This window comes from Prinia subflava, chromosome 12, assembly GCF_021018805.1.
Source record: "Prinia subflava isolate CZ2003 ecotype Zambia chromosome 12, Cam_Psub_1.2, whole genome shotgun sequence".
In the NCBI taxonomy this organism is placed as follows: Eukaryota; Metazoa; Chordata; class Aves; order Passeriformes; family Cisticolidae; genus Prinia; species Prinia subflava.
This window is the reverse complement of record NC_086258.1, coordinates 3,082,278-3,154,366: the sequence shown is the minus strand read 5'-3', so window position 1 is coordinate 3,154,366 and position 72,089 is coordinate 3,082,278.

Sequence of the window (72,089 nt, the reverse complement as noted above, 5' to 3'; positions counted from 1 at the left end):
CCTGAACGTGGTCTGCAAAACACAGACTGTGTGTCCAGCCACAGTCAGGGGACTGCTGCCCACTGCTTTGAGTCTCAGGGTGTGTAATTACTGAGTAGCAACTTTAGGTGATACACTAGGCACACATTATGCCCATCTGCGTGAGTGGTCTCATTTCCTTACATTTACAACCTGCAAAAACCATGAATAAACTTGGACTTCATGATTTTTTTTTTTTAATTTTCTTTTTTTTTTTTGCTTTCCAGTAAATTTCAGGTTAGTGACTTGGCAGAGGGAGCCATTGTATTTAACCACCTGTGCAGACATTAACTAAACACTTGAGCTTTACGACCAAGAAAACACAAAGTGCTAACACTGCTCACAGAGATGTTTGGGCACCTTCCAGCTCTTAGCAGGACGAGGTTGGGAATGTGCAGCACCTCCGTGCAGCCTCTGCTCTCCCTCACTGTGCACAGGGTGGGAGTGCTGCCTGGTGCAGGAGGATTTACGGGGTTAGAGCCATTCCCAGGCAAAATCTATTGCAAGGGAAGGTGCAGGCAGGGCTTTGGGCAGGTCACAGCCTCTCTGTGTGCTGTGCTTGCTTGACAAAGGTTGCTGGAGAGCTGGAAGCCACAGCTCCCTCCAGCAGCAGTTCCCACTTGTGTTACTGGTAATATTTCATCAAAGAACAACCCAAGTGTGGAGAATAAAACCCAGGTTCTGATGTTAAGAGGTGTTCCTTCAGTTAATCATTATTCTGATGTTAAGGCTGCTAATGTTGATAAATCCCTTATTTGTTAATTGTTGATATCCCTGGCTGTTTATCCCCAACCTGTTGAAATTTTAATTGTTGATTGTCACTTACCTAGTGCCTGTATCCCTCTCTGCATCGGGCATTGCCCCCACTGCTCCCCAAAATGGCACACAGTATGCAAATGGAGGGACACTGGGTACTACTCAGAGATAAAGAACCCCTCAGACAATGAGCCAGTGCAAAATCCAAGACTGGAAATTATTCCCTGTCTGCCAAACCAAGACATACCCCCAGACTGGAGCAGCGGTGGAGGAAGCAAAAGCACCAACCAAAGCAGCTCCACCTTGTCGCCGTGACCCAACAGTTCTCCATCTGCAGGACACCCCCAGACAAGCCCAAATTGCCTTCCTGAGGACTCTCTCGAGGATGGAAGCCCCAGCTCTGCTGTGCAGCAAAGCTGAACCCCTCCTCCTCCTCCTCCATGTCACTCACAGGGCAGCGACAGTGTGTGCGACCCCGCGGGTTCCCCACCCAGAGCTGACTTTAATAAAGGCATTAAAAAGGAGTTTGTCTCCTGGCCCTATTTATAACACCCAGGCCTGGCCAAAGCAAGGGCCTGGTTGTGTGAGGGGTTTCACGTGCACTCAGGTCACGAGTGGCCCCACGCCTGCACTGACAACAGGCAAAGAAAAGCTCATTGACCACATTCCCTAGGGGGAAAGTTGAAACCCACAGGGAATAAATGACTTTACTGATGGCAGCCCAGTGACAGGCAGCACCAGGGGCTGAATGGTTGCACACCAATTCCAAGATTCATTCCTTAACTCCAGCACTCTCCTTAGCTACTGCTGGAGCAACAAAGGCCAGGAGAGCTGGCTGCAGAAAAACACACATTCTTCCAAGTTAGAGACACAACACAGAGGGAAGCCTTAGAACTGCAGGAAAGGCAAATCTATACCATGGCCTGGCCTTTCTTGGACTCTCTCCAAGCCCTTGCTGCTGAACAGTCCGGGGATTTGGGTTTCAGAGCTGTCAGGTTTCAATTAATTCTTGGTATTTTGCTGGGCTCTGACCTGCCCCATTTCTGCTGCAGAACCCAGAGCAGGGTGTGCTGTGCCCACCTCTGGAGTGCACATGAGCAGCACAACCTTTACATCCAAGCTGATTTGACAGGGACAGCTCTGAGCCTTAAACCAGAGCCCTCTCCCTGGGCTGAGCTGGGCTATGGCTGGACCTCCCCAGCCCAAAGCCCTGGGCCTGTTGTCCATAAAATCCGTGTCACTCCAAGGCTCTTCCCTCGCTCAGCAGAGCCCAGAAGCCCCTGTGAAATGGTCAGTTCAGAGTCAGTACAAATAAACTGACATTGCTCCAAAGTGAGATCATTGGCAATTTATTCCTGCCCGAGCCCTACCAGAAAGAAAACAGTGTTTCATGTTGGGGCTTTTTTCCTCCTCTCTCCCGCTCTCATTTCTCATCTCTCTGCTATTTCCATGTGCTTCCCACCACACTGTGATTAATCTTTTCTAAGGCCTAAGGGACTGGAGGAAAGAGGTAAGTCAGACTCTATCAAAGACCCTACACAGAGGCAGCCAGGATCTGCCCCAGCCTTTGTGGGGCTTGCAGCATTCCAAGAAACATTTTCCATCCTCAGAAGTTATAGAGTCAGAACTTTTACAGCTCATTAGTAAATCATTAATGAGATATTCCCTTTACCTCTCAACAAGCTCCTTGCTGCCCTCCCCCAAATCCAGCCTAAAAATCCTCCTGTGAAAAGGAGAGTTTTGTTTTCAAGGTCCTGTAAATGCCCAACTCCTCCTTTTCTTCCACTCCCCAGCACAACATTTTCCAAGAGCTGAGTTCAAACCCACCAAAGCTCTTCCAGGGAGGTGCAGAGCTGGAGCCAACCTGCCTGGCACAAGCAAAGGCATCACCACACATGCACCTACCATGACCAAATTCTGACTTTCTAGGAAAAAAAAAAAAAGAAAAAAAAAGAAAAAAAGAAAGAAAAAGAAAAAAAAAATTAAGAGCTGGGGCCGTGGTGGAAGTCTGGGAAACACCTGACTCCAGCACAGATCCCAAATCCTCACAGGGAATTTGCCAGCCTGGCCATCAATAACTCCAGTGAGGAACAGGAGCAGCTTTTGTGCTGTTTGTCAGTGAAAGCTCCTCCAATGCTGCCCTAGAAAAGCATATTTATCAGCACTTCTCATACACTGGATGGTTATCAAGTAACATCAGCAAAAGCAGTTTCTGTCAATATAAATTATGCCTATTCCATGAGGATCATGGAAGCACAGGTGTTTTACAGGAACAGGTGTAAAACAGGTCTGGAGCTCCTGCCCTGAGCAAATAATTCCAGTGTTTTCAAAGGAGCAGTTGCAAAAGGGTTCTGTACAACTCAGGTGCTGCAGGAGATGGAGACTTGGCTGAAATACTTGAAAAGAATTGGGCTTCCAACAGATATTCAGCTCCAAGAAAAGTCTTCCACCCTGTTTACAAAGATTTGGGGTCTCTATCAGAACCAAACCTCACAATACTGCACTTGGTTGTTTGTTTTTTTTTTTTAAAGAAAAGAAAAGAAGTTTAGAGAAATAACTTGTCTTCTTGTCTTGTGGCTTCTAGTTTTCTTTACTTTTTATTAAATAAAAGCATCTCCCATATGTACTTCATGGCATGTTAAGACTTATTCCTGTGCTTGCCATGGAGTATCTGTAACCATTTACAGTGTTTTGGTGCGGTCATTCTTGCAAAATTATCAATAATCTCACACTACTTGACTGTATCCCTGAAGTCTGAGCTGCTGACACCTTCTGATTGAAACCAGAATTCCCTGATAAAGAAAAAAGGCTGTCCCTGGTTTGAGAGAAGGAAGTCAGAAAGTATTAGGTTGCTGAAAGATTAGAAGGAAAAGCAAAGAACTCCAAGTATGTTCTATATTTCAATATCACAGGGAATATGGTACTTGGCTGTAAAGTTTTAACAGATCACTGATAATAAGGGGACACGTAAGAGCTAAGCCCAAGTCAGAAAGCATCAGGGCCTAGAAGATGATTAGAAATTCAGAGCTCAACTTAGTTTTGTGTTTTAAAAGTAAATTCAAACCAACTCTATTCCACGTAGATTTGCCTGCACAATTTTAACAGAGATATTGTCAACACCGGAATATTTCACTCAGGACGTGGCCTCCCATGACATGACCCCTCTCCAGCTCTTCCAGAGGTTCCCCTGTGTCTGTGAGTTGGGGGAAATGTGCTCAGATCTCACCTGGGACAGAGTTAGTTTTTGTGTGGGGCAGGAAATTCTGCTTTGGCTGTTCAGGGTAGACAGACCAGCGTGGTCACAGCAGTGCAGTGACCAAACACCACACGAACTTGCGTTCATTAAATCCCTTTCTAAATCTGAGGGAGGAGAGGAATCCATGTGAAGATGAAGTGTTGCCCCACAGTGTCTCAGGAAGGAGGGTCTGGTGCTGAACTGGGACCACACTTTGGTGCCATCACAGAACCTTTCTCCAGCTGCTCCTTCTGCAGTCCAACCTGGGCCCGGGGCAGAAATTCTGCTCTTTTCTCTGACATCAGCTGATCGTCTTTACAGCAACACAGAGCTGCAGTTCAACCCCAGCAAGGCAAGGTGAACTGTCCAGCACCCACCCTACAGACTTCTCAATGTTTCATTAGAGACTAAATCCTACAGACTCCCACCTTAATAAGTGAACACAGCAGCTGCAAGTCAGCAGAGGCAGAAAAAATGTTTGTGATGCTTCACTTGGAGAACATTAAGACAGCAGCTGGCAGCCTTTTCTTTTTAAGATACTACTGAGATGCCCTAGTTATTCAATGGAAAGCTACACAGAAAAGCAAAATATTTCTTTATTTGCCAAGGTGGAAAGAGGGAAACCAGACAGGATTGAAATCAGCAATTTTACCCTGAGAGTGTTATCAAATCTTGCCTAATGGAACCACATGCAAGATAAAAGTGATCTATTATCATGACAAGTGTTCTGGTTGATTTCAAATCAAGCTAATTCCAAAACCAAAGCACAACTGGTGGACCCTTTTTTTAATGTGTGGCAAGAATTAAACTCTCTGTTGGAAACTTCATACTTACTCTTGCCACACTTTTTGGGGCTTTCCTTGCTTTAAACTCTCTGGGTTTTAACAGGGACTGAGTTCTCTGGTAAAGGTGGACTTAAACACTCCTGTGCCAGAGGAGCTGACACGAGGGTGGGCTCAGCCCCCATAGCCCTGGTGGAGAAAAAAATGAGCATTTTGGGGGGGTAAGTTGCAAGGTCCAAGCCCATCATCCCTGGTGATGGTGCCCATGTGCCCAAGGATCCAGCACACCGCGCCACTGCCTGTCCCTTGTCCCCAGGCCCCTGTGTCCCCCCACCACTCCTTTGGGGCACAGCTGTCACCCCATGCACTGCCCTGTGTCCCTTGTGCTCACAGGGACAGCAGGGACGTGGTTTGGGAGTTGGGGTGAGAAGGTTTTTAAGGTCTCTTCCAACCCAAACCATTCAGTGATAGCAGAAACAAAGAGGAACATGGGGAATAAAGAGGTTTGAATTAGGCCATGTTTATGCAAACCAAATGAAGCAAGAACAGCTACAACTATTTAACAGCCAAGCAAAACCGGCCCATTAAGGGATATTTGCATTTTAAAAGGGCCCAAAGAGACTTATTTTTCTATTTTATTTCTTCAAACATCTTTTTTGAGGGAAAGGGTAATTTAGCTCAAATTTTCCTTAGGTTTTTCTTTACTGAACACAGTCTGGTTTTTATTGGGAGGAGAATCATCTTTTCAGGAAAGTTATTAAAAAAGAGCAAGCCAGATATGCTCTATTAAAATTTAAAATAATATATGAATTCATTTGCAAAATGTGAAGCACTAATAACCTTGACATATTTTAGTCAGATGCACTTTAAGAACAATTATTTTTCTCCACCAAAAGCATTTTCTATGAACAGCTTAAATCAGCTCTATTAGCAGTTTTAGAAACAGGAATGTGGCTAGGAAGACAATTCCAGGCAGAAAAGAGCAGACATTTGTTGGGGGAAAATTAAGTGAATGTAAATCATTTTCCAATAAATATTCCATACAGAATATTCTGTTCTGTGATATACAATACTGTCTTTTTCCAGAGATATTGCATTCCCTCCCTGTGGATGCTGAAAGGGATTGCAGTATTAAGTTTCAATTGATTGCTAACAAAACCCCGAGACTGTTCCTATTTTTTGATTCAATCCACTTAGAATGGCAGGCTGAGCTCTTCTAATCTCATTTTAATTTTCCATGGGGGACTAAGTGTCCAAAATCCTTGTGAGGGGGCTGGAAATTTCAGCTGTAGGATGCAACAACCTGATTCAAAGTCAACTGAGAAAGGCACTCCTTTGGATTAGGTCCCTGATGGCCTTGGAATGCTTTGGAAAATGCCCTGAAGTACCATTTTCTCCTAAAGCGGGACATCATTCTGCCCATATCAGGCCTCCAAGCGCAGTTAATGCTCAGCCTTTGGAAGGAAAAGGATGCCAGGGGAATAATCCCAGGTTACAGTTCCCCGGGCTGCTTTTCCTCAGTTTGCCACTCCTGATGCCAGTTTGGATTCCCCAGTGCCACACGACCTTTCCAGACTTTGAATATCCAAGAAGTGCCTGGACCCTACCCTCTGATTCTTGTGCATGCAAGGACTGCAGGGAAAATGCAACAATCTTTCCCCAAAATTTTATTCTTGGCCTGCCCTGCTCCACCTGTGTCATCCCATTCTTCTTCCCCTTCTTCATCCCCTGCCCACTCCATAACCTGGCAAGGTTACAGGGAATTTCCTGTCTGGGTAGATTCTCCCTCTCCTTTCACTGGAATTCACCTTCAAGAAAAACAAACAAAACAAAAACAGCCCCAAAAGCAAAACAAATAAGAAAACAAGCCATCCCAAGCACTTTGGCTTCTCAAGCCCATCCACTCAGGCCCTGTAAATCTCATCCTGGCTATTTCACACAATCTGTGTGATCCCAGCAATCCCAAAAGTGCCAGGCTGGTGTGGAAGGAGGGGTTTCACACTTGGCAAACATTTGGGGACAGCCTTGTTTCAACAACCCACATCCTCCATGAGATATCAAGATCTTAGCCTGCAGTCTCACTGTGCTGCCCCACCTCATCTCCCTCCCTCTCTGCATCCTCCTCTCTGCATTTTCAACATTGGTGCCATAAATCCAGGAAATCCCTGCTGTGTGTTCAGATGGAGGGGTTTCACAGAGATGGTTCAGACCATCATATCAAACGAAGGATAAATGTATTTTACAGGTCAGTGCTTGACCCTGTACCCAGCCAGACACACAACAACCCCAGAAGTCAGTCAACAACTCAAGGACCAATTCCAGAAACCCAATCCCCAAACCCAAGCCCAGCTCAGTCCCTCTCCTCAGCAGCTTTATTCTTCAGACTTAATGAGACAGATGCAAACAGCAGGCACTTACTCTCTAATTAACCAATTTGGCTGCCACTTTATGATCATTAACCCAATGTTGCTGGGTCAAGATTGCACACAAAGTATTCCCTCCTTCTCTCCCTTTCATTCCTCATCTGTGCCAGGCTTGGAAATCAGCCTCTTCCCTACATTCCCCAAGATGAGTACAAACCATCTTTGCTCACTCACTGCAGCACCTTACAAGATGCATTCCTGAGATCTAAAAATAAGCTTGTTAGATTATTTGACAGTCAAAAATTAAATAAAATTGGAAGTAGTAATTATTTTCTTGATTATTTAATGTGGGCCAGACTTTTATCAAAATATTTTGACATGAGAAGATTTGTGAAAATAAATAGGCAATCAGCAAGTCATTGCTAACGGAAAGGGCTTTTTTTTTCCCAGGGAAAGAAGTATATATTACCTGTCAGTGCCATGGGAGAGTCTCATGCTTTAAAAGATGATGTGTTAACAGCACTTTATCTAGAAGACAGCAGAACAGACAGCTCAACATCACCAGGTGACAGATTCATGCAGTGCCACACTGAACGTGGCAGAAACACTGCACTGCTCAAACATCAGAGAATTGTGTTTAGGAGTTCCTGGGGGGCAGAGGCTGGAACATGGGGCTGAGCTCAGCTTGATGAGAACCCGAACCATCAGTGTAAAAACACTGGGGGAAAAAATTTAACCCCCATCATCCATCCTCCTCCTTTCTTATCCTAAAAACTCTCCACAGAGGAGCCAGAGAAGTGAAGGAGGCTTTGCCAGCCTTGTGCCACCCACCAGGTCAGTCCTTTGACTAAACTTGTGGAGTTTCATCTCCTGGCCCTGTCCAAGGCAGGACATCTCCTGCTCAGGCCAGGTCTCTGTCATAGCTGCTGTGCTCATCTTGATTTGCCATTTGTACTCCAAGGGAGTGAGTGCCAGTGTTAGTGAAGCATTTCTTGTTTGCTGTCCAGGCAAACCTGACTTTGGAGATATCTTCTGGAGAGTCCTGGGATCTGCAGCAGCTCTGCTGTTCAGTGTTAACCAGGAATACACAGCGCCAGGTTTTTATAGCACAAACAGCTGCTAGAATTATTTGCTTCTCCTTCCTTAAAAAGAAGAGTAATAACATATGAAATGGATTTTATCTGCTTTAGGGATAGGATTAACATCATTTTCCTACGCTTGTCTCTTTTTTGGAACTGCTTTACATAACATTTCCTAGAAACACTCTCCATATGCACACCCAGCAAGACATTTCAGCTGGGCTGACTGGGATGCAGGGGGAGGAGGGAGCCACCCCCACCCCTTTGCTAGCACCAGCACAGGGATGGGCTGTGGCTGGGCCAGGTGAATCTCTGCAGAGCAGCAGGACAGCTCCCAGCAGACCTGCACACAGCAGGCCTGCAGAGGTTACGTTCAGCACACAAAACGCACACACCTCAGCTTGGAAAGGCCTCGTTCAGCATCTGGTGTGGTGTGTCAGATTCCATTTGAGATACTGGGCTCCAGAGAGCAGTGGGAGAAAACAACACACTCCAGAGTCCGTGTGTAACATGAGGAGTTAATCCCACACAGGCATTCATCTTTTCAAAGCATATATTCCTGACAGTTTTGGAAAGCACGCTTACAATTTCCATAATGTTTGAAAACACACAGACACTTTCTCTCAGTGTCACAACATCTTGAACTTCTGAGACCCTTTTCGTGACACCATAAACTTCTCCTTGGAAGCACAGTATGATGTCAGAGGATGTAACAGTACAAGAGGTGAAGAGGAAAGCTGTGGGAGCATTCAAATAACTTTTTCTGGCCTAAAAAAGAAATAAAATAAAAACTGGAGTTTGATCCAAGAACATTTTGTTCATTTGCTATACAGGGGTGCCTTTTGTATGAGCACAGACTGTTTTGTGGACTCTGGTCCTCTGTAGTCACCATGAAACGGAAAATATACAATGAAGCTAGTGATGTGTTATCATCTGAGATTTCTATGAATGCTATTTCTGTCTTATGTTCACAGAGAACTGCTGGTCAAACGTTCACCCACTACAACTTGATAAAAACAGGGGTTTAAAGAATTATCACAGATATTTATAGCTTATTTTCTTTTCTCTCTTTTATCTCATCTGCACTGTTGGCACAATAACGCTCATTAGTGCTCAGGTTTAAGTGAATCATCCAAAATAGCTTTTTTTCTTTTTTTTTTTTTTAAGCTGCTTGTTTCTCACGCATTCATCAGGGTTAAAAATATCCATATTTTTAATAAATACATACCCTTTGATATCGTTCAGGTGAGCCAAACAAGTTTTACGCAAGCACAACTGAGCTGCTGCATCTGTCACCTTCAGGTTTGACTTGTGCCATGGTTCCAACAGAGATTTAATGAACAAGTCAAATTTGATGCAAACTTTCAGAAGTTTCACAGCTCTAATCAGCAAAATAGAAGTGTGCTAGATAATTACTGGAGTGTTAAGCTGATATTTCTCTCTGTAATCCCCCAGATGAAAGGACCAGATTTCACAAGAACAGTCTTTATTTTTAATAGCACATGCAAAAATAGACATTATAGCTACTGATGTTAATGAACACTGGACTCTTCACACCTCCAGCCCTGCTCACCCCTGTGAAATGCTTCCCTCACATGACCACAGTGGCTGTCACCAGGATCAGGCTCAGGGCTAACAATATTCACATCTTCCTCTCCCCCTCCTTCAGAACTCCACTTTCCCCCTTCCATTTATCTATTCCACACTCATCAGCCTCCATCCTCTGTTTCATCACAGCCTTTTTCTGCTGGAAATCGTCAGTTTAGTGAGCAAAAGCTCACAAATTGCACATTCCTGCACCTCTGGAAAAGGCCTGTACCCACTCAGAGAGGGCACTAAGACAGAAAATCATACCCATCACTGGGAGTAGCCTCCATTAAATTAAATTGGAAGAAGAAATTGTGTAGGGCTGGGGTTGGCTTCAGACCTGCCCTGGTGAGGCTGGAGCTGTGAATGTTTGTACATCTGCAGGATGGAGCCTGTGACCAGTTGTCAGGGCCTTCTACTTGTTTCAATTACTACAACCCCCAAAGTTAAAATATAATTTTAAACAGGGGCAAACCCACTTTTCTCTGTCCATGTGACAAACAGAATAGCTGCCTCAAGATTGCTGAAAAATATCCTCCAAATGACTGCCACTTCTGTGCATTTATTGGCCTCCAAACACAAGGTACCACTGGTAACAGTATTGAACTGCCTTAAAAGGAGCTGATGTTATTTTTCACTCAGTTTAACCTTGAAGTTTTTCACAGACTCACCAAAAACAAAGCCCCAAAGGCAGTGAAAACATTTTGGACACTTCAGCCTGGGGTCTTCAAAAAAGACTGAGCACAGCTGTTGAGTACATCAGCTCCACCAACCACCTTCCATTGTATCACCACATTGATATTCACACCTACACAGCCACGCCAACGCTGGTGATTAAAAAATTAAGTATAACTGAAACAAAAACAAACATCTCAGGGGGAAATATGTGGACTTCAGCATTAAAAAAAAAAAATGCCTCCATATGCCCAAGGAAGAAAAGGAGAGAACAGATGGCTTTCTTGCTTTGTCTTCCTGCTGCTTTCATACTTATACAACTTCATGCTTTGGGTTAATGTTTTAATCCAAACTCGGTGATTAACAATAGAGACAGACGGAGGATTGTGTTTCACTCTATAATTAGGCAGACACAATGAGGTGACTTCTCAGCAAGGTACAGAGGGAGACAAAGGGCCCGTAGCTCCATTAGTGATATTCCCAATGCACGAGGGAATAACTTTTATTCCACTACAGGCGATAGAGATGAGATTTTAAAAACCCTCAGACAGACAGAACCCAGGGTTTGCAGTGTTATTAGTGAAACAAAATACCACAAGGCCACCTTTCTAGACAAAATTTAACTCTGACTTCAAGCATGGGCTGGGCACGTGGAACAGAGCCCACCACTCATGTCAGGAGATCCAGTGAGTGACTCGTAGGGAATCCCACATGGAAAACCAGTGCAACAGCTCTGGGAAGGGCACAAGGATCTGCAAACAGGGGATCTGCTGAGATTCCCAGGCTGTGCACAGCTGCTCTGGCTGCCAGCACCAGGACAGCATTTTGCTTCTATGGGTTTGCTCACGACTGAGGTGCTAACACATGAGTGGGTCAAGAAAGACCCACAATTTGTGGCTAAATACTTGGGACTAAGTACATAAACATGAGGGGGAGGGGAAAAATTGCCACAGTACTGAAGATATTTGTGTTTTCAGACCTGAAGGTAAAGCCCACACTCTTCTATGGCCTGGCTCAACACACAAAGGCTGCACAAGAGTGATCTGAACTCAGTTTAAAAACTGATATGTAACCAGGATATGGAGAAACCACCTGTGAAAGGGTCTACAGGGCTCTGGAACCATCAGAATGCCCACGCTGATGCTGGGGCAGAGCCTTGGGGAGCCGGGCATGCCTCTCATCTGCTTTCCATGGCAGCTTTGCTCTTTAGCAGCTCCTGTTTATGCATGACAGGAAAATGATGGGAAGTTTATTACTACTAAGACAAAAAACCCACAAAGGAGGTGCCAAAAACAACACGAGATGCGTTGTGTGCAGTGGAAGCCCTGAGCCTGAAGAGCGCGGACAGGGCGGGTTGGAGGGGCAGGACCAGAGCTGATGATTCAGCCCTTCCAGCAAACTCTCTCTGCTCTGTTTACTGCAGGGACACGGCAGGAGGACAGCGGCCCCTCACGCCCTGTCCTCTCCCCTCCTGGAAGCCCAGGGATTGCCACGGTGACTGATGGGTGGCCTGATGTGTTTAATAACCTTCTGTCGGCAGGAGCTGGTGCTTGATGCTGCACAGGCCAGGCACAGCAGCTCCAGTGCAGAGGGGAAGGTTCCCCCTGATCCTCTCCTGCCTATTGGGATGGGTTTATGGCTTTGGGAGCAGCAGGCTCAGAGCCTGAGGAAGGCTTTGAGGACAAACACAGCATTAAACATGGGCTTTATGGGCATGTGCTCAAATCTGAGAGACTGCAGTGAGCAGAGCGTTTCCCTGCACAGAGCCACGGTCCTGAACCACAGCTCAGGGGCTCAGGACATGAGGACCTGGTCTTCCCCTGGCGGAAACACAGCTCCTGTGTGAAGAACACCAGTTCCTGATCTGTAATGAAACATTACAGATGAAAAGGCAGCTCCTGGTTTGACTCAGAGACACAAATCTGCTCTGCAGAGACCCACAGACTGCCTGGGGGCTGCCCCGTGCAGGCGCTGGACATCCCTGCACAGGCACTCCTTGCAAGAGAGGGTAACCCACAAAAAGATACTTAAACTGGAGTGGTATGGGGGTGGAATTTTAGGTGGTTATCGCTGGCTTTAGCCAAGTTTCAAGGGCTCAGTCTGTGCCTGCAGCTGAGGCACATTTTCCAGAGGATTCAATACCCATCACCAGCAGAAATCTGATCTGGAAACCTGGAACTGTGTGTCCACACCAGCCCCAAAGTGACAAACAGCACAGGCCCTGGCAGACACAAGAGGTACCCAACTCTTACAAAACTGTTCTGGACCAAGACTCCTTTTCCAGTGGTGATGGAGAGCTCTTGAAGTCAAATAAAGCAGCATATGGAAAACCCCCAGCACTGCATGTTCTCATAATTTTTGGAACACTGTAAATATTTGAGTCAGTAGATCTTAATCCATAAACACAGCTGGACTCAAGAAACAATGATGGTAACTTATTATAATTTAAACAATTGTGTAACAAAACAAACCAATGATAATCACTTTGGTTTCCTAAGGACAATAGGCACAACCTTTGCACAAAGTTAGCACGATGGTACATGTAATTACATAAAAAATAAACTTACATATGCTAAGATAAATTATTCTCAGCTTTTAAAGAGCGCTGTGGAGGAACGACAGTGGAAGAGCAGGGCTGTGTGGTGCAAAGCCAGCATTTCATATAATGTACAGGGCTGGGATGGTAACTGCCAAAGGACACCCCCCTGCCCTTCCATCCTCTTCCAGGACACATTATTTTAATTGCTTTATGACCAGGAACATCATTCCCCCAAGTTCACCCTCAATGTAAGCCCTGGTGCACAGAGTTTACTCACAAAGCACTGGTGGCTGATCTCTGCTGTGATTAGGGAGAGGAACATTTGTCCAAACTGCATCAGAACAGACCTGGGCACTCATCTCACGTTTTACATAAGTTAAATGGGGCCTAAGTTCTTTCCTGAAAGTTCAAATAAGTTCACTTCCTTCTTATTTCTGCTTTGCATTTTCACAAGTGTTTGCATTCAGCAATAAAACCTAGAGACAGAAGTAAACACAATATGGTTCAAATCCATCTCAGAATTGTTCTAGGCAGGGTGCTGCTCTCAAGTTTTTACTAGACATATAAAGTGGATTTGTCTACCACCAAAACACGTAGTCAAGACAAAAAGTACTCAAAAACAAAATAGGATTTGAAAGTACACACGTTTTATGAGCAAGATCATGATTATGGCCATAAACTCTTTATTACTTAGCTACATCAACACACACACACAAAAAAAACAGCTTTCATATTTTACACCCAATAATGGAGAGATAAGATTCGTGCCCAAACCTTTAAAATCCAGAGTTCAAGTGAAAACTTCAAATAAGGCTGAAGTTCTTTAGTCAAGCATGCTAAAAATTTGATATTCTACAACAGTAGCAGCCACACCAGAATTTGGCCCCCTCAGAAACTGGCTAAGCCTCTCCACCAGCAATATAGAAACACTCTGAGCCCCAAATTCCGGCTCTTGAAATCACCAGTGCCACGTAAAATGAGAAAGCTGACATCTGAATTGATTCCTTACACCAGGAAAATCCCTACTTTTAAAACTGCCAGTTCAAAAACGACCACAGGAACAACACAGGGTATTTTCCAGCTCCCCTCCCTTGCAAGGAGACAGATGAGCCGTATTAACTGCAGCTTACCAAAAAAAAAGAATCAAGTACGGAAAACGTCAGCTGCACAGAACAAGTCTGGCAAGGTTATAATCAACTAAAATCAGGTTCTTATAATAGGGACTGACAGGGAAATTCTAGCTACTTGTGCTGCTTAGAAAGCTTAACATTGTCTGGCAAAGGGATGAGGCTGTGAAGCTGAGATCAAGTTCTGGGCTAGAACTTCCCCAGCTTTTCAGGGAATTTTGATAAGGTCAGTTTGGTCAAGGTGAAAGTGTACATAAGCCTCAGAGCAATAAATAATTAAAATATCGAGAACTAGAAACACTGCCTGTGCTCCACTTGATTACAGAAGAACATTCCTCTAAAAAAAGGGAATAGTAAATCTAGAACAATGACCACGTGGATCCAGGCAGCCCCTGCCAAACAACCACTAACAGGCATTTGTGCAAGCTCCTGTATGGAAAACCCTTCACTGCTGATGTCACCCTTCAAATGATGGAACATTTTTTTTGCCTTTTGTGGTTTTGCCATCTTATTTCCTCAGGGGTGCCAGGCAGGTAAACAGAATTCCACTTCAACTGTCTGCAGCTTAAAAAGTAAACCAAAAATAATCTAAAGCTTGTCCACTGAGGCCAGAGATTTAGAGATGAGTGTTTAACATTTGTCACTTAAATCCCAATTTAGGAACTGGAATTATGGAACCTGGTTTTTAGAAGTCTTTAAATAAGTATTTTATGCTCCACAGTGTTCTCCTGTTCCATGGTGTTCTTCAGGAAGGCAGTCAAGGGGAGGGCAGAGAAGGGGCACGTGGGGCTATGGAAATTTATTGTCCCCCAGGATTCAGCCACCGGCATGGCAGCAGGACTGGCCAGAGAACAGCAACCCTGCTCCCCTAAATCCTCCAAGATGCTGAAATTTATCTTCACATCACTGGTGCAGGACCAAGGCAAGTGTTCTGCAAGAGATTTAGGGGAGGCAAGGTGGAGAACCTCAGCCATGGCTGAGAGCAGAGACTTCAGTCTGCTTTGATCAGACAAGGAATTGTTTCTCACTCACCTTCCCAGGCCAGCAACTGCCACAGAGCTGCCCCAAACCTCAGGAAACCCCTCCTGGTGAGGATTTCAGGAAAACTTACTTCTCCAGCTGGCTGAATGCTTTCCCAAACCAGGAGACTTCAAGCAGTAAATGATGCTTTAATTTAAGTATTCCTTGCCATCTCTATTTAAGGGACACAAGCAGATTTCCCAGTTAGGAAGCTCACAGATGCAAGGTGGGACCTGTCAGGAAGCCAGCACAACTCCAGCACTGCCACCACCAGCAAGAACTTGGATGCAGCAACTTTTGCAGCAAATTTTCTCATCATTTTCTTCACAGCAGATCCGTGGTGAGGGCTCCAGGGAAAAGAAAGGAAGTTGCTTGAATGTTGAGAGTGGGAATGTCAGAGGAACTCACCCTACGCCCACTGGGGTCAGAGGCAGGAGAGTGGGCCAAAACTTGCAAAAAATGTTTGCCTTATTTGTATCAATTTCTGCAGTCCAGAGGCCGGGCAGTGATCAAAGGATGTCCCCTCACCAGGCAGGCATGGCTCTGGTGGAAATCCCACCCCTGTGCCCATCCAGGGCAGTGGTGGCTCCACACCAACCCCAGGCCCAGGTCTGCATTCTGTGCTCCACCTTGTACCCCTTCACTGGCCACTGTCGGGGCAAAACCTCTTCCCAAAGGCTCCTCCCCAGGGTCAGGATGAGCACAGCCACCCCATGCCTCTTATCCCTCCCAGCACCCAGCAGCAGTGAAATGCCATCAAACCTAATTAATGCAGGTATAGAAGTAATTCCTCCCTCTGCCACGCAAAAAAGAAACATTTTTCTGAATCTATACCATCAGCACTGACCCAGTTTTAAGTGTCCAGGCATAAAGTAATGGAGATGTTGCTACTGTCTCCAGTAGGATCAGATTTAGGCCAAGACTAGAATTCAAACAAGAGTTAATTGGGCTACATTAGGTTCAAAGTACTCTCACGCCAGTTGTTCATCACTTTGTGGTTTAAATGTTTAGTTGCCTAAACCCATAGCCATTGCAAACTGCAAACACTTCCAGCTGACCCTAACTTTTGGCTTCTTCCTTTTCATGTCTTGTACTTCTTCATATTTAGTCTTCCCTCATTATTATTTCTGTAAATTATTCACATCAGGAGTAGCGAGCCACAGAAAAAGTACTTAAATAGCTGCTTGTTACAGGCCAGAATCCCTCAGTGTTTTCAAATCTGCTAAATGACTGATTGCTGGGTCTCTTATTTGTTATTTCCAGAGTGCACTCACACAGCAGCCCAGGCAAACCAAGCTTGGGAAGTGGGAGGGCATTGTTTTTTACTGAAAATAATCCAAGGCAAAACTTAGCAAAAAGAAACATTCAAACTTGAAAATCTATAATTGTGCATTGTCTCAAGTCAGTCAGATAATCAGATGCCATTAAGAAATAAAGTGAGAAGAAAACAATGCAGGGAAATCTGAAAGTCTCAGGCTGGGTAGCTGAGAAGAAACACATTTCCAACTCACATTCAGCAGTGTGTGAGCAACAATTTCCCCATAATTCTGTGTTTAAATGGATCAGTAAAAAAGAGTGAGGAGTGTGGTGATCTGCAGCTTTGGAACCTCAAAATCCTGCTTTGGGATTTCACCTCTGCTTAGCTTTGATCTCATGTGCTGCTTTAGTTTGCACCAAATCTTCATAAGCCTGAAGCTGACCATGGATTTAGGAATTCATTTGTATTTTATGGTCTGAATTCCTACTCGGTGCTTTGACTCTGATTTCCACAAGAGCTGATTTGGGGAGGCTGCTGTTCCCAACAGGAAGGTCCAGCATGAGGAGGGTACACCTGGGACCCCAAATGGGAACTTTATCCCTGGAGGTCACACTGACCTGACAAATGTGAGTCAGTCTGGTCCTTCCAAGGCTAGAGTGGCACCAGCTGCCAGGATGTGGCACCACAGCACCCACACATCCTTCCCACTCAATTCTGAGGATAATTCATTGGACAGGACCGCTGGGCTAAAATCAAAGGGATGCCCAGTCCCCCAGAGGCAATGCTGGGATGTGATGGGATAACAGTGCAGTGGAAGCCTCCAATACCCACCAGGACTGTGCTCTGACTTTGAAGGGCTCCCTCCCCTTAATGCTCATTCCAAAATGATTTGCAGATTTTTATTGAAGTGCAATGGGGAGGAAAAACTAAGCATTACTAAAGGAAAGAAAAAAAAAAAAAAGTGAAAATACATTTTCAGTTAAATTTTGAAAAGTCAGTGAGACAACAAAATATGGGAAAGTTGTTCCAGATGGCAAGAACATACTTGAGGAATTTCATTTAATCACATTCGTGCAAGATGTTTTGATTTGGATGACATATATCAATTGCATACTTAAATTAACAGCCCTTCCTACTGCAGCACAAGGAAAGCTCCCAGGAGCAGGAAGGGGTCTCAGTGCTTTCAGTTCAACTGCAAGCACAGCCTGGATGGGGCTGAGAGTCTTTTTGTTGTTTTCTTCAGGCAAAATCAATGTTTCCTCTTGACACAGGAAGAAAGTGTCCACTCAGAGCAGCCCTGGGGCCACCTGGGTCTGCTGTTCTTGGTCCACTGAGCTGCACCAAGATGATTCCCATGCACCAGAGAGGTGGAATGGGCAGGTCCCAATGCCTTTGAAAGAATTTGATGGGCTGAGAGGAAGAAGGAATCCCAGACAAGCATGGAAGTTTCACCTCCCATAATCTGATTCACCTTGAACCAGCCCTTAGTGCTCCATCCCAAAGGAATTCTCCTGAGGTGTCTCCAGGGCAGCCTCAGCCACCAGCTCTCCTCAAACAGACAGGCAGGGTGGGCAGGGCCCCTCCAAACCCCTTGGAAATCTCAAACAAAACACTGAGGTTCCACTTGGAAGGGAAGTTTCATTCTCCACAAAAGTTTGCCCCATCCTGCTGTTATTTAACCCATTTTCCATTTAAAAAAATGATGGTCCCAAGATGACCATTTCAATACACACACATATATGTATACACACACACACATATATATGTATATTTATATATACACATACTGGTGAGGTTCCACAGGTCCTACTTGCCGTAATAATTTAATTCATAAAAGGCAAGGAAGGAACTCATGTAAGACAACCCAACATATGAACAGAATCAAAATTCTAGCACAGGTTTTATACAGTTATTAAAAAAATCAAATTTTTTAAAAAAGAAATCTATCTTTGAGGTCACAGCACCCCTCAAACAGAGCATTAAACACAGATCAATAATTTACCAAGGATTTTTCATTAGGAGTTGAAATTCAGTTTACACCTAAAGCGCACATCAAAGTTTTTTGGGATATGGAGAGTTTCAGTCCCATCCCAAGCACTGCAGATACAAAATTGTCTTTTTGTTTTTTTGCAGAGCTTCCTCCTGCAGCTGTGCTCTGGAGGGAGCCATACATACACATACAGGTATGTATATTAGTTATTGCTAAAATAACTGCTCTAAGGCCCTTTGTTTGGCGACTGTCGACTTCTGAGGAGTGAAACATGAGGCGCTGGAGCTTGCCAGCTGCACATTTCACTTTCTCATCTCCCCAAACAGAGATTGAAAAGAGCCTGTTTATCAGATGTGTATCTAACTCCTATCCCACCGTGAGGTCTAAAAAGGAATTTCCAGCCTTACAAATGTGCCCCTGGTGGGGCGTTACCATCTGTTCCCATCACTGCCAAGGGTCCCTCTCCCTCTCCACTCCCAAACCCACTGAGCCATCTCTTTAATGACTATAAAACAAAAGGCAAGAGGCTTTCTTGCCATAATTTATACACAAATACGTTACCAATTAAAAGGTAACTGTGAAAAATAAAGCTGATAATTGAAAGCCTTCTGCAACCTGAACTCCAGCATTGCTACCATGACATTACAATAATTAGTTAATCTACCCCCTAATTTGTCTCAATTTGCATTGGCAGGCTGGAAGCTGCTGTCTACATGATTTCTCATTGAAAACTGTGGTAGAAAAGAAAAGAAAGGGGGGGTTCTTCCCACGACCCACCCACTCTGTGCATAATCTTTTCCCTCTTCTCTCCAGCACCACTGTAAATCTGGAATCCATCTCCATTAAGACAAGTGGAATTATACTCCAGATCCACTAGGAGAGCAGAATTTGGCTTAATACCCACTGAAATACACTGAACTCATGGACTGAAAAATGCCCTTTCATTGCCCCAGCCTGCTGCCCATGGTCCTGTTGCACTGCCAGGCTTGGCACAGGGAATTTACAGAAAACTCCTTCACTTCCACATCTCCATCCCCGCTTGCAAAGGGTTTGATCCGTCCATAAATTCCCTGATTTTTCCTCTTGCCACTCAGAGCAGCAGAGGCAGATGCCCACTTCTCACTCAGCTGCTCAGATGGATGGAACATCCTGGAACATCTGTGCATCCCTAACTCGGGGGGTAAAGAGGAGTTCAAGGCAGGATTCCACACTTTGGGAATGCCCTCCTGACTTCCATGTACGTCCCTTTCCACCAGGATTCAACTGCTCTGCTCCCACACCTGTGCAGCCAGATGTTGGAACAGCAATTCAAACCATTAGAAAGACATTTTTGAAAATCTATTTGCTTAAAAATAAAGCAGGGAGACAAAGATTGATAAAGATAATCCTTTCCAACTAGCTCAAGACTTTGACAAAATACATCTTGGCTTTCCAGGAATTATATTTACTGATCTGCACAAGACTTGCAATACCCTCTATTTTTCAAATCAAGCTCCATTTTGCTCGCTTCCACAAGATGAAACCCACCATTATCTAAAAAAACAAGGACAAATTGTACAACTCACAGCAAGCATTTGCCAAAATGTTAGCCCTCAGCACTTCTTTTTAAACAAACATGAGGAAATAAGATGACCTTTAAATTGCTTCTTGACATGTACTAAATCTACAGAAATTAGGAGGATTCTCTGGAAAGAGCTGTATAATTTTAGTACTCAGTGTATTTTTAGCTAAGAATATTTTGTATACAAAAGAATGCTGCGTGCAGCAACACTTCAGGGATTTTAGGGAGCTTTGAAAGGCTGGAGTTTAGGTTAAAGGGCAGTAGAATTAGTAGGTGGATTGCCTGAAGAAAGCAGAAAACACCCCCCATGAAATGATCAAACCTTGCATCACCTGATCAATACCTTTTTATTGCCCCCATCATCTTATCCTTTAAAGGCAGAGCTTGGGGATTGGGTTAGTCAATAAATTCCTTCTTTCACCCACCCCCTTCTGCTCCTAAGACCCAGAATGTGCAGGGCAGGTGAGCAGAGTCTGGGCTGCAGCTGCACAGGTAGATTGGAGCTGGATCAGAGCCCCGGCCTGGGATGAGCTCAGCCATCCTTTTTTCCAGTGAGAAGGGTTCTGTAACCAAAGGGGAGGGGGGTGGCACAAGAACAAGTGTCCCAGGAACTGGGGATGCTGAAAGGAAGGAAAACAGGCAGTGGATCTGCTGCCTGGTGAGATACCTGAGGCAGGGACAGGCTGAGGCACCCACACACGCAGCAGGATTTGCTGAGACCTTTGCAGTTTGTCTCAGTTTTATTTCAGTGGGAAGGGAAGGACTGCAGCTCACTCTGAGTGCTTGGAGCACTCGTTTTCCATCCCCAGCCCTGGTGCAGGGTGATGTTCACTCCCAGGAGAGCTCCACGGAGCTGCACCCTCCCTGAACTGGGTCACAGCACCTCTGAGCTGTTTGAGAGAGGTGTAAAGGGGCATCCTGTGCCACAACCCAGGACAGCACGGTGTAAAAACCTCCTGGAATTCCCTGCAGAACACAGATGGGACCCAGATCCAGCACATTCCTTCAGTAACCCACAGTCACTTCACCCACCCCAAAAGTGCCAGCTCAGACTGAACTAGACAGGCTTAAGACCACCCCTAAATCAGAGACAGAGCACTGCAAGCCTGAAGGAAGAGATGCAAGGACAAAGTAGAACACAAGGAGAATTTGAAAGCGGCCACATCTCCCGAACCATGACAGCAATTCTGGAGGACTAAGGGACACAACAAGCAACTTTCCAGCTCAGATCACTCAAGCCCAGCACCCTGAAGACTGAGGCAAAGGCAGGAAAAGCGTCAGACACCGTTCATTGAATATATAATTCTTAATGGTGAGAAATTCAGAGCTGCCAACCCATCCCTCCCTATTTCTCACTCACACATGCATCCATTCCCTGCAAAACTCACACAGACAAAGCTCTCAGAGTTTGCAGAGATGGGCTGGGCTGGCATTTGCTCTTTACTAATGCCAGGAATTGCTCTGCTCAGTTTTCCAAGAGCAGAAGTGCTGACACACAGGTTTAGTAATGTCCAATTCAGCCAGTGGCAGCTTCAAGTTCAGTGTCTATTTTCCTCCCTCTCCTCAGCACAACTCCTATTAAGACACACCAGCAGCTCCCAGCTACTCCCTGCACTGGTTTCTGTGGATCCCCCTATGGAATACCTCTCCCCTGTGCACTACACACAGGAATTTCACTTCATAGCAAATGTTTGAGTAGGTTACTGCAATGGGCAAACCGTACAGGCAAAAACACCAGGAAAAAATAAACCGGAAAGCGAGGACTTAAATTCACCTGACCTGATCTCCCACCCTGCAGCATGCAAAGTTTCACTGGAAGTAAACACTTCAAGTGCAGTGACAGAAGTGTCACATGTCTGTTTTTGCCCTGCAGGATGACAAATCCCATCCCAAGGACTCAGCTCAGAGCCCCCATTTCAGAGCAGAGCCAGCTCTCAGAGCAAGCAGTGCCCCTTCAGGAGGCATCCATGGTGAGCACGGGGGTGAAGCTGAGGCAGGGAATGTTTTGCTTGTTAGTTCAGGATGCTTTGAGAGCCCCGTGGTGCCCCAGCTGGTCATTCCTGCTCTTGTTTGTCCGAGCAGCAGCACATGCCCAGCTCCAGTGGTTATGAGTAAGCGAGGATGGAGCGCTGCTGGGGACAGCAGCTTCCCAGAAATGATCCCCAGTACACACAAGTCCTTTGGAGCTTCCCAAATATGTATACACATCTATAAATCTCATTTCAGGCTTTCATCTGAAATGGGATTTGTGTTTCCTGATCCTTTTGATAGCCTCCTGTGGACAGGAGATGTGCAGAAGCTGCTGCTGAACACGAGGTGTGCTTATTGCACGTATTTAAGGGTTGTAAAGAAGTGTTCCTTAGCCAAATATTTCCACCCATGAGGTGATGTGTTTACACACCCTGTGGTTCAGGACCAGCAGTTGCTTGGGATAGACTGTGCCTCTCATGTCTGGAACCTCACAAGCCACATGCTGGGAATCAGGTAGCCTCAAACTGTTTGACTTCACTCACAAACACAGCTCCAGATGTGAAACAGCACCATGCTCCCTTTTTAGAGATGACTTCCCCCACGATCCCCTTTCTCCCCTGCCTAGAAATCTGAAAACTCAAGTTAGCAGAGGAACAGTCAGGAAATAGAAGAAATTATATAGCTTGCACAATATGGAATACATTCGAATAAATCAGGGAAAAAAGCTACGAGAATAACGACAAAACTTTCAGTTCTCTGGAAAGAAAAGGGTTTATTTCCCAGCACATGGGGGTGAACCAACACATTCCTATGCACAGGGATGCCCAGAGAAGGAAGAATATAAATTGAAATGGATTTTGCCATCCCAGCCCCTCTGTTGGTCTGTCTTTGGTGAGACAGAGCAAGAGGCATTCAGCTGGTAGATATTATGGTACATTCAGAAGGAATTTGGGGATGAGCTCTTCTGTGCTATGGAGCCACTTGTTTCCACAGCAAGGTGCTCTTCCTTTCCATCCTCTGCACCAAAGTGCTTCCTCAGGGAAAGGGTGACCATCTGTGGATGCAGGAAACTCTGCAGAGACTCAGATCCTGGGTAAAGCACTCACCCAGGGTATTTAACCACACTTCAGTTCCAAGCTAGAACTGACACTGGCCCCAAATTACTTGTCTGACCTTACAGAATTCATCTCCATCTTCCCCCTGTCCTCTTTTCTTGGCCAGGTCACAGTTCTGCCCTGCTGTTAGCCATGCTGGTGTGTGAGCATCAGTGTTCAGGAAAATTCCCTCTCCAGCCGTCCAGGAGCTGCTCAGTCTTTTTAAGTCAGACACACACCTGCCAGATTCTGAAATCCCAGCCACCAGTGGGTCCTTATCACCTCACCCAGATGTCCAAAAGTCCCAACATTTCTGATTCTGTTTTCTGGCTCTGTTCCATACAGATCTTGGCACCCAGTGCTTCTTAAATAATGCTGCTTCAGAGACTTGCAGAAATATCCTATGGTTTAAAAAACAGTGTTTACATAAAAGCTGGAATATGGTGTCCATCACACACCTTAATCACTTAGAAAGGTCAGTGTTAGCAGCTAAGAGAACTGGTAATAGGCACAAGAAAGGATTTTAAGAGACTTGATTCAGGGAAGGCAGGAGCAATACCTTATGGTTTAGAAATCAGTGTTTACCTAAAAACTGGGTATGGTGTCCATCACACACCTTAATTGCTTAGAAAGGCTGGTGCTCCCAGCCAAAAGAACTGGTAATATGCACAAGAAAGGATTCTGAGAGATTTGATTCAGGGAAGGCAGGGGCTCAGAGCAGCCCTGGTAACTGTGGCTGAACACTGAGGCTCCTCCAGAGCGGGCTCAGTCCCTGGTGTTGAGGGAAGCACAGCTCCACACAGGAGCCCCTGCTGCTCCTCCACGAGACACGAGTGGCAGCAACAGACCAAGCTCAGCCCTCGAACTCCTGCAGCAAACACAGAACATGCCAGGAGGGGCTGCTGGCAAGCCCAGAAATGTGGGAATGAGCTCGTGAGCCCATCTGCAGCATCCCAACACGGCTTCCCCAAAACCTCCCGAGCAGGGGGAAGTCCCAGGTAAGGGATGTCCCAGGTAAGGGATGTCCCAGGTAATGATGTCCCAGGCAATGGATGTCCCAGGTAATGATGTCCCAAGTGAGGGATGTTCCAGGTAATGATGTCCCAGGTGAGGTATGGCAGCCCAGCTGCCCCCAGCAGGGAGGGAGTTCCCCTTGTGCACGAGTTCCTGAGCTAATCCAGCAGCATCTGGCAGTGATGCTCTTGTTAAGGCTGCTATTTATAAAGCCTGATTGTTCCTTCAGGGACAGCTCTTGGCACAGGAGGCCTCAGGAGGGCTGCAGTGATCTGGTTAACAAAACACCCAGCAAGCTGGGAAATCAAGTCTGCTTTTGATTTATAACCCAGCAAACTAAAATTACGATTTGCCAGGCTCGTTTTGGCACTCTCATAATTCAACTATAGTTCTGATTATTTTTTAAAAATAATAATTAAAAAACCACGGAGTTTAATTACCATAATTATGGAGATACTCAGCGTGAATAGGACATGAAAATAATGAGGCAAACTTGCACAGCTCCAACTCCACCGATTAACAGGATGTTAAGTTTGAGACAAGTCTTAGCAGGGAAAAAAACTCCACTGGCACCGTTGCAGCAGAGTAACAAACCCACCTCGTGTCTCGGTTTTATCACAAACCTATTGCACCCTCTTGTGCCACAGCGTCAGAATTACTTTGGCTTGGCTGGAAATGGATTGCTCTGCAGCACTTGACCTTCAAATCCTCTCTCCTGCAGCAGAACTTGGGAAAAATGTGCTGTGGTGCAGCAGCAACACGTTAAAGGCTTTTAGTGATGAGCTGGTTTTCTGTGCAAAAATGAATATTGGCGACTTCCAGGCTTTTGGGGGTTCCCTGGATGTCTGCTGTGCACAGGTCACCTCATGTTTTTGTTGGACAATGGCAAGTTGGAGCTGAGTAAGCAGTGCCCTGGAGCCAGGAGGGACATCCCTGTCCTGGGGGCATCAGGGACAGCATCACTGCTCAGGCCAGGCAGGGATTGTCCTGCTCTGCCCTGGGCTGGGGGGCCTCACCTCCAGTGCTGGGGGAGTTTTGGGCACCAATAAAGAAAGGTCTGAAGGTGTGAGAGTGTCCAGAGGAGGGACACGGGGATGGGGAAGGGTCTGGAGGGGCCCATGAGGAGCAGCTGAGGGCCCTGGGATTGTCCAGCTGGAGCAGCCTGAGGGCAGAGCTCCCCGGGGCTGCAGCTCCTCCCGAGGGGCAGCTCCAGCTCTGCTCTGGGACAGGGACAGCACCCAGGGCACGGCTGGAGCTGGGCCAGGGCAGGCTCAGGCTGCAGAGCAGGGAAAGGTTCTTCCCCCAGAGGTGCTGGCACTGCCCAGGCTCCCCAGGGAATGGGCACGGCCCCGAGGCTGCCACAGCTCCAGGAGCCTTTGGACAGCGCTGCCAGGGATGCCCAGGGTGGGGTTGGTGGGGTCTGTGCAGGGACAGGGGCTGGGCTGGGTGATCATTGGGGTCCCTTCAGCTCAGGGGGTGCTCTGTGACATCAGAAACTTTGCAGAATCACTTGGTAGATTGAGCACCCCACAAATCTGCCTGGCCAGACCAGAGCTGGCTTTTTTCTGGGTTCTCTAGGAGAGGAAAGAGCTAAAAAACCTACCAAGAGGATCCCTATAAAACATGAATATCTCATGCCCTGCTCAGGGAGGCCAAGGCAGAGGAATATTTCTTTGCCTCAGGTGCTGTGTTCAGTGTTTGTGCTGCATTTTAAGCAAAGCAAGGAACAGGAGCAAGTTTGAATAAGAATAAGATGTATAGAAAAGACTGACAGAACCATCAGGGACTGCCCTGCCTAGGAAAGATCAACGAGTTCCCTTCAGCCCTCAACAAGGCAAGAGGGAAAAAAACCCATTTTTTCTCTCTGGTCCTGGTTGATAGGACAAGGAATAACAAGGCTAATTTGATCCATGGGAGATTAAGGTGAAATATTAAGATGACAAAAAAAAATCTCCTCAATCAGTCTCTTCAAGTAGTCCCTCACTGCAAATTAAAAGCAGCTTAGGCAGGGATGTCAGGGATAGAACACATCCTCCAAGCAGCAGAGTGAATTACACGACTTCTCGAGGCCCTTTCCAGGCTCGTTGCTGTTGTGCTCAGCTCTGGAATTGTTCCTCTCTGATTAACACCGAGGTTTGTTTTTCAGGGGATCAGGCACGAGCTTGTCCAACAGCTAAATAACAAAGTGGTTCTCTGGCAATCACATCCCAATCCCAGCACTGCCTCTCTCCTGCTGGGAACACCGTGGTGATGCTGATTTGCAGCTCCTGATCTCTGTGAAAACACAACATTTCTAAACATTTCACTGCCTTAATTGCAAATTCTAGCCCGAGCTAAAGCTGCTTCTGCTACAGCACGGGAAAATATTTCAGGTACAGGAACAGTGTCTAAATCCACAGATTAAATAGCAAGCAGGATCCTCAGCTGCTGCTGTCAGCACAGAGCCAGAGCTTCCCTCAAAGCAGCTTTGGCTCCTTCCTTGCTGAGGATGAAATGTAAAGAAAATATACTAAATGACAAAGCTAAAAAAAAAAAAAGAAAAAATGGGAATAAAAAATCACCACAATGCCTTGGTTTAACAGGGATAACCTTCCCCATTTCTTTTCCTCATGAAGGCTCGTGGCTGCAGCAGGAGTGGGGGATCTGCTGGGATCTGCCAAGTGCTGATAGGGAAGTTCCCAAAACCTGGCTCAGGGGCTGTAGGACAGGCCTGGAACAATTGGAGCTAAATTACATTGTGATCCATGAATCAAAGCACTGGCAATTACCATTCCAAGGCAGGTGAAACAATAACAAATAATGAACAAAGAGGTGTTTCAAGCCCTTGCTGATGCACTCCCTGTGCTCTCTGCTCACTGGACACATTCTACCCCGAGCCAAGGTGAGCCTGTGATAGCCCCAGTTAATCACAGCTGAGGAAATGAGGGTGTAATCTCCTGGACTGGAAAGCAGCATTTCAAACCTCCTCCAGCATGCACCCAATAAGGCTTTTATAGCCTCTGCTTAGATTTAAAACAGGAGAACAGAAAACAGGTATGAATTGGGCCAAATTGCACGTTGGCTGAGAGGCAGCACAGCCTCTGAAATCCCTTGGCAGGGGTTAAAAACACTCCTAGGCAGCAGCAAACCATACTCATCTCATTTTATGTGGGGTTTTAGTGTGCAAGATGAAGCTCTCTGCATTGAAGACATGACATTTTTGACAAGATTTATATAAAAATTCATAATATAGACTTAAATTACTGGGGTTTTTTGTAGTATTATTATTATTCAAGTTCCTCCAGCACAGGTTTCTCCCCTGCAAGGCAGATCTCTGCATGCTGGTGACAGGTTCCTCTAAACATCTCTTAGCAACTCCTGAGAAGTGGCCACAAACCACAGCTTGAATACCAGAGGTTTCAGTTATTTCCTGGCCTGCTTTCCTTTGTCTCTCAATCCATCAAACCTCTGGCCACAGCCCATCTCTCACAAACCAGCACCTTTAATTTTCCCTTAGCAGCTCAGAGGAGGCACAGTTTGGAAGGCAAGGAGGTGTTACCTACAGGCACCACGGGATCGTGGAGCCATCAAGGCTGGAAGAGACCTCCAAGATCAGAGTCCAGCCTTTGACCAGGAACCCCCATACTCACAGAACTATATCCTAAAGTGCCACATCCACACATTTCCTGAACATTTCCAGGGCTGGTGACTCCACCACTTCCCTGGGCAGCCCCTTCCAAGGGAGTATTTTCCTAATATCCAACCCAAACCTCTCCAGCACAACCTGAGGCCATTTCCCCTCATCCTATCACTGTTCCCTGGGAAAAGGAGCCTTTCAGTATCAGTCAGCCTTCAAACTGGCATCTAAATTCACCAGCAAAGTGACAGAGCAGTGCCCAACTCCCTGGCTGTTTGCATTTCTACCCTCAGACACAGACAGGAACTCAAACACAGAAGGAAGCCTTACACCAAGCTGGGAAGAAGGTTCCAAGATGGGAGTGAAGTTATTGAGGGCTTCCAGCTGCCAAAATTTGTCCCTGCTTTTACTTCCAGGTGCTTGTAAGGGGGCTGCTTGCACCACTGAGGTACTGATGCTGCCTGACCCCACACAGCAACTCCTGTCGAGCAGTGCAGGGTCTTTTGCAGGCATGGAGATTCATCTAAATTCTGTTTTTGTTGTTGGGCTGAACAGAAACAGCCCCAGGAGTGGGCTTTTGGCAGGGCAGGTACAGAAACCCAGGGAGTGTTACCCAACCCAGCTCAGCCTGCTGTTCACACGTGCTAAATTCCCCTCAGCAGCACTGGGAGCTTGCAGGTAAACTGGAAACAAAGCTGGGCCCTGGCAGAGGAGCTGCTGAATAGGAGTGCCTGCAGGAGAAGGGAAAGGGGAACCAGCCAAGCCTCAGGCTCCAGGGAACCCATGGCTGGACCATTTCTGGGCACCTCTCCTTCTCTCGTTCTCCTGGGCCTTTAAATCCACATCCATGGAGAGCTCAGGCTGCTCTGGAGCTGGTGACAGAGACTCCCCTCTGGCAGGGAGGGACTGGGGGGTCAGGACCTGGAGATGCCCCTCTGCAGCCCTCGCCCAGCTCTCAGCCTTTGCTGCAAGTTGCATTTCCAGCACCACTGCAGCCCCGGCTCTGCACTGGCAACGTGACCCCTGCTCCAAATGCCACTTTCTCCTCCATTCCCTGAGCCCAGGGGGAGGAAAATGGGGGAAAAGGAGGAGCAGGAAAGAGAGGCTGATTCTCACCACAGCTGCAGGCTCCAGCTCTAAACTGCTAACCCCTCTGCTCCTTGGAAAGCTGACTTCCAAATCCCTAGGTGTTTCATTATCTCTTCCACTCCCTCCCAGAGTTTCTCTCAGGTAATTGTTCCCACCATAGCATCTGCTTCAATTTGAGCCTGTTTCCTCCCTCACTCCAAGGTTTTTCAGCACGAGTGAGGTGATGGCTTTGCCTCAGCTCCCTCATTCCCTGCATAAGCAGTGAAAGGTCTGAGAGGCAAATAAATGAGTTTGTGCAGGGACAAAACTCCTGCCCAGGTAAGAGAGGGAATCACCAACCCCTGGGGATGCAATAACACGTAACAGGCTAAGCACAGAATCAGAAATAACCTCCTGCCAGCCAGGTAACCTGAGCAGACACTCATGGACTTGGCCTTTAGACCCATCCTGCCCTCACACACAGATTCCTCCAGCTCCAGGAGGAGCACAGGAATTGTCATTCCCACATCAATGCTGGTAAAGTCCTGGTTTTCAGACAAGTCACTGTTCCTGCTATGAGCAGCAGTCAAAAGATGCTGCAAAAACTTGCACCTTCAGTCCTGGTTAGGTCATCATTACCCTCACAAGAGAAGTGAGGAATCATGAGCTCATCCTTTGGCAGGAAGGGATTGACTGTAGTTTGCAATATTCAGAGTAATTTGTGTAATTTAATGCAGAGGGTGAAGTTCTCAGCCAGGGTAAATCAGAGCAATGTCAATTTTGCACTATTGAAGCAGCTGGGTCAGCCTTTTAACAAAAAACTTCACTCTTTTTAAAAATTTCTTCTGTTCACCTTGAAGAAGCCTCCTTTAAAGCCATATACTGTTTTTGGGTTGCAGTAACTGTCAGCTAATTGCTACCTGGTCAGTGCTATAACAGCCAAAATGTTTCCATCACAGCTTTGATTGAACCTGGGTAGATGGAAAAAAAGCAGAGAAAGCCCAGTGCAAAGGTATTTTAATCAATTAGGAGGTACGTGGCTAATCATGACTCCCATCAGGTAACTAATTACAGAACTGATTCAATAGCTGGCTTTTTAAAGTGTAACAAAGTTCACTGGGACAAATTCAATACTGCAGCACTTTCCTGGAAGCAGCTCAGTGGCAGAGGAGGGATGGTCTGCCATCTCCAGCTTCTCCCACAATAGAGACCTGAGAGCAGGCAGGAATAACTCACCCTTGGCTTCTGCATTGAACAAGAACTATTGCTGGAGAGCCCAGAACAGCCCAGGACAGTGACACTGCTCAAAGCCCTGAGGGGAAGGAGAACCTGCTGCTTTGGGCTGGGACACAGCTGATCCTCCTCTCAGCAGCTGGCACAGGGCTTGCCTGGGTTTGTGCTGGGAGCAGTGCTGGTAACTCAGGGACGTTTTGGGTTTGCTCAGAAGTGCTCACACAGACTCAAGGACTTTTCTGCCTCTCACCCCAGCAGGGCAGAGGGTGAAGAGCAAGGGGGGCACAGCTGGGACAGCTGATCCAAGGGACATCCCACAGCACAGGGCTCCATGCACAGCGTATGAAGCTGGGGCAGGAGGAAGAGGAGAATGTGCAGAGGGATGGGATTTGTCTTCCCAAGCCACCACTGCTGATGATGGAGCCCGACTGTCCTGGGATGGCTGAGCTCCTGCCCGTGGGGATGATGCCTTAGGTTTTATCTTTCATATTTTCAGACTTTGTGCTGTCCCAGGGGTGCAGCTCTGAGCTCACAGTCAGGGTCACTCAGCTCTGCACAGAGCAGGGACACAAAACAAATCCTTTTCCTGCTGCAGACCAAGGACAACTTTCAGCCCAAAAGCACAAACAAGGGTGGACTGGAGGGAGGAACAAGAAGGATGGGACCTCACAACCTGGAGCTGTAACTGGACAATTAAACCCCAATATGCAAATAGCCCAAAACTTTAAAAAGCGTGAGACCTCATGGCCATTTGTCCATTTTGTGACCATTTTTAGTCCACCTTGGGTGTAGCCCTGGCCAGGCTCTTGTCCTGCCCAAGGTGTCCCTAAAGGCCTTTCAATAAATCTCTACTTTATTCTCTGGCTCTGTCCACTCTCTGTTCCAGGTCAGCCTTCCCAAGGCATCAGGGAGTCAGCAAAGAATTCCTTGGTTTGCTTTGCTTCCCTGAATAGCTTTTGCTTTACCTATCCAGCTCAACCCACGAGTTCTCCTTTTCACTCCTCTGATGCTCTCCCCTGTCCCTCTGAGGGAGACTGAGCTGCCAGCTGGGGTTCAGCCATGGCAGAGCCTGAGCAATGCAGCATGTGCTGGGCCATGAACCAACCCTCCCTTCTGGCCATCCAGGCAGCATTTCTCCTGCTACAAGGCAACAAATCAAGCTCTGCTCGTGGGTGTGTACGAGTCCATGATGTTCCCCGAGTCTGGGCGCACATCACTGAATTTGGACTCGGGTCCCAGTTGTTTCCTACCCCACCTCCCTGCTCAGACAGGCTCCTGTGGAAGCCAGAAGCGTTGTTTCCTGACATGCAGACATGAGGAAAGCTCTGTTTCCTCCTGGACTGGCTTATGGGAAGACCATACTCTGGGCCAGCTCTCCTGGAGCAGCTTTAGGATCACCTCCCAGTGACACGATCCCTCCCACCCCTGCCATCGATCCAACACCAGCAGCACTCCAACCACGACAAAGCCACCTCCATTTCCACACAAAAGGCTCAGCTCCAAAGGTTTTACACCAAGCCCAGGCCCTACAGCCATGACCTGCAGCCACTACCGTGCCTGGGAGCAATTTGCTTTGGTAGAAGCAGGATCTGCTTTTCAACCCAAGTCCAGCAGCCAAGTAGGTGGTCACTTAATATCTGCGGGTACTTTCAGGGAAGATTAGGTGAAACTCCAAATCCAGGTTGACATTCCCTCTCCGGGAGAAACAGGCCTGCCATAAATAAGGCTGCGTGCAAGTTGCTGTTCCTGCTGCACTGCTCCCCTCAGCCACTCAGAGCCAATGTGTTCCTCATTAGCACTCGGGGAGGCTGCGAGTGCTCGGGGCTCCCCGTGCAGCCCCGCTCCCATTCCCCTCCCAAACACATGGAAACACTTTAAAAGTCAGAGCCCTGGGACCTGTGAGAGGGCGACAAGTGACGAGATGAGGAGAGGAGACCAGAGCCAGCCCCTGACAAATTTGAACCATCCAGGCTTTAATCCACAACAACCTCCACCCCCCCCCAGAAAAAAAAATGATGCTAAACAAACCTTGCCTTTTCCAGAGAAGGAGATTACGTGTGTAATGGAAAAATTATGGGTATGGGGAGTCTGGCCTACAAAAATTGGTTCATATTAAGAGCCTTCAGTTTTGCTTTCCATGATTAATGGAACTTCCCCTACATGTAACTCAGTCAACGTTTCCATCCCCCTCAGAGCCTAAAGAGAGCCCCCTACTTTTTTTTTTTTTTTTTTTTTTTTTTTTTTTTTAATTCAAGGAAAATGGAATTTTAAGACTTTGCAGCATTTCCATAACTTGCTGGGAGCAGGTGATTGGCCACTTCCCTTTTCAGATACCATCCCCCTAACGAGGCAGAGCAGGGGAACAGAGGGGTATTGCCTTCACATCTCCTACCTGGAACAACACTTAGGGCTTTTCAACCTAAAAGGTTCCATGCTTTCCCTCACTGTAGAGAGGGGCAGGAACAACCCCACAAAGCCAAGCAGAGCTGAACTGGCTCTCAGAGGAAGGCCCATCCCAGTGCTGTGGATCTGCTGGATCATGGGGATGCCCAGCTCTTCTCCAGAAGGGAAGAGGCGTCCCACAAATGTCTAATGAAACAGTTGAGCCCCAGCACTGGACAAAGCAGAAACAGGCCATTAATGCCAAACCCACAGGACTTTAAAAGTTAAAGCTGTTGGGAGAAATGTTTGTGCATGTTGCTTTCATGCCAGTGGAAACATATGAAAAAGCTGAAACTCTCTGCACTGGCATAGCAGGTTCAGCTTTGATCTCTCAGGAGGTTCATTTCCTTCATTAGGCTTTTCTGAAAATCCACTTTTATGAACCCTTTTAATTTCCCCCCTGCATCTCACCCCCATAAAAGCCTTTTTAGATTCATTTGACAAAAGGGCAGGGTGGGGGAGGAGATTTCATTTAATTGCCACTAAACATTACCTGAAGATGCTGGTTCTGTATGGGGATGCTGGAGCTGTTCATTGTGAGAGCCACAGGCACTGGAGGAGGGAAAAAACCCACTAAGGCAATAATAAATCATTAAAAGGACCACAGGGAGGAGAGAGGGGGGCAGATCCTCAAAGCACCAACACAAGGTAGAGTACAGGACAGAGAGCAGCAGGGACATGTCCAGCAGAACGTGGCTGGTCACTGCTGCAAAACATCCCCCACAGGCCCTTTTTAATTTCTGGATCCCTGGGCAAACCAGAACCTGGCCACAGTTCTGGTGTCCACTCTGCAAATACAGTCCAGTGGCACAGCCTCTTCCTCAGAGTGGGGCTGCAAGGCTTAAAAATTCCAGATTAAAGGAGTTTCAAGGGGGCTCAGCATCCCACTACCCAAATTCCAGCACCATGACCACAGCATTTGAGCAGGTGGTTTAGGGCTGCTGTTCCTGTAAGGAGAAGCTTGGGATCAGAGGGGAACCCTTTGAAATGCCTACAGTGGGGAGAATTTGGACTCTGCTTTTTTTTCTGATGGAATGCTTAAAAAAAAACCCACAAAAACAATATCTCCATGTATACGTCATTTCATCCATCCTGTATGCAAGCCAGAGGTAACAGTGTTGAGTTCACTCCTGCAAAGGGAAATCTGGGTCCTTCTCAGCATCAGGTCACCTTACACCACAAAAGCCTTCAGTAGCAGGGGCTGCACAGGCACTGCCTGGGTTGCTGAGTGCAGCCCCCCTTATGCTGGGCTGTGTCATTCTACCCACCAGGAGCAGCTTCATTTTAACAGCAGTTTGTGGGTTTTACCCCTCTATTCCTATTAAGAGTTAACTTAGGAGTTGCCCATAACTTGGAGTAAATTAAATGAATGAACACAATGAAACAACCAGAGCAAACTGCAACCAGCTCATCTGTGTGGATGAACTTGCTCAAGTCCTCGGAAGCTTATTCTCTTAATGAGAAAACTGTGTCCAGATCCCTGCTCAGGCTGCACTGAACCCTCAGGGGTTGTATCCTCTGACAGCAGAGAACAATCCCCACTTTGCACTCTCAGCCTGCTCCTGCTAGAGAAAGTTGTCATTTCCAGACAATTTCCAAGGGACAGGTTCTGACCTCACATAAAACACAAATCCACGCAAGGAAGGCTGTTCAGTTATTCTGATTTTAAGCCTGGCATAGCACAGAAGAGGTTCTGCCCTGCCTTCTCCTTTCTGATGTTCACTTAATTCACTGTAACATGAACACAACTGGATTTAACAGGACTCAACAACTGCAATAGCTCACACTATTTCTTTAGTCCTGGAAGCACAGGCCACTGCTTTTCTGCTACATCAACCCCAGGCCTCCCCCAGCCCAAACTCAATTTCAATTACATTTAACAAAGCTAGGTGGATGGACAGCATGAAGTCAGATGAAGTTCAGTGCAGACAAATGCCAGGTATTGCACTTAGGAAAGGATAATTTGAACTACACAGGGAAAAAAAAATAACAGAATGCTTTTGCAAGATAATCATCTGCTGTGCAGAGAGGCAGGGAACTGGAAAGTCTTTAATGGGAAGGGATGGCAAGTCCTTCCTTGGGAAGCTGCTGGTCCCAGATAGCAGCAATCTGAGCTGAACCCCAGCTCCTGCAGCACTGCAGCAGCAGCAGAGATCTGAGAGATCACAGAGACTCTTCCACAAGTAAATCCTGAGTGGAGCTGGAGTCTGGTGAGTGCAGCAAAGGATCCACGAACGAGCAGCTCTCTGTGCACCTCTGAGAACGTGCAGAGGTCCTGGAGACCCAGCTGCAAACAGCAGGCCAGAGGAACTTCTCCCCCAAACCCCCTTGAGCCTTAATCCAGGTGTTGTGAGGCTCTCATTCCCCACTGGTGAACAGGAGCCACGGAGTGCCAACAGTCCCTGCACAGGACGAGAGCCTGTGCCAAGCAGATCCCCCAGTGTGACACTCTACACCTGCACTGCCCTTGCACACCAGCTCCCGTGGAATCCCTGACTGGTCTGGGTGGGAAGGGACCTTGAAGCTCATCTCATTCCACTCCCTGCAGGGACACCTCCCACCAGACCAGGTTGCTCCAAGCCCCGTCCAACCAGGCCTTGAACTTCCAGGGATGGGGCAGCCACAATCCCGACCCTGTCCCCGTCCTTACACAGCAGCCCAGCTCTGAGACCCAAACCTGTGTGCTGGGGAGAGCAGGGCACCCAGAACAGCAACTCCAGCGTGCACTCTGCTAAACAAAACCCAGCCTCAGCATCAAGCTCTGTAATCCCCATACAGGATCTGGATTTGCTGGAGAGAAGCAACCACAGGTGCAGCCTGTCCCAGTGAGCCCTGATGCTCCCAGCCTGTGTCCCTGCTCTGGAGGAGAAGCCCCATCACTGGCTCCCAGGTCCAGAGCAGGGAAAAAGTGGTTGGCAGAAGGTGCTGGCACTGCCCAGGCTCCCCAGGGAATGGGCACAGCCCCGAGGCTGCCACAGCTCCAGGAGCCTTTGGACAGCGCTGCCAGGGATGCCCAGGGTGGGGTTGGTGGGGTCTGTGCAGGGACAGGGGCTGGGCTGGGTGATCCTGTGGGTCCCTCCAGCTAAGGATATTCTGATTGTGTGAAGGAGAGCAAGCCCAAGCCCTCACTCCCCACACACCCGGTGCCTTAAACACCAAGACTCCCCTTCCACACACCTTTGGAGGACAAAAAGCCGGCACAGATCGGGGGGTGCAGCACGCCCTGCTCTGGGCTCTGCCAGCCTTTCCCGGGTGCCTGCAGGCTGTCAGAGCCCACGGGAGGGGTTGCAGAGCCCGTTCTGGTGGGAGCACATTCCGTGAAGTGTGGGGCCATCTGACGGCAGCAGCAGGCAGCGCCAGGCTCAGCATCCCAGAGGCGGCTCTGCCTTGCCCCATCCATCTCCGGTAATTGAATGCGTGCCCTGGGGGGGAGCGCCTCGCAGGGCCAGAGGGAGGGGGGGAACAGTATTTATATTTGTCTTCCCAGATTTAGTTTGTCTTTATCTCGAGCTATTTTGAATGTCGTGGGGAGTTAATGAAGACATGTTGTGCATCTGCAGCGCGTGGAGTAACTTCTCTCCTGTCTCAGCATATTAAATTCTTCTTTAGTTACATTAGGAATTACAGGGAAAGAATAGACACAAACAAAAAGGGAGGAAAGATAAAAGGAAAGTAGAAAGCGATAAGAGTGGAAGGAAAGGAGGAGGAAGCTTTTTTGTTTTGCTTTATTTTTTTTTTTTTTTAAATTTAGCTCTCAAAGTTGCATCACATGACATTTTTCCAGCCCCTTCACCATGCCTGTCTTGATCAGAGATGTCAGCCCTGGAAGAAATGTCCTGGTCCATTTGGGATGACACAGGAACAGCCTCCTAAACACCCCCTTCAACACCACTCTGCCCCACAGTGCCCATGACAAATGCAAGGTGAGGGGACAGAGCAGAGATGTCCATTCTGAGCTGGAGCATTTTCCCCAGGGGAAAGTGGCACATCTCCCCTACCTGCAGCCACCAGATCCCCCTCCAGCACCCAGGAAGGGCATCCCACACAGCCCAGGGCCCCAGCACAGGCACAGACACTGCTCTGCTGCTGGGTATTTTTAGTTGCTTTTCCTTCACTACAGACAGGAAACTGAGGCAGACAGAAAAGACAGGCTCAGATCTACAAAGGCTTTTGGCCTCCAACCTCTGTCTTAAGACAATCCCTGGCTTAGGTCTCACCAGTCCTTTCCAAGAGAAGAGACAAGGCAGTGACAGAAAAAGCCCTTTCCCCAGGATATCCCTTCCTCAGCTCTCCTCCCTCCCTTCTGAGAGAGGCAAGAATACAAAATTCCCTCAATCATGGGGCTGTTCTCTTAGAAATTAAGATCTTCCCTTTCCTGGCACTTCCCATCCTCTCTCTTTCCCTGAGGCAAGATCTGGCACACCTTAGACATTCTGGTTTGGCCTGGAGTTTTATTTAGACTGTTCCTTGCTTAGGGGATTCTCTGTTTATATCATTGGAGGGTGTTAATAAGGGCAGAATGGTTTCCAGACCCACACCAGCTGACTGGATTTCCTGAACCCACGCCATCTGTAAAAACAGAAATGTTCCTTTCTCCTTGTACACACAGATAAATGCATTAATGCTAAACCTCCCGGGGCAGGAGTGCAGGAGAGGCTGGGACTTCTGGCCAGCTGAAAACCCAGCAAGTTCTGGAATGAGGCACAGAACCATCATTTTTATTATGGGGGCTCAGCTGAAGACATGAAAGATCTCCTCGCCCTGTGGAACAGACAGAAGAGCTTGACATTTTAAAAGAGCACACTGAGGAGCTTCTGGCACCTCTCTCAGACACATCTGGCACTGGCCACCCTCGGAGGCACCAGGATGTGCAAACTGGGGCCTGGCTGGTGTTACAGCACTGGCATGTGCCTGTCAGTCAGCTCTTCCACCTCAAGGCAAGCTGCTCTGAGCCCACAGAGCCCTGATCCAGATCCCTCCTGCTGCAGAGGCAGCTCAGCAAGAGGTGCTTGGAAGATGGAACACTTGGAGACCAGAGCCTGGGCTCTGTCAGTCTAAAGGGTTTGTGTCTTGTGAGCCTGACACCAGCCTGATTACAAATTCCCAGTTTGGACTGAGCAGGGCACACCAAACTGAGCTGGAAATTCCGTGTCTCAGCCAAGCCTCTCCCACCAGGCTCACACAGGAGCTGTGGCATTATCTAAGCACTGGTGTGCAGAGCTGACTCAGGTTCACGTTCCCGCTCTGTCCTCCCCACCTAGCACAGCTAAGGAAGTGCTGCACTCCTCAGAAAGAGGTGGCAGCTGCCAGCAGAGCCAAAAAATGCCACGTTCTACAGCACAAAAATCATCCTCACACAAAAACAGGCTCAGGCACCCAGGGGCTGGTCTGGCTGAAGCAGCAGCAAGAAGCAGCTGTGAAATATCCACCAAGGGAAAAACCAAGGGGTCAAGGAAGGGAATCCCTTATCCAGGGACACCCAGAACCAGTGTCTATACCAAGAGGGATTATTTTGTTTGCTCAACAAACAGAAAATCCCAAAAGGTTAAAATTCACATCCCCATGCACCTGATGAGCTTTCGAGGAAGGGGAAGACTTTGGAACCAGGAGCAAGAACAGAGCTCCTCAGCTGCTCTCTGCCTGCAGCAATGTGTCCCTCAGGCTCAGCCACTGCACGTCCTGCCTTCACCCCGGGTTTTTCCCGTGATAAAACTCTCCCTGTCCCAAGAAATGATGAAGATACAGTGGCTGAACTGGAATAGGAGTGAGCAGCCAAGGGGCCTTGGGAGTGCTCCAGGCCCTGGGGACCCCTGGCTGACAGGATCCATCCCCTCTGCACTTGCCCACGGGACCAGGACACTCCTCTTTCCTGCCCCTGTGCCAGCAGTGCTCGTGTCTGGAATGTGATTTGGGGATGGGCTTGGCCTTCACTGCCCAGGTCAAAGTCACCCCCAGCTCAGGAAGCACCACACACCTGGAAGGGGCTGTTCCATCCCTGGTGCCATCTGCTCCAGGAAACAGCAGAAGCCCTGACCACACCTAAACCTTCCAGCTCCCTGACAGCTTTGACAGCTCAGACCATTTAATGTAAAGCCTGTTATTTAATCACAGTGGAAATGAGGCTGTTCCCCTTTGGAAGCTTCCTCCCTGCCCCAGCCCACTGCAACCCAAGCACCTGGCTATTGTTTTCTCTCCTGTGACTAAAAATGCTTCCTCCAACATCCATCTCACATCCATCTCCACAGCTACGAGACTGCAAAGGGCACAAAACATTAACAGCCCAATTGAGCCAGGTTTTCATTGTTTCAGCATTGAACTCAGGGCACAACAGTCTTGGCTTGACTTCCAAGTGACAAGAATCTGTGTGCTCACAGCAAACCCAGCCACCAGTGTGGTGCTCCTGAGCAATTCTGCTTTGTGCTATCAGAAATGCTGCAGTACTGAGGTTTTTCCAAGGTCTTTAATCCTTGATATGTTCAGAACTGCAGTTTGAACCCCAAAATAGAACAATACGGCTCATATTATGCCAGCATGACAACAATTTACCTCAATTAAAAGGAGCAATTTTCTACACATTCTTGTAAGTCACCAAGCTCCAGGAGAGCAGCCCTGCAAATACTGGCCAGAATCCAAAAGCACTGTGCTATAAACATTCTTATAACAGACCTACACTAATGCATACACATGAGGATTCAAATCATAAACCCATATTCTTTTGCCTCCATCCCATCAAATCAGGCAGAGTTGACAAATGTAATTATTTCAGATTCCAATGCAATAAATGATCTTCATTATAACTGTATGCTTTACCTTCAGTAAGAGGACCCCTGACCTCCCAGTTTGATCTCGAGAACTCTGAGATTCATCACATTCCAAAAGCCATTCATTTCTTGATAACTTAGTTTGCTGCTCTCCATTGTGTGCTCGTCATAAGGGCCTTGGAAGATTGTACTTATCAAAGTGCATTCACTAGTAATGGACCATCTAATCCTGAAATCCTCTCTCGAACAAAAGCCAAGAACAAGCATTCCCATTTTCAACTTCTTTCTACTTCAGTCAGCCTCCCAAAAGTCACTTTATATGGTTCACGGTTTAATAGGAGTTTAAGCAGCATTCCCTTCTGGGGGATTTGTTTAAAAAATTACCAAGTTTATTGCCTGTGTCAGAAGCTTCCTTACCCTGCCTCTATTATCTACAGCAGTGTTATGATTTAATCTCTGCCTCAGTTTCCCTGATGCACAAAACACTCGGGTGATCTCTCAGGAATTGCTGTGGTGGCAGAAGCAGCAATCCCTGTCCTGGCCATTAAAACACCTCCTTGTTTCCCACCACGGCTTTGTTCCCCGGAGTAATTAAGAGCATGAAAGACAGGAACGAGCCTCGTTCTCTCCCACGAGCACAGGCACCCTCCAGCTGCTCCGTGCACCTTTCCAAGGTCGTGTCAGGCTGAGCAGGGATGCAGCTTGCAGCTTTCCTCAAGCTCTGTGATGCACGCCTGGCATGCAGCACCCAGCCCTGAGTGCTGGGCTCAGCTCACTGGCAATATCCTAACAGCATCCCCGTGTTCCACCCGCACAGGTCGGGATGATTGGGAGGGAAATGTGGTGAGAGCCACTCAGAGCCATCAGCCCCAGCCTCTCTCCTTTCCCCTAAAGCCCCCTGACAGTCTCTCAGAACAAAGCAAGCCGTTCTCTGGATCTCCCTTATCTTATTGTACATCAATTTGCTGTAACATTCATGGGATCACTACTCATTTCATTTACCCTTAAGGCCAACCCCTCTGCTTATTAAATTAAGAAGATGAATGAGAGATTTGCTCTCTTGCTAGCAGCCCAGGGGATTCATTAGTCAAGTAAATGATTGCACTTGCCTCAAGTTATGCTACTGCAATGTTTGTAATGTGTCTTCTGATCTCGGCTCCCCATGCAGTATTTGGAAACAAGGTTGGCTTTCAGACAGGTCACATTTAATTCCAGTCATTTGGCTTCAGCAAATGGAATAAAAAAGGCCTCAGATTCACTATCCTACATTCCCTCCCTTCGCTCAGCCCTCCAAACATTTCACAGAGCAGACACACGAGGGGAATCAGGAGCTCCATGCAAGGCACCAATATTTGTCCCATTTATGTCGGTATCAGGCACAGTCACCACTTTACCACTGGCAGAAAGCACAGATTTGGGGACAGTGACAGAGCTGCTCTGGGCAGGAGGGAGCAGTTCCCCACCACGCTGGATCATTAATTAAACACAGAGGTAGCTGCTAACAAGCTCCCTTTTGCCTTCCAGAAAGGAGCTGGCTCTGTCACTGCAGCCAGAGGACAGGAGCGTTTCTGAGTGCGATAGCAGGAAGGAAATGGCATTTTGGAAAAAGGTTAAAAACCACATCCGAATTAAACTGCACCACGGCATGGATGGAAAGGAGGCTGAGAACAATGAACTCCAGGGAATAGTTGTCCCCAATTCCACAGGGCTGCTCCATGGAAAGCAGAACCTGGATGAGCAAACCCCACCAGCACGGCTGGGTGAGCACTTCAGAAGAGGGGTGAGCAGCACAGAAGAGATTCCCTCTGGTGAGCTGCAGATTGCACACCTTGGAAGTGACTTCCAGGTTGTGTTGTCATATCTGTGGACTCAGTAGGACATAGTCTGCCACCTTTAACACCAGGAAAACATCACAAAAAGAAGTTTCCATGTAATGAAGCACATTCCCTCCTTTAGGAATGGCAACTGCAAGAACCACGGTTCCTGTCACCCACTACAACTCTTAAGCACGCCCAGGTGACTTCACACTCTGCCACAAATCTGCAGGGATGAGTCTGAAACGTCAGGCATGAGCAATGTGCCCAGTTCCTGAAGGTTTCCCAGCGAGCCTGGAACCAATCAGAGATGAAGGATGCTGCTCTCTTCCCAGCACTGCACCTGAGCGAGCAGCACAGCAGGCAGGCAGGCACTCAGAAATGCTCCCTCCCCTGAAATGTAGCACAGCTGCAGCAGCAAACGAGAGCACCTGAGCTATGAACCAGCCTGCAAAAGGAAGAGCCAACTCCAACAGCAGCAGCTGTGGGAAGGGAATTGAGGTGTCTGAGCCAACACAGCTGTCCTCCCTCTCCTTGCCCATGAAGTGCTGATTTTCCTCACAGCTTTGCCACAACTTTCTCACCTGACCTTCATCGAGTCACTTGCTCTCTGTCTATAAACAGCATAACGTGACAATTCTGCTGCTTCTGCAGAGGGGAGGGTTTAGCCAGCACTGATTTCACAGTGACCATGGCCAGGGTTCACCCCTGGAGCTGCTGTGCCCTGGAGCAGTACCAGGACACACTCCAGGACAAAGGGCCACTCCAGGGAAGGGCCGGAGGCAGGGCTGACAAATTTGCTTGTATAAGTGCTCCCACCTACCAAGCAGCATAATTAGGATGAAGTTAACCTTGGAGTAGCCTGCTACATAGCAGAGGATTTTAAGGTGGCCACAGATGGCTGCAAAATTCCCTTGCTGCTGGATGCTTGCTTCAAAAGAACACACAAATAGCAGAATGGTTTGGGTTGGAAGGAACCTTAAATCTCATTCAGTGCCACCCCTGCCATGGCAGGGACACCTCCCACTGTCCCAGGTTGCTCCAAGCCCTGTCCAGCCTGGCCTTGGACACTGCCAGGGATCCAGGGGCAGCCACAGCTGCTCTGGGCACCCTGTGCCAGGGCACCATCACCCTCCCAGTCCCACAGCAGAATTTCCTTCTAATATCCAATCTAACCCTCCCTCCTACCAGTGTGTAGCCATTCTCCCTTGTCCCATCACTCCATGTCCTTGTCAAAAGTCCCTCTCCAGTTCCCCTGAAGCTCCTGTCGGTATTGAAAGCCTATTCCCTTAATCCTCTTGGTCGAATTAGCAGCTCAAGCCCCGGAAGCCCCTCTCAGGAAAGAGTTCTGAGTCCTAAGTGGAGAATCTGGGACAGGAACCACCCAGCCTGTGTAGGTTTGGGATGGAGCAGCATTCCTTGCCCTAAACCGGTGGGATTTAATTACTCTGCCACAAATCTGGAACTAGCCCTCAAATCTATTTCCCACTGGGGCTGTGGCTCTCAGTGATCGCCAAAGATTAATCCTGAGCACAGCAGAAATCCCAGAGCAGCAGTCAGGGCTGCTGGAACATCCTGGCTATGAGCTGAGAGCCCAGGGCTGGTCCAGCTCTGCAGAGCCCTGGCCATCCCGGCTGGAAACCACACATAAACACGATATTTATCCACCTTTGACCCTTTTCAAGGGCTCTGAGCTCCACTCCTGCACAGCAGCACCTCGGGGAGGGCACACAGCCCAGACCCCTCAGTTAAGCCCGGTCTGGAGGAGCAGGGAAGGTTCGGAGCATTCAGAGGCAGCTCTGCAGCACGCACTTTATGAGAAATTACACATCCCACGCCTCCAGCTCACAAAAATACCCCTCTAGGAGGTGTTTTTAACCCCAGGGACAGCCCGGGCAGGGGCTGCCCCCGGGAGCGCTCAGCTCCGGCCGCGGCTTCCAGGTGGGAGCCTCATCCTCCGCTTTTCCACGCCAAAAAGCGCAAATTTAAGGAGCTGCCGCCATCTAGTGGGTCTGACAGACCCCGGTCTGCTCAGCCCACCGCGGGCCCTGGCGCTGCTCCCCTCCAGCCTCTGCCCGAACGCGAAAAACGAGGTTCGCTTTGCTGGTAGAATTTTAAAAGTTTAACAAAAAGACGAAGCAGAGATAAAACAAAGGGTTAACAGCCGGGTGCTTGGCATTCAGCCAGGAGCACCCCTACTATCTTCGGAGATATTCCTTAAATACCTCTTCTATTACATTCGCCTGTTGCATATTCATAGACCATTATGCATATTCATACACTTCCACAAACTATTTTAAATATTCTAGGAACTGTTTAGCATGGCCACTCTTTGGGTTTGCCTTTTTAGAGCATGTGTGTTTCTTGGCTGTGGTTTTAATCAGTTCTTTTTATTATTTATCTTTTTAAAAAAATCTTTTTGCAATTACTTTTAGTTGAGGCCTTGGTCCGTACTTTCTTTAGATGGCAGGTGCTGATATTTGGTATATCAGCAGCAGGATCCCCATCACATGTTCAATGGATGTTATCCTAATTAAGCAGACAGTTCACTCATAATTATATCAGCTACTAGTACTACCATGTCTAAGTTTTGTTAATAGCAGGAATAAAAGCAAAGGTATTTTAACATTATACATACAGCATTCATCCCAATATTTGCAAAAAGCCAATTTGACAATATGTATTTACAACACCAAGCAACAGCCCTTCCCAGTGGGGAAGGACAGGTTAAACTGGGATTTACCCCGCAGGGTTTTTCACCCCCTCAGAGAGGTGACCCATCACAGCCCACCACTAAACCCCACTGGCCTGGGCTGACAGCTCCCACACCTGCTCCTTAGAGGAGCAAATCCCCTGATTCCCGTGGTAGGGGATGTGGGAGGTGTGGGGTTCAGGGTGGCTGAGGTCAGGGTTTGATGGCAACAGCGAGAAAATGATGGAGAAGGCATTTCCTGTAATGCCCGAGGAGGATGGTGAGTGCTCCTTTTCCTGCTTTCAGGACTCAGTCATAGATGTAATCCCAGGTTGATGGCCTGAGAATAAGGTGCAAGAGGAAAAGCTGCATCTTAAAAAAATAAACGGGGGCCATGGGAGGTAATTGTGTTGCTTCTAAAATGTGGGATAATACAGGATTCTTTCCAATACCTGAGGGAACCAACAGGAAAGATGGAAAGAGGCTGTTTACAATGGCCTGGAGGGACAGGACACAGCAAATGACTTCCCCCTGCCAGAGGGCAGGGATGGATGGGAGATTGGGAAGGGATTCTTCCCTGGGACAGTGGAGAGGGGCTGGCACAGGGTGCCCAGAGCAGCTGTGGCTGCCCCTGGATCCCTGGCAGTGCCCAAGGCCAGGCTGGACACTGGGGCTGGGAGCAGCCTGGGACAGTGGGAGGTGTCCCTGCCATGACAGGGGTGGGATGGGATGATCTTTGAGGTTCCTTCCAACCACAGCCATTCCATGAACCTTTGGTCCCCAAAACTGACTGATGTCACCAGAGGAACCCAAATTCCAGGTCTCTGTGGCTGAGTCCAGGTGTGTGTCTGGCTGTCCTGGCTAAGCTAGACAGTGTAAAAGGAGCCAAGCCCACCTGTGGAATTTTAACAGAAAGGCAGATGCCGTGAGAAAAATGGATGTAATTAAGAGACTGTGCTTGGTAGTAGGATTTTGGAGAGAGCTGTATGGAGAGGATGTCAAAGATAAAAGATAAATGTGCAAGAATTATACAGTGTAAATACATTATTTCTGCTGCAAAAGCAGATTTTATTTCAGGCAACAACCTGGCTCTGCAGTTTTGTACCAAGTACATCTGCAAGGGCTCTCGTGTGAGCCTGAACCCTGCACAGCATGGGCTTATTCAAAGGGCTTTAGAGAGTACTTTCTTATCCTGGGAACAAGAAAGAGATTCATTACAGGTGTGGAGCTTTAGCTGCAAGTCACAAAATTCAGTAGCTGGTAGTGGTGGAACAAAGTATTTCTAACAGGGTTAATGTTGGCAATTTTAGGGTGTCTCCTGAAGAGAGACATAAAAGGAACTACAAGGATTTAGACTGAAGTCTCTTTTGTAGCAAATGGAAAATTCCAACAACTCTTCAGTTTTGTTGAGCTCAGTGAAAGCCTTGAACAGGCCAGACATCACCTGGGCCAGAGTGACCAGTCAGACTGTCGTCAGTTGTGCAAGAAAAAAAAAAAAAAAAAAAAAAAAAAAAGGTGTATTCTATTTCAACTGTAGAAAGCAGTTGGGGGATGGTTTCTTTTTTCTTTATCTCTTGTAACTCCAGGGGAGGAGGGTGGATGCCTTCTGATAACAGCCCAGCTGTTAAACCAGGTGGGGCAGTGTTTGTGATCTCTGTCACCACTGTCCATCCTCTGAGGGACATCACCTGTGAATGGGCCATTGAAGGCTCTCACATGACTGATAACATCACCTCATCCCATTGGGAGATGCTCCACCCAGTGGGGAGGAGCCAACCATTCCCTACCCAGATAAAAATGGGGACACAGGGACCCCAGGGATCCTCTTTGCCCCGGGATTCCCAGAGGAAGACTGGACCCATCTCACCACCACTGAACCTGTCTGCAGGATCATCTCTGCTCCAACAGAACCACATCTGTCACTCCAGGAGGATTTATTTGGGGTGCTTCCAACACCCTGACCAACGGGGTGTCAGGTTGTATTCCTGACTCTGTCAGGGTTTTCTAAGATTTTTGTTTGTTTGCTTGCCTGTTTTTTGGGGGGTTTGTTTCTGTTTTGTTTTTTGGGTTTTTTGTTTGTTTGTTTGGGTGGGGTTTTTTTGTTGTTTGCTTGTTTGGGGTTTTTTTGTTGTTGTTTTTTGTGGGGGGTTTTTTGTTTGTTTGTTTGTGTATTTGTTTGTTTGTTTGTTTTCTGTATTACTACATTTGTATTTTTTTCCTAGTAAGAAACCTGTTACTTCTGTTCCCATATTTTTGCCTGAAAACTCCTAATTGCAAATTGTAATAATTTTGAAGGGAGGAGTTTTACATTCTCCATTCCAAGGGAAACTCTAGTTTTCCCTGACAGATACCTGTCTTTCCAAACCTAGACATAGACACAGACAATCCCAGCTCCTGCTGGGACACAGCTGCTGCCCATTCAGGCTGTGAACTGATTTGAGGACACCTGCACATGCTGAGGTTGCTGTGCCTCGGTCTCATGTGCATTCCCAGGGCTCTCCTGGGGTTTTGCTGCAGACACCAGTGCAGTCTTGCAGGGCAGGGTGGTTCTTTGGCCGTGGGGTCAGCTGTGTGATGGAGCTGCTCCAGCAGCAGGGCCAGAGGGTTTAGAGTGGTCCTGATTCTGCCAGGTGTGAAGTTGGCTTCAGGTTCGTGTTGTGGTGGCCTGAAAAGCCAAAGGGACAACTTAATGCCACTGCAGACACTGAAAATAGGAGTCCAAGGGCTGATGCTGCTCTAGGGGGTTACACTGCTGCATTTGCATGGGTTGTATCCTGAGACTGAAGCTTATTTTGTGGGAGAAAACCCAAAAGCTGACAGTCTTCTGGCTGGGATCAATTGCATCTTGCTTCTCATGCCCTGCTAAAAGGTGAGTGATAACAGGAACTGCCTGTGCTGACAGCAGACAACAGTGTGGTGATCACTGAGAACAGCACTGGGAGACAGATATTCAATTCCTGGCTACTTCAAAAGGGAAAAACCACCCAGGCCTGATGTAACAGTGTCCAGTGACAGCCGTGCATTCCCCTCCCTGATTCAGAGTGCCTGTGAGCCTTCCATGGGTTATCACCAGCTCACACAGACCTTTCCTCCAGCTGCTCTCAGAGCTGTGCAGGGTGGAAAGGACCCCCAAAGATCCCAGTTCCAGTCCCTGTGCCACGGGCAGGGTGATGCTGGGGGGTTGGTGGGAATCCCCAGCCAGGAGGGGATGCTCAAATCACCACCCGGCCTGGGGACTCAGTTCTTGGAGTCACCTCACACGTTGTTCATGTGTCCCTTGGGGTTCCTTGCTCCATGTGCCCTCAAGGTTTTTGTGGGTTTGGAAGGTTAAGAGGTTGATGGCTCCACTGTAATTAGGGTGATGCCAGCCTAGATTAAATGACTTCCCTCATTTACAGGCGTGGTGCAATCACCATCTTGCCTCCCATGCTGATGAAAAAGCTGTGCTGCTGCTGAGCTGAGCTGGGAGGGAGGGAAGTCCTGATCCCCCTGAGGGATGGTGGCAGTTCATGCAATGTCCCACCTCGCTGACACCAACAAAGGCTGCAGGAGGTGCAGGCAGCTCTTAAAGGCCTCAAAAAGACTGGCTTTTTGTGAATCCCAGAGGTGATGCAGGGTTGCACATCCCTGGGGACCCAAAATAGGTCTGCTTGTATAAAAATTGTCTTCAATTTCTGGAAGGCAAATTTGTGTTTGCTGTTTGTTTTCCAAAATGTGGCTTTTCTGTGTGCAAAGTCAAGAGCAAAGCAGCAGGAGAGGGATGAAACAACCTTCTGCTCTTGAGGATGAATGTACCATCCCTGGATCTGAGGGCAATTTCTGCCACTCCACCAGGTGGGGAGGGGGAACTGAATTAATCTGAAATGCCTGATCTGAGTTTCAGGCAAGTCAAGCTTAACTGGGCCAGAAAATAAATGACTTGTAATGTTCAGAGGAATTAAATCACATTGTATTAGGGATATGGCTGCATCCTATATGATGCCTGTACACGTTTTTTAAATTAATGTCTAGGTACCAATAACTGGGGAGATGCTGGATGCAGAGTCTGGCTCCAGCAAGGAAATCAAAGGAGAATTTGTTGGCAAAGATACAACACTCTCCTTGGCTTGTTGGCTGCTTTCTATTTCCATTGTTGCCTTCTGTAGGATTTGAGAGTTTTTAAAGAGTATGTTACTGACCTTACTTTGGAATAAACCCCATGTTTATAGCTCCTGTCAAAGAAGAGCAGTGATTTCCTCTCCAGTGATCCACTGAGCATTAAACTGAGCCTGAGGCTTCTCAAGGTGTGTCTGAGAGCAGTGTCCCTGTGGTGGCCCTGTCACTGTCCCCCAGCCTGTGAGCATCCAGTGCACGACCACAGTGTGTCACTGAGACCTGCCACAGCTACAACGGCTGCTCACTGCAGGCCTGATTCCTGCTCTGAGAGCTGAGTTCCTGGTGAATGGGGTGAAATTCCAATTTCACAGAGCAGGATTGGGAGCCTGGACTCATTTGGGGGACTGACAGAGCTGTTATCATACAGCCAGACCAGCAAAGCTGTACTGAGCCTGCACAAATGACTGTTCAGACACCCATCACAAATGATGGGCTCATCTAAAAAAAACCAGATAAAATAAAGAAAATTACAAATATTTCATTTTGGATGTTGTTTTGCTTTAATTTCAGGTAAAAGCCCAGGCAAGTTCCCATCATCTCAGCAGTATTATTCCCTGCTAGCAGAAGGATTTTTTCAGGAAATCTGGATTTCCTAATCCAGAGAAGAAGCCCTGAGCAGGGACCCTCCTCTAGCACACTGTGATGCCTCAAGTGCCCATGGCTCAGTCCCTTGTTGAAGCCCCACAGCTACAGCATTTCATTATTTTTATTACCATAGGATTTTGTTTTCCCATTCCTATTTATTAAAAAATCTATAAACAAAAACTTATTAAAAACCTATAACAAAATCTAATAAATTTATAGCACCCTCAGTCTGGGCATCATCCGGACAGGACCATTTTTCCCCAGGTGTGGAATCTGTTACTGGGAATTGTGCAGTGGGAAGGGAACAGGGATCCAGCAGTGTGTAGGTGGGGCTGAGAAAATAGAGGATGGATGGAGGGATGGAGGGATGGATGGATGGATGGATGGATGGATGGATGGATGGATGGATGGATGGATGGATTCTGGCATTACTGGCATGTCCTGTATCACGATTTTCACAAGCTCAGCATCACACACAAACATAAAGGGATGAACTGTGCAGCCCAGTCTGGGTGAGGTTGGCTCAGAGTGCTGCACTCTGCAGCTCAAGTCCCTTCCCCATGCCTCATTTTCCTGTTTCATCCCTGAAGTTCGTACCCGGGCACTTCCATCCCCGCTGGATTTCGCTTTCCCGGGGCAGGCAGGCTCTCGCAGTGTCCAGGAGGTGGCGAGCTTTAGATTCACATCGCTCTCTGCTTGCACTCCGCTCCCCAAAGCCGGGGGTTTGCGGCGAGCCCTGGGCTGCGGAGCCCTGACTGCTCCTGGGGTGGAACCCTGTGCCCAAGGGTGAGTGAGACAGAGGGGCAGAATCCCCTCCCCTGCTGCCCAGGCTGGGGCTCAGCCCAGGGCAGGGGTTCAGGGCTGGGGCAGGTCCAGCTCTCACCCACAGCACCCCCAGGTGCCTCTCCAGGGCTGCTCCCTCTGCTCAGCCCAGCCTGGACTGATCTGGGGGTTGTCCTGAACCAGGGGCAGCACCTTGAGCTTGGTCTTGTTAAACCTCAGGAGACTGACGAGGAACCCATGGAGTGTGCCTCAGGTTGCCTCACACACACATTCACCAAATACACTGTGCCAAAACTCATATTTACACATTCCTGCTCTCTAAATCATCCAAAATGAGGAAGAAAAACACCATTTCCCTTCTTTTCCTGCCTCTAGCCCACTGCAAGCTGCTGGTCACGTCACTCAGCACAGGAGTGGAACTGGAGACACGTGAAAATATTAATACAGCCTTTGTGTGCACTTGGGGGTGCAATTGGATGTATTACATGGACAGTAAAGCCTACAGCCCAGGCTGCTCTTCTTCCCTTCCTGCAGCCACAGAATTTATTTTCCTTCCATCTTCATCCTTTCCCTCATTCTAGGAAATCTTTCCCAGGTGGAAGATATGTTTAAATACATCATTTGAAGAGATAAGCAAGGCAGACCAAAAGAAACAGCTGCTGAGAGGCAGGGAATCACCCTTTGGGTTGAAAAGAAACCAAAGTTGTGGAGCAACTTTCCCCGGAGCTGCTCCACCAGTCCCAGCCTGAGAGCTGGGATTATTCAGGGCAGCAGACACTGGTTGTTAATTGTAAGAGACACTCGGGGGCAGCCCTGGCAGCCCTCCAGCAGCTCACACGATCCCTCCCGTGCCTGCAGGGCTCCCTGATCCTGTCTCTGAGCACACACAGGAGTGTGTGAGCCACAGCAAACTGCATCACCCAGGGCCCTCCTCTGCCCCAGGATACGCGGAGCAGAAAGTGGGAAGCAAAATCTCATCCCCTGAGCAGCCCTTCCACTGACCCTCACTGAGCTGTACCCCGCTTTTCTGTCTGGATTACCCACAGAAAGGATTAGCCCAAAACTCCAGAGATGAAGCCCAGGCACTGCAGAACATAGTTGTGCTGGTTTAGTATGGATGCTAAAAACTGATTAATGACTGACTTTGATATTGATGGTTGGATTAGTTAATTAAATATAGAGATAGACCTTTGCTGATAGACCTAAGCCTGACACAGACTTAAAAATTAGGAGAGGCTTAGGAAATTTCTTTTTCTTCCCTGCTTTAGAAGAGGTAAGCAGGGTCTGGCTCTTGGCTTTTGGGAGGCTGGGTTCAGCTGGCCCTTGTCTGGGCTGGGCTTTTTCTGGGAAGGTGCTGGGACTGGTGACTCCCAGGCTGGGGGAAGGGAGGAGAATATACCCACTTCTTGGCCTGGATTGGATTTTTAATAGCTGTAAAACACCTTGTTGCTAAGTTGTGGAGGCTGAGTTCTTCCTTCTTTCTGGTGACTCTTGGGCAGAGGAAGAAAAAGAAGGGGAGGAAAGCTTGGCTTGCTTATTTTTAAAAAGTAAAATTGACTGAAAATCACAAGGTTTGTCTCTTTACATTGTTTGTAAAAAAGTTAAACACTTGGGGGGAGGAGGAGGAGTGTTTTTAAAAGTTTCATTTTAGTTCTTATTTTCTTCTTTTAATCAATATTAGTAAATCTATCATTATACCTTTAAATTTAGGCCAGCTTACCTTTTTCTCCTAATGCTGTCTCACAGCAAAAATGACACTTAAACCACTACACTAAATTTAGCAAGCAAAACTCAACAAATGTAAAACCACTGCAGTAGTGGAAGGACCTGAAAGAGCTGTGAGGTGAAGCCTCCTCAGGTGGCTCTGGCAGGAGTGAGAGGAGGGACACAAAGTCAGGCTTCCCATAGCTCTGCTCACATTCACTCGCCCCTGAAGGACTGGGAAAAAAGAAGAGAAAAAGCCGTGGCTCCAGCTGTGCCAGTGCTCCTGGCATGTGCATTTGCTAGGCTGCAAACTTCAAGCTTTAGCTACAAAGATTTTCAAAGAGTTTATTTGTTGTTTTGGCCCTCAGTAGTTTCAAACTCCAGTTTCAGATGAATTCAGATGCTGCCCATGAAACGTTGCAGATGGAGCTGCTGGGGACTGCCTGCCTGGCCTAGGCTTGAACCCCTGGTAAAAATCTGCTTTTCCACGTTCCCCAGCAGAGAATTAAACACATCAGCTGTCCTTTTCCATCTGCATTCCAAGGTAAAGCTCAGCAGCAGGGCTGGAGTTCATCTGACAGCTGGCACGGACGGCAGGGTGCTGAATGTGCCTTTTCCCTGCAAAGAACTGGATTTGGGGTGATCTGAGGGGGTGGGACAGGTGGGACTCTGCCCTGGGATCCCTTGAGAGTGTCTGCACTCCTTGGGTCTGGCTCTGTGCCTGGTGAGATGAACTGGGAGCTTTTTCCTGACAGACGTGGAACAGATCCAAGGACCAGCATCAGCTACTGACAGACTCATCAGGGATATCAGCAAAGGTGATTGCCCCCAGAATTAATTGTCCTCGGTGAGAAACCTGTCCAGCCAGACTGTCCACAGCAATTCAGTGCTGCCTATTTGTATCAAATAAAACATTTGGACAGACCCAGAGGGGAACTTTGAATGTGTGGCTTAAAGGCAGCAGCTGAAATGTTACCCTGGGGCTGGGCAAGCCCAGTCCAAACCCTTCCTCTGCCTCAGCATCAGCACAGGGGATCCTGGCTCCAGGATTTCTCAGGCAGGGCAGTCTGAGATCAGCCTGGGAGCACCTGGAAACCCTGGAGGAAAGATGAGCCCCCCCAGATGAACCCCGGTGTTTGTGCCAGGGGAGAGCCGTGCTCGCTGTGCCCAGGTCAGTCTGTCTGGAGATCCCAGCTGGAGTTGCTTGGTGTCCTCACTGCCTCATTCCTTTGGCAGTGGAGATCCAGGGCAAAGACTCTGCCCCCCACCCTTCAGCCAAGGGCAGCTGGGAACTTCCCTGTGCAGGGAACAAGAGGATTTAGTTAAAATTTCGTTAAAATGCCAAGGACACCTTTCCACAGGCAGGGGTTGCTGTCAGCCTCCCCCTGTACTTTTCTGGGCCCAGGGGCACAGGGACACAGGGAATGAGGAGCCAAATCCCAACGTCTGTCACTGCCTGGAGTGAAAGACACACCCCAAGCCTCTGGAGGGGATTTCTGACACCTGTGACACAAAACCATGGAGTTCTCTTCAAAGAGAGACCAGATCACTTCTGTCTGCCAGTCTAAAAGTGGTGTCCAAGAGCTGAAACCAGCTCCTGAAGTGCTCTGAATTTTACAGACTAAACCCAATGACTTCGTGGTAAAGCAGCATTTGATTCCTGCATGAAATATTAGAGGATGCCATTTTCGTAATTTCCTCCTCGCTTGATCGTGATAACACAGTCCCTGAGGCCCTGGGGAGGCAGAGAAAATGTGCCAAGTGGAGGAGATGGAAATGGGAGAGTCTCCAGTAAAACAAAGCGTCATTAGGGCAGCAGAGTTGGAGAGAGATTGTTGTGTGATAGGGAAGGGTTTGTCTCATTCTTCATCGATCACTTGGAGTGAGAAGTGATAAAAAAAAATATTTTTTAAAGCTTGGAAGCAATTTTGGGGTCTGCTTTGAACCAGCTTCTAAGCTCACCCTGGAAATCCCCTCTTCTCTAAATTTCTAAATGAAACAACAACAATAATAAAAGAGAGAGAGATTTTCACCTTTGACCATTCAAAACTCAGTAAGAACAGAAAGCACAAAGAATGCCAATGTGGTTTAAATACTGCTCTGCCAACAGTGGAGCACAAGAGGGGATCCTGCCCTCCCTGTGCCCTGCTCCAGGACCGATGCTGGGTTGATCTATTGAGGCTGCTCTGAGCAGGGAGCAGAGCCCAGCTCGCAGCACTGCAAGGACTGCAGCTCCAGCTGCCTGCAGGGCTAAGGGCTCTGCCAACTGCAGGTGGTGAAGGAGATACAAATTCCTGTCCATGAGGAAGTCTGTGCACAGTGTAACACCTTTCCCAGGAGAGAAGAGCACTCAGAGTGCCTGGAGTACACATCTGATGCACAGGCTTTTCTGAGCAGCTGACTGCAAACACGCCTGAGGCTGCTGCAGCGTTGTTTCTGCAGAACCATTTATATCAACCAGAGCAGGAGCTGGGAAAACAGAGACCTGCTGGCATTTCCTGGGGCTGGGGAATGACCTGGGATAGTGGAAGGTGTTCCTGCCCCTGGAAGGAGGGTTGGAACAGCATCATCTTTAGGGTCCCTCCCAACCCACGCCGTTCTGTGATCTCAGAAAATCTCCAGGTGACCATAAGATGCATCCAAACCTCAAATTGGGGAAAAAAATACCCCTACAAGTGCAACTTCAGCTTGATATATTTGAAATATATCACATTCCTCAGCCCCAGTTCATCCCAGTTTCAAGCCACTCATCCTGTGGAGTGCAGTCTCCCATAGGTAAAGCACAGAGGGCCCTCTCCTGCTTTTTGCAGCAGATTCCCCCTTCCCTGATGGTCAAAGACCTGGGTTTGAGAGGAGCTAAAGCACGGAGCAGCTTGATCCTCAGGAAAACTCCAAGGTTCAAATATTTCTTCATCTCTGGGACATTATCACCTCTGGTGGGTTCAGAGAAGGTTCTGGGCTGGAGAACAAGCTTATATCAAATAAAGAAGTCATGACTGTCTGCAGCAGGCCTTGGTTCTTCCCCAGCCTTGTCTGCCTTGGTGATAATCCCTGGGAATGGCAACAAATGCCTGTGGCCTCCCAGAAGGAGCAGCAGCTGCCCTGAGCAGCTCAGAGCCAGGCACCAGCCGTGGCAGAAGGAGCAGGGAAGGATGTTGTGTTTTACAGCCAGGGGAAGCCAAGGCTGTTCCAGATACACATAAAATGCCTCCTGTGTGGAGAAAGCATCAACTTCCAGCCTTTGGCAAGCACACTGAATAACAGAGGTGTTTTCACAGAATCATGGACTGGTTGGGGTTGGAAAGGAACTGAGATTCAGCTCATCCCACTCCTGCCATGGCAGGGACACCTCCCCCTGTCCCAGGCTGCTCCAGCCCCAATGTCCAGCCTGGCCTTGGGCACTGCCAGGGATCCAGGGGCAGCCACAGCTGCTCTGGGCACCCTGTGCCAGGGCCTGCCCACCCTCACAGGGAACAATTCCTGCCCAATATCCCATCCAAATATCCCCTCTGGCAGTGGAAGCCATTCCCTGTGTCCTGGCACTCCAGGTCATTGCAAACAGCCTCTCTCCATGGTTCTTGTCAGCCCCTTCAGGTGCAATGCAGGTGGGGTCTCACCTGGTCAGGGCAGAGTACATCATATTAGAGACCTAAAGAAACAAAATGCTAAACAATAGCATTCTTGTCCTGTTTGAAACGCCTGATAAACTGCACAAGGAGGAAGGTAAGGAAGAGCTTCACATCCAACAGGAGCTCAGGGATGACACACGGCACAGAACAGAACTTCAGACTCCTTCTTGCCTGGATCATCCCCATCCTTTGGGGTGTTATTCAAAAGGGATTTATGGTGAGCTTTAGTGAAGCCTGTTAGAAATCTGGCATTGCCTCTTCGGGCTCTGGCTGCTCTGACTTTGCTCCTAATGCAGCAGTTTTTATGGGAAATCAGGAACTCATTTAGCAGCTTTAGGCCAGTGTTTCAGAAGGAGCAGTGGAACTGCTGGGTGAAGTTGCTGCTTTACTGGCAGGAGTTGGGGGATCTGGGGTGTGGAGGGACTTGGCCCCAGTCCCCTACCATGAGCAGGGTGGGTTACAGGGACCCCCTGCAAACCCTCCAGGAAGGGCCTGCCTGTGTGTCAGAGTCCGGGAGGGTTTGGAGACCGGGCAGGGGGTCTGGGATCTGTCCAAGGGGCTCAGCCAGCCTCACACAGAGCCCAGGAGGACACTGCCTCTGATCCCTGGCCATGGGAGTGAATTTGTATGAGGAATCACAAGCTGAGAGAATTCAAAATAAGCAGTAGTTAGTTTATCACAGGGTGTAAATGTAAAATCTAGGATTTTTAGTATATGGGCTTGAAGAGGCAAGATGGAGGAATTGGGGAGTGGTCCTGTCCTTCTTGTTCTTTTCCCCCATTTTCTGCTGAGTTGGATCACAAGGATTGGTTTAGAGTAGAAATGACATGTTAACATAGGTAGTAAGTATTGGTAAGATTTTGTAAATAAAAAGTTCATTGTGGATGGTGGTTGGGTCAGGGAATGGTACAAAGGGTCCGGGACCCTCTGACCCACCCAGTCTGCCACGTGTCCTGCTCTGCTGGGGACGCCCTGCAGAGCTGAGAAAGAACTGAGAGATAATGAAGAATAAAGAACCTTGGAAACACAAACTGGCAGACTCAGTTTGTCTTCTCTGGCTCTGGTGTGGGACCTTTTGTGCAAGAGAGGCTTGAAAGCCTGATTGCCTCAGGGAGCAGCAACCCCGAGGAGAATCTCAGGGAACAGCAACCCTGAGACCTGGGGAGCTGGGCTGGAGGAGGGCAATCCCTGCAGCACAGCTTCCCACAGCAACCCAGGACTGACTTGGAGGGGCTCCATGAGAAAGCCAAATGTGGTGAGATCACAGCCCCAGCTGAGCTGATAGAGGAGAGGGAATCCTTCCCCAGCTGGAGGCTGATCCATACATGTAAATATGTGAAGTCACAGCTTCCATTAAGGTCTATCCATCGGCAGCATCTTGGCGTGGGATAACTGCTCTCAGCCCCAGTGATTCATAGGATTGACCTGGATTCCAGCAGCCAGAGAGAGTCTGCAGGATTTTACCTCCACAACTGGCAGCACCAAGAGTTCAGCAGAAGGGTGGAAATTATGGGCCAAGCAGACAAAAATGTGGGGGAGGATGTGTGCACAAAACAGCTTGGGAGTTTAGGAAAATATCCAGCCTCCCACCAAGTTGCTATGGGATAATTAATGAAACTCCTCATCTTCTCCATTTTTGCTTCCAACCTTCCCCTCCCCAGGGCCGTGAGCTATCATCAAGGAACGCCTGGGTTTGGCCTGGTGGTGGCTTCATGGTGATTGATGGCTACAGAGGAGCAGGTTTGGCACCCATCTCACCTCCCCTGCAGGAAATGAGTCACAGCACAGGTGGCCAAAAGGCAGGTACAGAGGGCCCCGAGGCTCCCTGGGGCTGTGGGTGTCACCTGGCACACACAGGGACACTCACAAGGGGACAGGAGCCATGCCATGTGGGATGTCACCCCTATCTGATATCTCCTGGTTGTTCTGTGGGAGCTGATGGATCACCTGCCAGGCTGCTCACACCACTCCAGCTGGAAGAGCTCCTGGGCTGGAAGCACCACACATCAAAACAGGCAGGAAAATCAGCTGGAAAAGCTCCAAAGCAAAGCCAGAGGAGTGATCCGAGCTCTGCAGAATGTGACCTGTGATGAAAGATGGAAGAGACTCGGTCCATTTAAACCTGGAGAAGGCAGAGGGGAAGATGTGATAACAGCGCTCAAATATGTGGAAGGGAACTGCAAAAAGAAAGGAATAAAGTGTTTCCTGAATAATTTAGGGAAGCTGTATATTTGCCAGGGTTGCAGTTTCCGAGCAGGTTGGGCTGTTATCAGAGATCAGTTTAGATATAGCAAATCCAGCCCTGGGCATGGGGCTGGTTAAACCATCCCTTAAGGTACCTTTCAGATTTTTCTATGATCTTTTATTTAAAAAATCTTTTTTCTGTTACTCCAAGTGAAGAACACAGAAGAAACAAACCCAGCAGTAACAGTTAACATGGACAAAACAACCAGATATTAGAGCTGAAGGATAGCAATACCCAAGATGTCATCATAAAATCTTTTTTTCTTTTTTTTAATGGAACCTGCAAATTAACTATCAGATCAAAACACATAAAGGGTTATTTGTGGGGTGACTTGAGGCTGGAGCTAAAGGGAAATTAATGTTCCACTCATTCATTTTAGAAATATCCTCATTAGTAATTGCCCCATTTATAGTCAGAAGAAAACAGTGCACTCAAATTCCTGGCAGCAAAACACTTCCCTCGCTCTAGATAAATATTGATATTGGCCTTAAGTCAGTTTACAAAAAGAAATGGAAAGAAAACAACAGCTCTGGTGATGCCTGTCAGGCTTTGAAGAATCTTTTGAGAAACTGTTTGGTGAATATCATTGTGCAGGACATGAAGTCAAACCTATTCCCTATTTATAGTCTGATGTGAGGAATTCAGGAGAAGGAGCCTGTGGAGCGGGGATGTGGCTGGCAGTGCACAGCCCCTGGCCCAGCACAGGCAGCAAAACTCCCACAAGAAGATCAATCAAACCAGGGCTGTGCTCCCTGGGTGCTTTCTGTTTCCAGAATTGAAGCCTGGCCTTTGGTTGAGAATATGTGGAGGTTGAGAATGGAAATGTGGGGCAAAGCAGAGGGATTGTTCCCTGTGAGGGTGGGCAGGCCCTGGCACAGGGTGCCCAGAGCAGCTGTGGCTGCCCCTGGATCCCTGGCAGTGCCCAAGGCCAGGCTGGACAGGATTTGGGATCACCCTGGGACAGTGGGAGGTGTCCCTGCCGTGGCAGGGGGTGGCACTGGATGGGCTTGAAGGTCCCTTCAATCCAACCATCCTGTGATTCTATTACATAATTCTATGGGTTATGACTTCACAGACACTTTGGTCCTTTGGAAAGTTGAAATATATAAAATCCCAAGCATCAATTAACTTCAAAACGAGAAAAAGAAGGTGCCTTTCTCCCAAACAGAAAAGAAGGATTAATGCTGAGGTGATTATTTACCACATATTATTTGGCACTGGCACTTCATTTGTCAGGCATGTCTGGCAGCTTTCATTTGTGAGATATGGGAAATAGCTGCAAAGAAAATAGAAATGGCTTAAGTCATCCACAAACTTGCTGCAAACTAATCCCAGGTCCTCAATCACGATGTCTTGTAAAAGTCTGACTCTTCTATTCTCAGCTCTATTCCTGCTTTTTCAGAATGAACTAATCACAGAATGAACTAGGCTGGGAAAGCCTTTCGAGGTCAAGTCCAACCTTTCTGCTGAGGAAGTCCCAGATTTCCTGTCAGGATCAGAAGCTAGAAGCCATTACAGAAAGGCCCAAGTGAAGGAATTGCTGTGTGCAGACCTGGGGAGCTTTGGAGATGTGATGACACAAGACATCACAGAGGCAGATTTGGTAGGGAGGAATCATGTAATTAATTAGATCAGCTGGGAGTAGAAGGAAAAGGTTTCATAAAGATGAATTTTTTTAGGTTTTCAAGTTCCCCACCCGTGCTGTACAGAGGAACTGAATCATCCTGATAGTCCTGCAGTGGCTCCACTTGTGCACATTCAACAGGATGGAGTCAGTCCCGCTGACAGATCCTGCCTTGTCTGCTCTGCCTGTCACTGTGGGCACCACAAAAGCCAAGGGCACAGGCCCTGGGTGATGTGGGAATCAATCACAAAACCTGAATGATGGGAGAAGGCTCCTTCAAAACCCCCTCTGCTTTTCAAAGGGAGAAAGTTTGTCTTGGCAGAAAAGCGAGATCTGCGTGGAAGATTTTAAAATGTGCGCTGAAGGGTTTTGACAGCTGCTTTTTGCCAGAAAGTTTATTTGAAATTCTGCTATCCAGAGCTGTCATGTCTTCTGTGCCTCTTAAACTCTTGTGGAGCTCCCTCTGATCTCTGGCGTGTCCAGCATTCCCTGGAGTTATTCTCTGAGCATTACTTTTCTCCTTCTGATTCAGCTCTTGGGCTCGTCTTCCAGCTGAGGCCAAAAACTGCACAATGGATGAGCTGCTGTGCAAGGGCTGGGCTGAAATATCCAAACAAACAGAGGAACAGGGAGAGATTCTGGAGCACACACAGGAGCAGAGAGAGCACCCAGCCTGGGCCAGAGCCCTCTGTGCTTGTCTCCACATCCTTTTGTTGCAGGACAGATCCTTCATAGAGCCTTGGAGTGGTTGGGGTTGGAGGGACCTTAGGGATCACCTCATTCCACCCCCTGCCACAGGCAGGGACACCTTCCACTCACTCACAGGGTGTTTGTTTAAGGAGAGGTTTCCCCAGTTAAGAACTGCAGAATGAAATTAAGGAATCCTCCACTTGATTAAAATTTTGGATCCCAAAATTTTTGTGGTTTTGTTTTTTGTTGTTGTTTTGTTTTGTTTTTTCAAATTCAGCCAGGAGTGAATGCATTCCCAGTCACACAGCAGTGTGTATAAATTGTTACAAAAGGGGATGAACTGTTATTAAAGTGACTCAAACTGTTATAAAACTGAGATAAACTGATATAACGGTGCCATTGAGGTGTGGATGGGCAGCACAGCACCACGTTCAAGCTATCAATCTGACCCAAAACTGTGAGCCCTAAGGAGACTTGGAGAAATGATTGGCAGCTGAAAAAACTACAGAATCTCCAAAGGATCCTCCCAGAGGCATCCAGCACTTTGGCAGTATCTGCTTGTTCTGGGGCTGGGCAAGTGGGTTTTATTTACAGAGAGTGTCAAAAGCTGTGGGGACAGGAAAAAGGTGAGCTGGGGACTTTGTCAGTTTTGTTTTGTTGTGCTCTCAATCTGGGGGTAATTTTTTGATCTGTCTAAATTGATTTATTCCTAAACTGAAGATGAAATAAGATCTGTTCTCTCTTTCCCGGGCTTGGTCTGGCTCTTCCCTGACACTTGCCATGCTCCGTGCCACCGCCTCCAAATCCAGCCACTCCAAACTCTGTCCCAAGCGCTGGAAAACCACTGCAGGCTCAGGAGCGTGGCTTAATAGGATCCATCTGCTCTGGAGACATCCCTAATTCCCGCGATTTACTCGCTAATTTTCTCCTCTCTAATTGCACACGAACGGCAGCGCCGGGGAAGGGGAGGAGGGGAGGATGCAGCTGCCAGGGAAGGAGGAGGAGGAGGAGGAGGAGGAGGAGGAGGAGGAGGAGGAGGAGGAGGAGGAGGAGGAGGAGTGCATTTCGTGGAGCAGGCACTAGCCGGCGTGGTCCCCACAGCCAGCACAGCCTGTCCTGTCCCCAGCTCTGCCTCAGAGACACGCTGGGAACACCAGGAGGATTTTTTCAAGGGGAATAACAAAAGGGAAAATCCTGGTGGTTGGGGGAGTTGAGTTCGAAGAGAGGACCCGGAGGTGCTGTCAAAGGGTGGGTGGGCTGTGGTTAAAAGGCTCTGGAGTGTGCAGAGAATGGTTTGTGTTGGAGGGGACCTCAAAGATCCTTTAGTTCCAGCCCTGCCATGGGCAGGGACCTTCCACCATCACAGGGTGCTCTAAGCCCTGTCCAACCTGGCCTTGGACACTGCCAGGGATCCCGGGACAGCTCCTGGCTGCCTCTGGCACAGACAATCACAAGACTTTGGGACAATTTCTTCAGTGATTCAGCAAGGCAGGGCCTGTTCAGACAGATTTGAGATGCAAGGAGGACACAAACTATCTCTAAGTCTGAAATTGTCTATTCCCCACCTGATCTACCACTGGGCCTGCTACACCTGAGGCACCTCTGTGCTGGCCCAAAAATGACAAGGCAGAGAAGGTGCAGCTCACAGGGGGCATTCCCAGCAGAGATCCCAGCCCTGATATCTGAGGTGAAGGTGATGCTTTAGGATTTTAGCTTTTTATGTATTTCTATATTTGTAACCCTGCAGTTCTTTAGTGTGTAACTCCAAACTCCACACACAGTGTGAGCTGCTGCTTCCCCATTTGGGGCAGACACAGCAATTCCTCTCCAGGCCTGGCAGTCAAGGACACCTCACTGCCTCAGGCCTGAGAGATGGAAACTAAAGTGAGCTGGGGGAGCAAACTGGGGGTAAATGACTTCATTAGCTGAAGCTGTAATTGGAAGATGAACCCCAATCTGCAAATGGCCCAAACTGATAAAAGTGTGAAACCCGTGAGCCTTTGTCCATTGTGGGTGCAGCCCCTGGGGGGCTTTGTCTGCCTGAGATGTATCTGAAGGCCCTTCCATAAATACACCTGCTTTTTATTCCCTTAATCCTGTCTGGCCTCTGTTTTTAGGTAGTCCCAAAAAAGAATCAAAGGGAGAATAATCCTCGTCCCAGTCCAAGCACTCCTCAGATCTTAAAGCATCAACACCAAGTGTGTGTCAGACATTCTGGGTGGGTACAGTGCCTGAAAAAACAGAACTGCAATTCCTGAGAGGATTTTTAGGTGTTACCACACTATAAATAATAAATAGCAACAACAGAGACATTTAGAGAAATACATAACCATACTTCACTCACTTGCTCTTACATTATTTATTCATTATGATCGGGCAGTGAACTCAGCGATGAAAAACACAATTACACACGGCCCTGTATTTTGCCAAAAATATCAAAGTGCAATGAATTTCTTTGTGTATTTCACTGCTGCTCCTACTGAATTAAATTACTCAACTGATATGTTTTCATCATGTCTTACAAGTGAGGGAAGTGCTTTCAGTCTCTGAGTAGCACTTGGATTTTAAGAGCTGGAAGACTCAAATCATGTTTCTGTCATTATGTATTAACTGTCCATCTGTGGCTGGCAGCCTGTGAGTTGAAGCAACAGAATTCCTTCTGGTCTTGAGTGAAATATCTGTGAGTGCCACAGTCTGAGGGATCTCAAAAAGTTATATTTTCTGTGGAAGAGAGAGAATGACATCTCACCCAAACCTGCCACAGGTAACATGGCACTGAAGGACAAACAATGCTCCCCCAGAGCATACACAGGTTTTCCTGCTTTTTTGCACTATGTGACAGGATAAACGCGGTCCCCATGAAATTGGGAGAGAATTTTATTTCACTCACAGTTCAGAAAAGGCAGAAGGGCAGGCTCTCCCCTGCTGCCCAGGGCTGGAAGTCTGGGGTGAAAACAGACTCAAGAGTGACTCAGTTGCTTGAATTTCTTTGTTCAACCACACAAGGGGATTCCCCCGTGTAGCTGCTTCTCCTCTCACACCTACCCTGTTAAAAATGCAGAACTTGCCTTCCGCAGTGGTGGTGGTGGAGATGCAATTGTGAATCACAGGAGGCTTTGAAGGATCCATAAAGATCACCCCTTCCAATCCCAGCCAGGGGCAGGGAGGCCACTCAGCAGATCAGATTGTTCAGGACCCCATCCAGCCTGGCCTTGGACAATTTTGGGGCTGGGGCATCCATAACCTGTCTGGGTAAGATAAATATGAGATAATTCTGTATTTCAGTGTCCTCCAACAACAGGGCATACCCTGCAGTGTCTGCTTCCCTCATGCTTTGGAGCCCTGAGACACGAGGATATTAATGTTGTACATCCCCATTTTGGAGATGAAATTCTCTTTTAAAACTTGGTTATAATCCCCCAGGAGGGGATGCAGAGCCTATCCTGCAGATGTTTCTGCTCTCACTCCTCCCTGGCTGCTGTGCTGATGTCCTTGGGAGGCCCTGAAAGTCGGGAGGTGCCCAGAGCTCCCTGCCTGCAGCCAGGCTTTGGTGGTGCCACCAAGGCCAGCAGCAGCAGGGAAGTGGTGACAGGAGGGACGCAGGACCCGCAGGGCTGTGCCTCTGCTCAGCCCATCCATCACCACGGCCTCCCTCCCGCAGCTCTCCGCGAGGAAATCCCCTGCAAGCCCTGCATTAATGAGCAGGCAAGTACCAGCTTAGAGATGGAGGTGCTAATTGTGGCCATCAGCAGCCAGGAGAAAGCATCCCTCTAGGATCACACCCGCTAATCTCCCGTGGCGTTCCCTCAGTGGTGCTGACAGCTGCTAATACGACAGAGAAACCCTCCAAGCCTGACCATAAATAAATAATGCAGAGGAGCTGGGTACTCACATCTCTGGCACAGATGGCTCCAGCACTTGTTTGCTGGAGAAGCAGGAGGGGAGACCCTGGAGTGCCTTGCAGGCAGGAGAGGGGATGAAATGTCTTTCCATGCATGAATTACTAGTGAGGGGAAGGCTTGGAGGAGCAGCACAGCTCTGAGTGGGTCATTTCGAGCCCAGAGCTACCTGCAGGTTTATTGCAGTGCTGTTGAAGGTCAAAGATAAAGAATGGCCATCACTGTTATTATGATGAGGTTGTTGGAGCAGGGATTTCCCCTCAGGACAAGTCCCAGAGCAAAGAAACCAGCACGCAGACATGGGCCAAACAGAGAGACACACCTGACGTTCCTTGTTCACCTATGAAACCTGCAAACCTTGATTTTATGTCAATGAGAAATGTGTGAATTGTTAGTTTGGTAGAGTTCTTTTGGCAAAGCTCTTGTGGTTTCCATTGTGTTATGTCATAGAGTTAGAAAAAGTGTTACCCCTTCTTACCACAGTTCTTTAATCCTCAAGCAACTCTGGGAAGGAACAAAAGCAGCATTTGTGTGTTGAAATATATGGGAAAGTCCTTTGCCAAAAAATAGCTTACAAAATGTATAGAGTGAAATTGAGTGTTATGCTGGTGTTTGCTAGCTTGGTTTGCTGCCTGCAGTGCAGATTTGCCTGTGGAACAACCAAAAACAAATGGTTTTTTTTAAAGGTTACCTTAGCCAAGGCAGTAGGCTCAGACACCATGCCTGTCCAATTCGACCCCAGAAAAGCCTTTTTCCACCTGTCTAGTCAGTGTGCCAGTAAAAGATTAGCCAATAACTGTATATTATGATCCCCCAACCAAAAAGCAACTTAATAGCAAGCTAGATGACGTTTCCAAAGGGAGCAATCCTGTAATTGATTGGGGCATTTGGACTTCCTAAAGAACTTCCTAAAGCACATTCTGAACCCCAAGAATTGGAGATTCTTGGTTCCTTAACAGTAGATTTCTCTCTTATGTTTTCAGATAGCAATTGGCAAGAGAATGATCCTCCAAAGTGCTAATCACTCCCCATTACCCTGCCTACAGAAACTCGAGTTTTTGGTGTAGTTACTCAGACAGTTGGGGTCTTGAGCAAATGCTCCATTTCAGGGAAGGCGCTCTGCCTGCTGGTGTTTACACCTTGGCCCTAAGAGCTGCACTGTCACAGGAGTGGTGTCTGGGAAGGATCTGTGACAGCTCCTGATCCAGCTCCTGTTCAGCTGTTGGGTTATGCCAGAGCTGGATCAGGGCAGCCAAGGCTGAGAGCCCTGGGGACAGCGGTGGCACAGCCTCTGACCTGCTCATGCTGCAGCATCTTCTCCAAGAGGATTTTTCTCCCTGTGCCCAACACAAACACCCCACAGCTTTCACACTCACACAGGAGTAACCAAAGAAAGCAGACTTGCTCCCCTGACTGTGCCTGTTCATTTGAACTGAAGCCCTCAGCCCCAGCTCCCAGGCACTCCTCTCTGCACCTCTGGTGCTTCCCCACTCGCAGCAGTCACAGAGAGGTGAACTGGGGACTTAACCCTGCCAGAAATGTGTCCCTTGCACAGCAGCCGTTTCCAATTCCATCCAAATGTCGTGAACCTTTCTAGGGATACATACATCCCCTCCTCCACAGCCCCAGGCCTGTTGTTGTTCCTCAAACTCCTGACAATGTCTGGGGCTGTGTCACTGCTTTTCCAAGCTTTACCAGCAAAACCGAATGCGTGGCTAATCTCTTCCTTTGCAAAGCTTCCACTGGGGGATGTTCTGTCACAAGGAGCTGGTATTAAGTGAGGAAAAAGCCCAGACTGCTATGTCAGGTGCTGGGGCACATTGTGGATGCACAGAGTGCACAAACACAGCTCCACGTCTGGCTGGAGTCAGAGCACATTCCTGCCCTGGGCTGGCAGCTTCCCTCCTCCTCCTCCTCCTGCAGGACCCTGACTGACCCAGCCCCGTCCCATCTCCCTGCTTGGCTGTATCCTGCTAGGATTCTGAGACACAAATAAGCTGTCTTGTGAGCTGGAGGTTCCAAAAAGAAGAGAGGAACTTGCTGCATCAGTCAAATTCCTGCACTCCTCTTTCTCTAAGTTGTAGCTGGGCAAGCATCCATAGAGTCCAGGAGAGAGACAGCAAAAAGGAGCAGGGAGGGAAGGAAGGGGCCACGAGAGGACACACGAAGTTATGAACTAAAATTATGAAATGGAGGGGAAAGGGTAAAGTCTGCTGAAGGAGGAAAGGGAATAGGAAAAAAGAGGGAAGACAAGGAGAAACTCTGAGAAAAGTGGCACACGGTGTCTGCCTGGAGAGCAAGCATAGATTTAGATTTCACTGTTAGAGGAGGGAATCAATGGCTGGCCCCACGCCTCATGCTGGCAGCCTCTGCTGTTCTGATCTCAGGACCAGCATCTGTCAGCAATTTTCAAGAGGAACCATTAGAAATCACAATGTTCAACAGTTTGTCTTGGCCCCCTGGAATTTTACCACCCCCATCAGCTACTGAAAAAAAAAAAAAAAAAAAAAAGCAAAAAAAAAAAAAAAAAAAAAAAAAAAAGCAGGGGGTTGGAAGGAGGATAGGGGAGTAAGGGTGGAAGAGAAATAGGAAGGGAAAACAAAATGGTACTTGTGAGATTTAATGTGTGCCTCCCCCTTCCTCCCCCTGCTTGTTTTCCACATCCGCAGAGGTGATCAATGGATGGTGGGGCTGGCCCCGTTCCTGGCTGCTCCAAAGGGTGCTGGACTGGAGGAGAGCTGGCTGGAAACTCCCTGTGAGTGGGATCCAGGCTGGGGAGCCTTCCCGGAGGCAGGGCAGACCCCGAGATTTACAGCACACAGCAGAGCAAAGGCTGCTGACAGCAGAGTGGCTCTGGGCACCTCACACAAACCCAGCAGAGACAGACACACAGCCTTTCCCAGAAGGGCTTCAGTCCCCTGGCTACCAGCAGATGATTTATTCCATCTGCTCTTCCCTGCACATCTCTAAACAGTGAGCCACAAAAGGCAGTGTGGGCAGTGAGGGAAGGGAAGAGCAGTTTCTCAGAGGGTTTTGGCAGGGCCCTGTGGTGCTCCATGGGCAGCTCTGGAGGGGACACCCAACGCTCACAATCAAAAGGTTTTCAGAGGAAGTCTCCAAAAGGGCTGGTCCTGCTTGGCACTGATAAAACTGGTAAAAACAAGGCTGAATGAAGGAGAACAAATCATTGTGGGGAGGTTTGAATGCGTTTTCTTGCAGTGCCAGTGGTGTGAATGGAAGGCACTGTGCAGGACGGGCTGTCAGCACTGGGGACCCTGTGCCCAGAGGCTCACAGGGACCACAGTCAGGCACTGGGACATTTTTCTGCCTCAATCCAGCCCCAGAGCACCTGGTCCTGCAGAGATTCCAAAGTGCATCAAAGGCTGGGTGGGATTTCAGGTCCAGACCTGAACTTTCATGCTGCCTCAGCTTCGACATGAGCTCAGTGCAAGCTGTGTGATTCCAGGGAGGTGAGATCTGTTTGTGACCAGCTGGATTGTGCAGTATGAACATTATGAGTATTATGAGTATTTCATAATATATGAAATATTTATTTCATAAATATATGAGTATTTCAGTTCTTCCACAGTCATAACTATGGTCTGGTTATGACTATTGGTCTTTAAATCTGTGATTTATATGGTTCTGGGAGATAATTTGTGGTTTATAGACTCAAAGACTCCAGTTTATACAGGCTCCATCAGGCCTTGCCAGGAGAGAATCGAGTTTGAAGAGTTAAGATGAGTCTTACCAGCTGGACATGCTGATTTTAAAGGTCCTTTCCAACCTAAATGATTCTGTGATACAACATTACCTGTGAGCAGAGGAGGAGAATCTGGATTTTGACTCACCCTCCTCAGAGAGAAGGAAAATACCCTGAGTTCTGGTTCTACTCTACACCAAAATGCATTTCCTCACAGAACCACTGACTTTCAGTGATAATTTGCTAGAAAAAAACTCAGTTTAAATACAGAGATTTGAGGAGTTACTCCTGGGCAGAAGGCCACATTTTCAGTGTAGTTTGATTTATTTTTAGAGCACTTAGAGTTCCTCTAGAGGTCCCAGAGCAACCCCAGGACCCCTGTCCAGCGTCCCTCTCCAGCTCAGAGGTGACAGCTTTAGCAGCCAGGCTGAGCAAGGAGTGACAGAGACACCAAGACAGAGACATCCCTCAGCCTCTGCTGAGCTCACAGTGACTTAAAACCCTTCCAAACACAAAAACCAAAGGAGTTTTGAAACCTTGCAAGCAGAAGAGAGCGAGATGAGTTTTTCAGATCCCCTGGACGTCCGGAGTGTGTGCAAACACAACGTGACCTGCAGCGTTTCAGAGCCTGAACTCCAGCAACACCACAACAAAATTCAGGTTATTTCATGCCAGCCACATCAGGCACAGGGAAACAGATGAGTGATGTGGGCAGAGAGGTTTAATCAGACTAAAACTAAGCAGTTGGCATTGCCTTGGCTGTCAGATCTCGATTTGCCTGCACATTACATTTGCAGTCTAGCCAAGTTTTAGAAAATATCTATAATGAGCTAAACCAAGCTTGGCTACCTTTGACATTGGACTAGATTAACAGAGAGAAGTTGTAGGGTTTAGATTACTGAAAACATAAACCCAAATTTGATACATTTGGTTCATATTTAAGAGATTGCACCAAGTTTTATTACTCGCTTCTGTCCCTATTTTCACAGGCAATCAGCTGAAAAAGTTGTCTTTTATTTTTTTTTTCTTTCCTTTGGAAGAAAAAAATGTTTCCTGGTTAAAATGACATGATTCAGGATTTTAGAAGGGAGCAGAGGAATCTTAGCATCTGTTTTCACATTGCCTTGACAGGGACAGGCCTCAATTAAGGATCTTATTAAAAGTGTCTCCTCCTGCATTATATCAAATCCTGGTGCTTTTGCTGAAAGTTGAAAATGTGCACACATGGCAACCACAGACTCAGAGTCCAAAGGTGATGGAGCTGTCAGGAAAGCAAGGAATACATTCTGGATTAGCTGCAAAGGAGATGGATCATGGAAACTAAAAGAGACTCTGGCAGCTTGGCCAGTGCCTAGGAACACTTTGGGTCCAAGTCCATTGCAGTGTTTACTGGGGAAGTACAAAATATTCTCCAAATCCCAGCCAGCGACTTTAAAATTAATCTGTTGCTTTTTCCATGTTTAATTTGATTTAACTGCCTTGCTTGATTGATCATGGCTTTTTTAGTTCACTTGTGGGTATCTCTGACCTTCCAGGTGCTCCCCGGTGCTGCAGTTGGAGTAGTTTAGGAGACCTTTGAGAATCAATCACCTTATTTGGGTGCACGGAAAAGCCAAGAATTGAAAAAGTAAATAATAAATTTTTAAAAATAAAGTTTGGGTTTCCCTAAAAAGGGGGTTTGAGTCACCTCAAAAAGGTTTGAAAACCTTTGCAGAAGATGTGTATGAACAGAGAGATGGATTATTTATCCCAGATCCCTGAACCTGCTCTGTTCACCCCTTGCCCTTGGAGCAGCCCCTTGAACCCTGAGCCATCAGGGAGGAATTCCAGCACAACCACCCTGCTTTACACCAGGCAAAACCTTGGCCCATCAGGCCTTTCCTGCACAGACTCCTTGTTGAAGTCAGTAATCCCCCATAAACAAACACCTGCCCCCCTTTCAGGGGTGTGCAGTGCCTGCAGCTCTCACCCCGCACAAACCCCTCTGTCCCCCTGGAGCTGCAAATGCCTGATCCCTTCCAGCAGCTCATCCCTGGGACCAGCTCGGGGGAGAACATTTCTGGATGATGTTGTCATCTTTCCTGATGCAAAACAAGTCGTTCAGAGCAGCAGATGAATTAATTCTGCTTGGAAGTTTTATGTAAGCCTTGGTTTGGAGGCAGCAGCACTCACCAGGAAGAGCCCAGGGATGAAGTGGCTGCATCCAGCATTCTCTGCTGGGAATAACAATTCCCCAGGCCGTTTCTTGGGGATTTCCTCGACTTCCCCCACTCAGAACCACTTACTGAACCTTTTGTTGTGAAGCAGGTCTTTCTGTGGTGCTGTGAGTTTGAGAGAGAGGCCTTAAAGAGCAGAGACAAACCTGCAGCAGAAGACAGCAGATGGAAGATGAATTTTCCCATCTGTACCAAGGCCCTGGGAGGACTCCAGGAAAAGCAGGTGGATCTCATTTCAGGAGCAGTCAAGTAAATAACAACCCCACTCTGGAGCAAAAAGAGGGCTCCACAGAGCTGCAGCTGATGCCTGCAGAGTATCAGGAGCTGATTTTTTTTGACCTTCCTGGATCATTAAAACCAAATATTTATTTGAGTGTACAGGAATTAAGGTCAAGCATATCACTGGGAATCGGGGATGCTGGTTAAGTTTTCTAGCCTTTTGAAACTTCTATGAATTCCTGGCTGTATAGGATAATTTGTTTGGTCATTGTTTCAATCTGTGTGTACTTCTAAAGGTTTCAAGCAGGACATTCCACCTTCCACCACAGGGATGAAGCGACTTGCAGTGGGAAAATCCTGTCTTTTCCTATCTCAGGCTGAGGAGGATGAGAAGAGCAGGACAAAGATCAGAGCCACATGGCCTCTAAGTGCATTCCAGATTTTTTTTTTTATCAAACAGAATTGCAACATTTTCAGTATTTTGACAATATTTTCATGTGTACAGACACATGCTCATTATGGGGTTGATGTTGATGAGCAGCACCAAGGTTAACTGAGCTTTGGCACAAAGAGTCACCCTGACAAGCAGCCTGTGCTTCCCAGGGTGTTTTTTTGGGATAACTGGAGGCATTCCCTGGAGGTCTCCACCCCACAGCCAGCGGGTGCTGCCAGGCAGATACAACCAAATGCCACAGTTAGCCTCAAATCTCACCAAGCACCAGCCAGTCTCTGGGTTAGAGTAGGGAAATATTTTCCCCAAAAGGAGTGTCCACCCCTGGAAGAGGCTGCCCAGGGAAGTGCTTGAGTCACTGTCCCTGGAGGTGCTTGAAAGCCATGGAGATGTTCCTCCTGGGGACTTGGATTAGTGGTGGACTTGGCAGCACTGGGGGAACGGTTGGATTTGATGATCTCGAAGGTCTTTTCCAACCTAAACAATCCTATGGCTCTACGACATTTGACAAATATGTCTTTGAGATCACAGGGCTTTGCCGTGCCCCGCTCTCGCTTCTCTTTTATGGGTCCAACTGCCAGTGTGTTGAATCACCCAGTGACATCCTAAAACTATTTTATAACATGCCCAGAACATTCGGTGAAAGGAAAGAAAGCATCACGGCAGTGTGAACCACAGTTTAGGTTGTTCCTTCTCCCTGGAAATTACGGGTCAGATTGTGTCTCCCAGACAGAAATTGTGCTGGTGCTGTCCTGCTCTTCCCAAAAGCACAGCGTGGTCCCCCTGCAGAGGAAACTTGGGTGGGTGTGAGAGCAGGAGGCAGAAGGAGCCTGGAAAAAAATCCCATCAGTTTTGAGGGTAAACTGCACTGATTCCTGACTCACAAATCATGATCAAAAATGAACAAATTTCTCCTTTTATTGGGAGAATAACCAAAAAAATGGCTGGACAATGGCTGGCTTAACTCCTCTCTGGTTGTGACTTTTGTGTCCTCCATTTCCCCACAATCCCTCCCTGCCCCCCACCCACACAAACCTTTGCTACATTGTGGTGTCTAAAAATATAGAGATGAATTGTCAGATTCCTATTATTTAAGTGGAGATCACGATTTCCTTGTTGTGGTCACAACTATAAGCATCTCCAAGAAAACATTTAAAGCTCTGGCTGAGGTTTGGGTCTGAAATGAAGGAACTGGAAGTGAAGAGAGGCCAAAGTCAACCAAGACAAGAGGGAGTGAAGGAATGTAAAAGAGTCTGGAAAAGTTGAGTTACATGGAGCGTAGAGTCCAGAAAGTGCTGGGGACGCAGACTGGGATCCTTTATACGTTAGACAGCTGAGTTAAAGCTTCAGTTCTATCCTTTAAACCCTTTTTTGGCCATTTCACGACAAACATCAGCACTAAAGAAGTCTAAATGAAGGCTTTTGGAGCTGCCCTAAGGAGCGTGACCCACACCAGTGCCCAGAGTTGGAGCAGTTTGATTTCTGAGAACTGCCCACCATAATTTGGGCCACAGTGGCACAGAGGAAGGAGAGACACTGCCTTGTCAGCCCTGAGACATTGCCAGCACTTGCACACAGCGTTTCTTGGAAGGGGAAAACACCACAGCACAACCGCGCGTACCCAAAAGTGTCATTAAAGAAATCCACCCTGCTGGCAGCCAAGAACACAAACCCAAAATCACAGGCTTGACTTTGAGTCAGGGTGTTTTGATAAAACATGAAAACCGACAGATTTCTGCAGAGGGGGAAGCTAAAGATAGCTCTGACCAAATTGACAACATCAGCAGCACTCGGGGCTGGACAGCCTGGCTGGAAACCTCCTTCCAGAGAGACAGGGGTGTGCAGGAACTCAGCTCCTTCAGATCTACCTCTCCCACAGGCCCCACATGCCAAATACCTCTAGGAAAAGCTGTCTGTGAAATGCTTTGCACTTTGGTGCTGCAGGATCTCACAGCATCACCGTTCCCAGACAGACTGGCTGCAGAGAGTCCCTCTGAAAAGGAGTTTCAGCAGCAAATCCTGCCCAGGGAAGAGGTGGAAGAGGGCAGTGGAAAAAGTTGCCTATAGAAGGAGCAAAATTAGACTGGCACAGTAACAGCCTTACTGTACAAGAGAATGGAAAGGAAAATCTGCAAGTCAATGAGAGAATTCAGAGGGATAAATAGAAAAAGGCAGATGTCAATGAGTCACTGCTCTCTCAGAGAAATCAGCCTTTTGCCTTTCCTTTGAGTCACTGGCACATCCTGCAGCAGCAGCAGAGGCAGCAGCGACCTCTTGACACGAACCATTTTTAACAATTCATTACTCATATGGCCCTCCAGCCCTTTAAAAGTTCCGTAAAGGATTGAAACACATGACATCACCCCTCATCCATGCTATTCCCCACCTGGAACACTGGCTGGGGGGCAGCCCTTGGGTAGGAGGGAGCCTGTCTGAGGTCAGGTTTGGGGCTCACAAGTGATGTCTAAAGTTTTATCTTTCATGTATTTCA